Raw genomic sequence first — 72,089 nt, forward strand, 5'->3', positions numbered from 1 at the left:
TAGGAAAAAAAAAATATATAGTCTGAATTCAGAATATTGATCTAAATTTCTTATTTACTTTCTCAGGAAAAAACACAGGATTTAGAATTTTTATAATCTGTTGCTGGCAGATACACCAGAATATCCTTCTTGACAAATGTGATTGAATTTCAGTTCAGTTCAGTTCAGTCTCTCAGTCATGTCCGACTCTTTGCAACCCCCTGGCCTCCCTGAACATCACCAAGTGCCGGAGTCTCCCCAAATCCATATCCATGGAGTTGGTGATGCCATCCAACCATCTCATCCTCTGTCGTCCCCTTCTCCTGCCTTCAATCTTTCCCAGCATCAGGGTCTTTTCAAATGAGTCAGTTCTTCACATCAGGTGGCCAAGTAATGGAGTTTCAGCTTCAACATCAGTCCTTCCAAAGAACACCCAGGACTGATCTCCTTTAGGATGGACTGGTTGGATCTCCTTGCAAACCAAGGGACTCTCAAGAGTCTTCTCCAACACCACAGTTCAAAAGCATCAGTTCTTTGGTGCTCGGCTTTCTTTATAGTCCAACTCTCACATCCATATATGACCACTGGAAAAACCATAGCCTTGACTAGACAGACCTTTGTTGGCAAAGTAATGTCTCTGCTTTGTAATATGCTGTCTAGGTTGGTCATAACTTTCCTTCCAAGGAGTAAGCGTCTTTTAATTTCATGGCTGCAATCACCATCTGCAGTGACTTTGGAGCCCCCCAAAATAAAGTCTGACACTGTTTCCACTGTTTCCCCATCTATTTCCCAAGAAGTGATGGGACCAGATGCCATGATCTTTGTTTTCTGAATGTTGAGCTTTAAGCCAACTTTTTCACTCTCCTCTTTTACTTTCATCAAGAGGCTCTTTAGTTTTTCTTCACTTTCTGCCATAAGGGTGATGTTATCTGCATATCTGAGGTTACTGATATTTCTCCCAGCAATCTTTATTCCATCTTGTGCTTCATCTAGCCCAGCGTTTCTCATGATGTACTCTGGATATAATTTAAATAGGCAGGGTGACAATATGCAGCCTTGACGTACTCCTTTTCCTATTTGGAACCAGTCTGTTGTTCCATATCCAGTTCTAACTGTTGCTTCCTGACCTGCATTCAGGTTTCTCAAGAGGCAGGTCAGGTGGTCTGGTATTCCCATCTCTTTCAGAATTTTCCACAATTTATTGTGATCCACACAGTCAAAGGTTTTGGTGTAGTCAATAAAGCAGAAATAGATATTTTTCTGGAACTCTTTTGCTTTTTTGATGATCCAGCGGATGTTGGCAATTTGATCTCTGGTTCCTCTGCATTTTCTAAAACCAGCTTGAACATATGGAAGTTCATGGTTCACATATTGCTGAAGCCTGGCTTGGAGAATTTTGAGTATTACTTTACTAGTGTGTGAGATGCGTGCAATTGTGCAGTAGTTTGAGAATTCTTTAGCATGGCCTTTCTTTGGGATTGGAATGAAAACTGACCTTCTCCAGTTCTGTGGCCACTGCTGAGTTTTCCATATTTGCTGCCATGTTGAGTGTAGCGCTTTCACAGCATCATCTTTCAGGATTTGAAAGAGCTCAACTGGAATTCCATCACCTCCACTAGCTTTGTTCGTAGTGATTCTTCTTAAGGCTGACTTGACTTCAAATTCCAGGATGTCTGGCTCTAGGTGAGTGTGAGGGAATACATCATCGTGATTATCTGGGTCATGGAAGTCTTTTTTGTACAGTTCTTCTGTGTATTCTTGCCACCTCTTCTTAATATCTTCCGCTTCTGTTAAGTCCATACCATTTCTGTCCTTTATTGAGCCCATCTTTGCATGAAATGTTCCCTTGGTATCTCTAATTTTTTGAAGAGATGTCTAGTCTTTCCCATTCTATTGTTTTCCTCTATTTCTTTGCATTGATCACTAAGGAAGGCTTTCTTATCTCTCCTTGCTATTCTTTGGAACTCTGCATTCAAATGGGTATATCTTTCCTTTTCTCCTTTGCTTTTTGCATCTCTTTTCACAGCTATGTGTGAGGCCTCCTCAGACAGCCATTTTGCTTTTTTGCATTTCTTTTTCTTGGGGATAGTCTTGATATCTGTCTCCTGTACAGTGTCACAAACCTCCATCCATAGTTCATCAGGCACCCTGTGTCTCAGATCTAGTCCCTTAAATCTATTTCTCACTTCCACTGTATAGTCATAAGGGACTTGATTTAGGTCATACCTGAATGATCTAGTGGTTTTCCCCACTTATTGCATTTAGAGTTTAAAAAATAATCCCTTTCAAGATGGTAGACTGAACAAATGCTGTAAGTGCCCTCCTGAGCACACTCCAAATTCCAAGCACACAGAAATACAGGTAATAGATTTAAAATACCTCTTTAAAAATACCCTGCCAGTTTTTAAAGCAAGAAGTAAATTCTCTAGGTATCAGAAATGAAGGAGATTTTGGGCATAAAAAGTAAGTAGGATTTGAAGAATGTGTCCCAGAAGGTTATACAATCAGATGAAAGAAGTAGGGTTCAAATACCCGAGTAGGAACAGAAGATTGGATAGCAAACTTTGTTGATGAAAATGTACTCTTTGCAAGAAATCCCAGCTCCACGTGAAACTTTGGCTCCTGTCCAATTATATGGTGCAAAATTAAGATGTTTTTCTAAATATAATGGAAATAGACTCAACTATAACAAGTAAGAACCCCTACTTACATCATGTTTTGGAGTGAGATAAATCTCTTGTATTACTAACTCAGTAAGAATCAGTACAAATAGTGAATTCAAAATGGTCTCAGCAAAAACTATGCAATGACTTTAGGATACATCTTCAGACTGTGGGGAAGGATAAGAAATATTTGTAAGACACGTCTAATAAATATTTAGTTATTTCTCAACATGAAAACAGAAAAATAAAACTTTTTAAATGAACATGGTTAAGATGTTCAAGTATAAGAAAAAGAAAATAATTCATAGAACAATAATAGGAAATTGTGAAAGAGAACAGGTGCTTTTGAAAAAGAAAACTAGAAATTCTCAAAGATGAAAAATGAGTGGTAAAAATAAACACAACACACAAGATAAACACTAAACTATAAATACCAGAGGAGAGATTAATGGATTGAAAAATAATTTTGAGTAAACCACTTAAAATATCCTAGATCAAGAAAAATGAGTAGAGCATTTGGAAGAAAAGTTAATAGGTATAGGGAACAGAAATTCTAATAGAAATTAGAATAGAAATTCTAATAGAAATTAGTAGAATAGAAATTCTAATAGAAATTCCCAAAAAGAAAGACTAGAGATAGTAGGAACAAATACTATTCAAAAATACGATAGTAGAGAGTTTAGGAATTGAAAACAAACACCAGATGCAGACTGAAAAAAGAACAATGGTGATGAAGCAGGGTAAATAAAAACAAATTGATACTTAAATACATTGTAGAGAAACTACAGAATATCAAGGAAAATTAGAAAACCAGAAAAGATTTTTTGTTGATTTTATTGAAGTATATTTGACTTACAATGTTGTATTAGTTTCAGGTATACAGCAAAGTGATTCAATTATATATATGTTTTCCCCATATCTTTTCCCTTATATTCAATACTTTGTAATAAACTATAAGGGATAAGGATTTGCTTGTAGTAAAGTAGGGCTAGCAATTTGGGTCAATTATTATACTAAAATTAATTACTATGGGATTTTCCCAGCAGTCCAGTGGTTAAGACTCCATACTTCCAACATAGGGGTCATGAGTCCAATCTCTGGTCAGGGAACTAAGATCCCACATGACCCATGGCATGGCCAAAAAAATTTTAAAACATTAGATATACTTAAAAAATAAGTAATAAAACTTGATATAATACAAGAAACATTTTTGAAAACACTAGAGAACTGCTGAAGTCATTCTAAATTATGGAAACAAAATTCAGGAGAATAAGGAAACCCAGAGAAGTAATCTTGGCATTTGGGCATGCTTTAATACTAATGCATCTTCTGGTTCTGGAAGAGTCAGCTGAGAGGATGAAAAATTGAGCAAAGTCTTTAGCAGGCTGAGAGGACTAAGGGAAATGTTGGAGTTCAATGTTCCCTCCAAGGAAGAAAGGATACTGGTAAATCTCCCAGGTTTTGGATTGGTATCCCCAAAGGATTATACCTGTGGACTGAAGGCAATGGCACCCCACTCCAGTACTCTTGCCTGGAAAATCCCATGGACAGAGGAGCCTGGTAGGCTGCAGTCCATGGGGTTGCTAAGAGTCAGACACGACTAAGTGACTTCACTTTCACTCTTCACTTTCATGCATTGGAGAAGGAAATGGCAACCCACTCCAGTGTTCTTGCCTGGAGAATCCCAGGGACAGGGGAGCCTGGTGGGCTGCCATCTATGGGGTCACACAGAGTCCAACTCAACTGAAGTGACTTAGCAGCAGCAGCAGCAAGGAGATAATGAGTATATCAACCTTAGAGAGTTTGTAATCCATCCTTGGAGCATTTTGGTCATGTGTTGGATTAAGATAAGTCTGGGACTCCTAGCATTAGCCTAGGTGATAGATAAACATTATCCAGAGCTCCAGATTATCTCTCCACAATTTCAGATATATATATATATATATATATATATATATAATGTGTGTATATATATATATGTGTGTGTGTGTGTGTGTGTATGTATATATGATATATATATCTTTCAGACATGAGGATTAAATTTTATGTTCACTTAATATGACAAGATAAACTTAGAATTTTGGAAGAGAACTAGACACTTAAACAAAAGTAAATTATATCACTAAAACATATTACCTAAAATTTAAAAATCAATGGATGGGTTTGACAATAATTAGACATAAGAAAAAATTAGGGAGCTGAAAGAAAAATTAGAAGAAAGTTTATAGAATTAAGATGGTAACAATAACCCTGTGTATGAGACAGCAAAAGAGACACTGATGTATAGATCAGTCTTATGGACTCTGTGGGAGAGGCAGAGGGTGGGGAGATTTGGGAGAATGGCATTGAAACATGTATAATATCATGTATGAAACAAGTCGCCAGTCCAGGTTTGATGCACGATACTGGATGCTTGGGGCTGGTGCACTGGGACGATCCAGAGGGAGGGTATGGGGAGGGAGGAGGGAGGAGGGTTCAGGATGGGGAACACAGGTATACCTGTGGCGGATTCATTTCGATATTTGGCAAAACTAATACAATATTGTAAAGTTTAAAAAAAATTAAATTAAAAAAAAAAGAATGAAAACTCAAAAAGATGGAAAATACATATAGGAGAAGGAAATCCATGAGGAAATATGTGTTTGATTCAATGACATGTATATGAGAAAAGTTCATGTAATACAGTGAATATATGTGTAACTAAAGTTCAGTGAGTAGACAAACAGGAGAAGAAGACAGAAGCAATATTTGCCTAGAAAATGATTGATATTGCTCAAGCCATGTATCAAGCTACAGATGCAAGAAGCATCATATATTGGTCATTTGGAAAATATTTGGTTCACTGAGTATATTAGTTTTCTATTGCTGCAACAAGCAATTTCCACAAATTTAGAGGCTTAATGCAACACCCATTTCTCACTGTTTCCATGGATCAGAAGTCCAGATATTGTGTCTTAACTGGGTTCTCTGTTTAGGTCTCAGAAGGCCAAAATCAAGGTAAGAGTCATATGCATTGCTTAGGGATGACTCTGAGGAAGAATTTACTTCCAGTCTCATTCCAAGCATTCACAGAGTTCATTCTCTTCTTACACTTTCTATGTGATACCCTTTGTCTTCAAGATAGGTAAAGCAGGTTGAGTTCTTTTCATTCTTTAAATCTCTCCTGTTTCTTCTTTTTCTTGTTAAGGGCTTCTGCAATTTGGATTCATCTATATAATCCAGGATATTCAGTGTATCTTAAAATCAACCAATCATGAACCTTAGTTACATCTGCAAACTCCTTTTTGTCATGTATTATAACAAAAATCATGCGACACCAGGGGCCAAAAGTTGCGGGGTCAAAATTTAACCTATCACAGCTCTTCCAAATGCAAATGATGTATTTCATTATACAGTATTTAAGAACTACGTTCATTGACCTCATAATTGATATCATCAGGAAAGGATTTATTAGGAAGTTCTTAAGCTAAATGTCATGATAGAAAAACAGTGCTTTTTCTCCCTAAAATTTTAATTTTCACTTGAAATCTAAAATTTTACTACTGGCAATAATTTTTTCAGTTGTAGTCTTTTAGTGACATGCTTACTTCATTCACTTTTGAGAAAATGTCTGATCAAATACCAAAGCTTGAATTACCATAGTTTGTCAGTCATTTTTTCAAGTAAAAATAGTGTTTCATGAAATGAGTGGCTAGTTCAGCTTGCACCACAAACAATCTCCAAGTGCTTTCCTTTCAAACAGCCATAATATTTTGGTACGTAGCATAATTGCTTTATGCTTACTTCCCATTTTGTCACATAGCTGCTAAGATATTTATTCAAAGGTTGAGATTCAATAATGTTAATAGTTTTGACTGATCCATCAAGGGCATTATTAGGTGAAATGAGTACTTTTTCTTAATTGGATCTGTGTGGCAATGGAAAAAAGAAAACTGCTATTACCATTTGGTGTCAATACCAAGATTTGTGCAAAAGCACCAGCAGTTTTACAGTTTTACCCACCACCAATTTGCATCACTGGCACCAATGTTAACACAATGAAAAAGACAAATAATGTCTTCATAGTATTACCAAAAGTGTTTTCATCCCCATGAATTCCCTTTATATGATCTCAGAAAGCCCTAGGATTCTTTGAATAACTTTAAGAACCACTTGTCTTGGTAGTTTTTCAAAGCATTAAGAGATACACTTGAAAATAATTATAGGGCACTCCCTTCACTCAACTAGTAATAAAATTTTGAACTTACTGCCCCAAGAACAGGTACAGGTAGAGAATAAGCAGACTCTAAAGGCTCCATTGTACTTCTGGATGATACGAAGGTGGCCCGACCATTTGTCACTGATGTTCTGGAGAAGAGTTACAGTATCCCACAGAAATTCCTTTAGAAGCATGCTCAGAGTCCTAACACTGGTGTTAATGAATTATAAATTGTTTTCAGAGTACCGTTCTTTTTACACTCTTACGAAACGAAGAGAACAGCTGCCTTTTTCAACACTGCAAAATGGAATATTTAGAATCGATGCATATCCAACCAGTCCATCCTAAAGGAGATCAGTCCTGGGTGTTCATTGAAAAGACTGATGTTGAAGCTGAAATTCCAATACTTTGGCCACCTCATGCGAAGAGTTGGCTCACTGGAAAGGACCCTGATGCTGGGAGGGATTGGGGGCAGGAGGAGAAGGGGACGACAGAAAATGAGATGGCTGGATGGCATCATCGACTCGATGGACATGAGTTTGAGTGAACTCCGGGAGTTGGTGATGGACAGGGAGGCCTGGTGTGCTGTGATTCATGGGGTCGCAAAGAGTCGGACATGACTGAGCGACTGAACTGAACTAAACTGAACCGATACATATGTGGAGTTAAATATATACATGGCGTAGGTGCGAAGAATGGATGAATATATTCCTATGGGACCAGATGCAAAGACACGTTATTTGAGTCCATAAAATCCATTAATTATGTGCCACCAGGGTAAAAGGTTGTCACTGAAAAAGAATAGCAGGCATATCCTGTGTTACTGGGTCACCTCCCAACATCATAAGATGAGAAAATAAAATTCCTTTGGAACGAAACAAACCAGCTTATCAAACAAGTTAAACACGCCACCATCCACCATGAGAAATATGCAAGAGGACTTTAGGGCTATTAACAAATGGAATGAGGTAGAAGAGGGTGAATGAGTATTTGAGTGCAGAACTATGTTTTGTGAGAAGGACTGGCCACTGCACCTGAGTAAAACTGCAGTTATCCTTTCATATAACAAAGAGCAGTAGTCACCACTAGGACATCTCTGCAAAACCTCCAGGGAAACCTGATTGCCTGATAGAGCTGTGTGGTTGGTGGAAGAGGAAGTGGGGGCTGTTTGCTGATGATGCTGGGTTTATGGGTTCATGATCTGGTCTTGCTTTGACCTCCTTGGCCCTCCCTTCACCTCACCTGTTGCCCTGCTGCTATCAGCTGCTGTATGAGCATTTGGGATGGGCTCAGAGAGGGAGTGGATGGGTTTCCCGACGACCCTGGAAAGCTTCATTCATCGTGTATTCTACCAGCATTTCTCTGACTCTCTTTGGACTGATCTGAAGTTTTGGGGTGGAAAGGGGATGGCAGGTGAGTCAGAGCCCAGAACTCTGCCTGGTTACCTGATGAGCCGAGTGTTTACTCAACTTGCTTTGAAGAAGATGCAAAAGACATCAGGGCATATTTCAATAGACTATTTCTGTTATGGATATGAAAGGGACAGTAATTTGGTATTTCACCCTAAATTAATATTTTAAAATTAGCAAGGCAGTCACATGAACACATAGTGAAAAATTTTTGTTGAATTCCAAAGAACAGCTTTCCAAATTTTCTCCACCTCTTCAGAACATTGAGTAACATTTAAACATCAAGAACTTTTCCCTTTTTCAGAATGCAAGATTTCTATATCAGAGCTCATTCTTCTCTCCATGATTTTTCTCCATTGGATGTTAGACAAAACTAAACTGATCTCCCTAATTATTGATTGTTTGGGAATCTCATTCATTCAGTCAACAAACTTAGCGGCCGCTGTATGACAGGCACTGTTCTCAGGCTATGAAATAACCAGAATGTATTATAGTGATACAACACGATTTAAACTACAACATTAATTTTATTACTTTCAATTCCATCTCTTGCTTGTTTGTTTTTCCCTCCATCTGTCTCCAAGCTCTTTTACAAGGAAACTCACGAAAAGCGCATATAACATGTATGAACCAACAAGACTGATCAGTGTGCCTTCTGAGGACATTAGCCCCATTGAGAAGAAGATTCTGACTCAAAATTTTAAGTTTAATTCAAAATTCAAAATGGAGCTCCTTGTGGGTTCTATGCAGGGGATGTTTTAGAGAAAACGGCTTCAGCCATGTTCCCTGAGTAATTAGAGACCATTTTCAAGTGGACTTTCACATTTATAGATAAAAGCCTTCACAAAGCAATGTACAAATTTGCCTGTGTCTCTAGAGAGACACTTGGTTGAGTCATTTGTGGCATCAGATTAGATCCTAGGTTTGTTTCACATTTCTTAGGTGTTGTTTCTCTGAAAAGGGAAGAAGGCAAATGTCACTGTCACTTCTGTCTTTCAGTCTCCTGTTAATCTGGCTGCCCTGTATCCAAGTGTGCATTGGCCCTAAGAAATAAAAGTAAAAATTTCTTACCAAGAAAGTTGAAGCATTGTTGTAAATTATTATATCATTTGGGGGTCCATACTTACCTTTTTAACAATGCTCATAATAATTTAGGATAACAGAAACAAATTATCTTTTCCTTTGAAGTAAACTCAGTTTTTTCTATTAACATATCAATGGACAGCCTTCATCTTAACCAACCTTGAAATGCCAAATGGTTTCCTAGTGATGGGGAGGGGAGGGAGCTGTAGAATTGTAACAGTTATTTAATAAACAGCCTCTCACAGCTGTTCCCAACAGGAAATGAGGAAGAATGCCTCAGACAACTGTTGTGATCCCAGACGAGGATACCACAGTGACAACGTTTTTGAATAAACTCCCTTTGCCAAAAGACCTTGAGACATTTTGGGAGAGAAATGCCAAAATATGGCATTCCAAAAGAGAATTACCCCCATTTTATTTTCCATTTAGTGTTAACTATTTGGTGTTTGTGTAGAAGGGATGGAATGTGTTAGCTTGATGTAGACAGATTGAAAAATGGGGGATTAACGAAGGGAAGGGACAGATGATCCACTATCCTGCTTTCTGGCCAGCGACTGTCCAATGTATTATAATTGGTTGGTACTACCTATAACCTTATAGTCAGTGTGGTCTTCCAGTTTATGGAGGAAAAGTAATGTGCAGTAAGAAATGTAGACCATACATGAAAGGGCATGCAATAGTTATTGGGTGAGTAACCAGGTTTCTCTAGTCCAAAAGGGATGTATTACAGAAAGCTATAGGACATTCCTAGGCCCTAAAGTAAATGCACAATGAGAGGATCCAGATTTTACCAATCTGAGACTTTCTTCACCTTTCAGACAGTGTAATAAAACATCTCCACTGACATCACAGCTTCAAAACATGATTGAGGCAACCAGCTAGAAATAACAGGATATTTCCAATAAAGACAGCAAAAACTGCAGTGTTATCCAGATAGGAGAGAAAAAGGTTTTCTCTAACAATAAAGAACTGGCAACCTATGGCTTGCTCATTTAGCTGAAGCAAACCCCAGCCTCCTTAATTACATCTTTGATAGAGGTTCTCTTTATGTGCTTGTTAAATGTTCACTTCAAATTTTGAACCTGAGCATGCAGACCAGATGAGTGCATGCTCAGTTGCTAAGTCATGTCCAACTCTTCACAACTCTATGGACTGCAGCCAGCCAAGCTCCTCTGTCCATGGGATTTCTCAGGCAAGAATATTGGAGTGGGTTGCCATTTCCTTCTTCAGGGGATCTTTCCAACACAGGGATTGAACCTTCATCTCCTGGTTGACAGGCGGATTCTTTACCATTGAGCCACCGGGGAAACCCAGATAGAGGCAAGTGAATATTCCAGCTGGAAATGCAGAGGGTCAGGCTAGCAGGGTCACCCAGGAAAGGGTTAAGAAAACCTCAGTGCTGCAACATTTAGATGATTATCACAGGATAGAAGACCTCTTCAAGGTCTGAACTGGCTAAAGATCTTCACATGTTCCTTAGTAAGATGCAGTTGGAAATTACTACTAAAATGATATTTTTGTAGTGTTATTGGGTGAATATAATCATACTGGAGTTACCTAAACACAGAAATGACTCTAGAATTTAAACAGAGGAAGATTTAGTGTTGGCAATCTGGATGGAGGTAGTTAGTGGAGACCCTTAAATAGATGCTGTATTTGCAGTAAAGATAAGCCTTTTACTTAGGTTGCACATCTATGTGGGATGACTTGGGTGGCTATATTGGGATGACTTGACCTGAAGGCTGTTATTGGGTGGCCTCTAAAGATTCCTCCAGTAAATTCTTTGTCTCATCCACCAATCTTATATCCTAGTGTACTTTAGTTATTTTCCACATATCCTTCTGTATCAAGCCCTGAACCATTTGGGGGTTATTGACATGGATATATGTGTGGACTCCATGGACAACTGCAGTTCACAGTATAGAATCCAGAAAGGGCAAACCAGAGAAGTAACTTTCTGACCCAGTTATGTTTTAACAAGGCTTATTTACATTGGAGGGGTGGGAGGAGTAGGTGGTGCTAAGTGCTCTGTATAAAAAGTTAAATTCATACTCGAAAGCAGTTGTGGTCTCTCAGAGTTGTTTTGTCTGGCCAGCCATCTGCCTTGGAACACATGCTCAACTTTCTGGGGACTGTCTCTCTCTGCACTCCCCTCCCCCAATAGCATGTAATAGCACTATGAACTCAGTAGCTATCTGAAAGCTGTAACCACTTTGGGTCACTATTGACTAGATGGGGAATAGGGACTTGAGTAAGATGGGCTATTTAGAGACAAATCTCCAGAAATTTAGAATTAGGCAAGAGACCAGAGGTCAGTTTCTCTCTAGGCAGCTGGACACATACTATGTGCATTTGGGAGATGTTGGTGTCCATGATATGTGGGAGAAAAAAATGTAAACAGATATTATAAGAGAAAAGAGCTGACAGTGATAGAAGGAGACCTGCCTGGATGTCTTACAACTTTTCAGTTTCTCATTCTCATCCTTTTCCTTAGGGTGGGCTTATCTTTTCTTGACTTCTCTAAGCTATTACTAAATCCTTGCGATTTTATCTTTCCCTTTCATTGCTTAAGCTGGGCTTGTGTGATTCTTGTTACTTGTACCATCAGGATTCCTCACTTGTAAAGTGGCTCAAAAACGTTGTTTGGAGTCCCAAGAAATTTGAACACCTGCCATCTGAGAAGTCAGTCCACAGTCCTAAGAATGATTAGCTGCTTCCCTATTAAATTCTGTCAGTGGTTGTCTTGGTTTAAGTCTCAACAGATTTTGTGGGTGATCATCATTAGTAGTGAAGTCCTCATTTTATTTTATTTTTTAAAAAATTATTTATTTTAATTGGAGGCTAATTACTTTACAATATTGTAGTGATTTTTGCCATACATTGACATGCATCAACCATGGGTGTACATGTATTACCCATCCTGGACCCCACTCCCACCTCCCTCCCCATGCCATCCCTCAGGGTCATCCCAGTGCAGCAGCCCTGAGCAGCCTGTCTCATGCATCAAACTTTGGCGATCTGTTTCACATATGATAATATACGAGTTTCAATGCTATTCTCTTAAATCATCCCACCCTCGCCTTCTCCCACAGAGTCTGAAAGACTGTTCTTTACATTTGTGTCTCTTTTGCTGTCTCACATATAGGGTCATCATTACCATCTTTCTAAATTCCATATATATATGTATTAGTATACTGTATTGGTGTTTTTCTTTCTGACTTACTTCACTCTGTATAATAGGCTCCAGTTTCATCCACCTCATTAGAACTGATTCAAATGCATTTTTTTTTAATGGCTGAGTAATACTCCATTGTGTATACGTACCACAGCTTTCTTATCCATTTGTCTGCCGATGGACATCTAGGTTGCTTCCATGTCCTGGCTGTGGTAAACAGTGCTGCGATGAACATTGGGGTACACATGTCTCTTTCAATTCTGGTTTCCTTGGTGTGTATGCCCAGCAGTGGGATTGCTGGGTTGGATGGCAGTTTTAATTCGTTTTTTAAGGAATCTCCACACTGTTTAAAGTCCTTCTTTTAGAGTGTAGAGGTTGAAGAAAAATTAGACACATTGTACTCATTATTACTGATGATTCAACTTTACACCATGAGAATACATTCAAAGTTATTGTGCATCTTCACCAGAGGGCTGAAGAGTAATCAGACATGTATTATAAATGCCTGAAAGTGAATTTTTTCTTCAGCGTAAAGAGTTAATAATAAACGGTCATCTGTGCCACTTTACTCATCCTATGGGATCTAGTTTATAGTTATGTATGCATTTTTTTAAGGCAAGTTGTCTCAAGTTACCTTCAAGGCTACTCTCTCCTCTCACTGCATAATTTTCTCAGTCTTTTCCTAATCCATGCCTTCTACTTCCTTCAAGTCACGTTGTTTTCAATAAAGGCTGATTGTTCTTGGAGATACTATCAGTGTTGCTTCTTTTAAGATGGCTGTGCTGTATACGGCTTAGCTCTCATCTGCAGAGCTGTTGTCATGTTCTCTGGCATTTGCCAGCATGTGGCTTTTGTCTGTTATTTTTTCAAGTCTTCCCCACCAAAGCACTTACATATTGTTTAGCGCATACTAAGGTTTAGTCATTTCTTGTGGAAGGAGAAAGAAGGGAAAGAAATGAGAAAGCAAAGAGGAAGTGAACTAGCACTGCTTTATACTTTTCTACTAATCTAGGTTACAGTTTTTATATTTACTGAATGATGAACATCAATTTTGTTGCAAATTATGGTGTCTGTTATTAATATGATTCTAGCCTATCATGGTGTCTTTATTATGCCATAGTGAACTTTCTTGGTTTGATACCTTACCAATATGTACCTTTTAGGTATGTATCTTAATAAGGCAACATGCCATGAAGGTTTACAAGTTTAATATCCTCATGGTGAAGCAGGTAAGTAAGCATTTCAACAGGCTCTTTATTTAAGAGCAAGGAATTCAGCACACATTTCTAACTTCTGAGACTCTTGTTGAGTCTTGAGATGTATCTTGAGATGACACATTAATTCTTAAAATAAGATTTATTTTTTAAAATCTTGAAATAAGGTTTTTCTTTGGGTGTTTTCTCCTTTTGTTTGAGGCTTTAACTTGCTGAAGAATCATTTTTAAAACACCAGCAGACAGTTGAAAACACACCTCTGAAGCCTTGTGAAATTGGTTTGATTTTTTAGGAATAAACACTAGATCCAGGGAGGAGAAACACAGACAAAGAGAAAGGACTGTTCCTTCAAAGTGAAGGGTTATTTTCTCAACAGTCTTGCAGTAGGTCCTGTGTTTTGAATTTTTTTCTCTTTTTTATGTAAAATACTAAATCTTGGTATTGAAAAGGAAAAGGGCAGCAGAAATTGAGAAGAAGTTTAGTCCTTATGGTTCCTCTCTTGATGACATGGATTAATCTTCACTTAATGAGCAAACTTCCCCCTTCTCCTCATCCAAGCTCAATGGGCAAGACACCAAAGACAGAGCAGTCTTGGGCCAAGATTGCTCCAAGAGGCAGATAAACCCATACAAGTTAATCAAAACCACACTTAAAAATTTGTTGGTTAGTCGCTAAGTGGTGTCTGACTCTTGAAATTTCATGGACTGTAGCCTGCCAGGCTTCTCTGTCCATGGGGTTTCCCAAGCAAGAATACTGGAGTTGGTTGCCATTTCCTTCTCTATGGGATCTTCCTGACCCAGGGATTGAACCTGTGTCTCCTGCCTTGGCAGGTGGATTCTTTACCACCAACCCACCAGGAATGCATGACAATTAAACTGAATGCTGAGAAGTCTATATAAATATTAGAATTAGTTTTACACAGACAAATCAAATTTTGCATATATTCTTCCCTGTGTTAGCTATCCAATAACCCTAATCACCATTAATATTGACAACATGAGCTAAATCTGTGTATATTTTAGTTCTCATTTTACTCACATTCTCTCTTTTGAATGCCTCTCACTTCAGATGGTGAATGATACTTTTGTAATTACTGCAATCATGTCTGGTATCAACATCTACAGATGTCTGTTAACATCTCAACAGTTACTTTTTTTTTTTTTAATAAAGGAGAATAAAATAGGACCGAAGAAGGGCTTGAAAGAGTGAGGGCGTTGGTGATAAGGCAACCTACTTTTCCTGTTCAGTCCCTCTTGCAACTGAGGAGAGTCAAGTGATTTTGGAAATCAAACACCTTCACTTTGAATTTCATCTCTGATGTTAACTAGCTGGACTGATTATGCTTACCACTCTGATCCTCAGTTAGAGATAGTTTGAAAAAGGTTCTGTTCCTATCAGGGGCTTAGTAAGCATTAGTTCTTTTGGGACACCCACATTTTGATCATATTTTTTCAACTAAATAATCTTTATTGAGCAGCCACCATATCCAAGGCATTCTTGCTAACACACTAGAGATATAAAGATATATATGATATGGTCCTACCCTCAAGCTGCTCCATGTTTATTGGGAAAGCTTTGGACTATAACTGACTTAAGACAGATAACCAACAAAGACCTACCATATAGCAAAGGGAACTATATTCAACAGCTTGTAATAACCTATAAGGGAAAATAATCTGAAAAAAAATATATATATATATAGTTGTTTTATATATATAACTGTTTCTCTGTGCTTTACACATGAAACTTACATGATATTGTAAATCAACTATTTGTTATTATTATTGTTTAGTCACTAAGTCGTGTCTAACTCTTTATGACCCCATAGACTGTAGCCAGCCAGGTTCCTCTGTCCATGGGATTCTTTGGGCAAGAATACTGGAATGGGTTGCCATTTCCTTCTCCAGGGGATCTTCCTGACCCAGGGATTGAACCTGCCTCTCCTGCACTGATGGGAGAATTCTTTACCTCAGCGCCACCAGCTGCTGCTGCTGCGAAGTCACTTCAGTCGTGTCCGACTCTGTGACCCCATAGACATCAGCCACCAGAGAAGCCCTCAAATCAACTATCCTTCAGTAGAAATTTTTAAAATATATTTTAAAAAAAACCTAAATGGTAAGAAACTATGTCCTCTGTTTGGAAAATGGCAACATGAGGAGGACTATGATGATTAAAATCAGCAGTTTCACATGTAATGCACTGAAGATGGTAAGAATCCATAGAGACTATAGCAAGCAGACTCTACTTGAATGGAGCTCCTTATAGTTTCCTTATTCTTCTGTCTGAATTATTACTACCACTAGACATGTTTGGTTGTGAAATTTGTGCAATTTGATTCATAGACAATTATGGATCAATCTATGACCCTATCATCATCTTTCTTCAGTGTGACTCTCTTTTCCTTGCTTGAACTGATGTTAAAAAGAAATAAAATATTTCCTTCTCTATTATTTCAGCTGAAGGAATAAGAAATTGGATGAATTTTCCACAATAAGCAGAGTACAAAACAGCAGGGTAGTTTAAAATTCTCTCAATAATTAATGATATTCTTCTCCATGATTTCATCCCTTACCCTGTTCACTGCTGTGGTTCTGACTTAATATTGGTATTTTTCATGTGGTAGACTCCCCCAGTATCAGGAATCCTGACCAATCCAAAAGGGGCATCTATAGTTCTCTAACACTGTCTTATTTTGGTTCTCTTAAATAAAAAGATACCTATATACCACTCTTTGAGCTAGAATGCAGTTTTTCATATTGCTCTTTACTAATATGGGGCTTCAAAGGTCCCTCAATAGTGAAAAATCAGTCTGCCAATTCAGGAGTCATGGGTTCAATCCCTGGGTCAGGAAGATCCCCTGGAGAAGGAAATGGCAACTCACTCCAGTGTTCTTGCTTGGGAAACCCCATGTACAGAGAAGCCTGGTGGGCTATAGTCCTTGGGGTTGCAAACAGTCAGACATGACTGAGTGAGCATGCATACACACACATTTGTCAATACAATTATCTACTTTTGGGAGCTGATGATCTTCTTGGGGCCATATCAGAAACAGGTAGTTCTACATCCTATATCTGGAGTAGACTGAACTAGATGCCCAGAAAGAGCCAGTAAGTGTGAGATACCAGACACAGACACATGCTCCTTGAAAGAAAAGCTATGACAAACTTAGACAGCATATTAAAAAACAGAGACACTACTTTACCGACAAAGGTCCATATAGTCAAAGCTATAGTTTTTCCAGTAGTCATGTATGAATGTGACAGTTGGACTATAAAGAAAGCTAAGTGCCAATAATTTATGCTTTTGAACTGTGGTGTTGGAGAATATTCTTGAGAGTCCCTTGGACTGCAAGGAATTCAAACTTGTCAATCCTGAATATTCATTGGAATGACTGATTCTGAAACTGAAGCTCCAATATTCTGGCCACCTGATGCGAAGAACTGATGCACTGGAAAAGACCCTGATGCCAGGAAATACTGAAGGCAAGAGAAGGGGATGACAGAGGATGAGATGCTTGGATGGCATCACTGACTTGAAGGACATGAGTTTGAGTAAGCTCCAGGAGTTGGTGATGGACAGGGAAGCCTGGCATGCTGCAGTCCATGGGGTCGCAGAGAGTTATATATGACTGAGTGACTGAATTGACTGACCAGACATAGGACTTTTGTTTTCCTAATAACTTGTCTTCAAATAGCTAGTATTTGTCCACATTAAATGTGAGGCTGACTTAGGAGGGGATATGTATTTTTTTTTTCTGGATTCAAGTCAGAGATGGAATTAAGTTAATACATTTCCCTGGTAAATGACCTGGAAGATGTCTCCATGCTTCTTGCTGCTCTCTGGCTCCTGGATGATGTAGACATTCATAAGAACAGTTGCCCAGAGGATATACAGTGAGAGAAGGAACTAGGGAAAGTCTAGTCAGTTGACACCTTGACCCAGTATCTGTATATAAAATCCCAACCTCTAATCTTAAGCAAGGAAGTGTCCCCAAATTGTAAAACTTTAAGAAAAATGGACTTGTTTTCAAATAGCATTAATAAGACTTTGATTTTGTATCATTGTTATCATATTATTTTGAAAATCTTGGCTTTTAAAGTGTAGTTTTGTTTATATACTGCAGTGGAAATCAAAATAACAACAAAAATAAATAAAACAAATGATAAAAGCCTCTCTTATTCTCCTAGAGTACAAAATGTAAAGAAAAATTGAATATAAGGGTAATACAACCTTAGAGGTATCTCTTGCTAAGAGCCAAGAAGTTGGTTCTTCCTTCTCTGTGTTCTTCACATGCAAGTTTTATCCATGGACTTTTATCAGAAAAGAGGCAAAACCTTCTCCTAAAAATAAAAGAGAAGCCCCTCACAAACACTGCCAAATAATCTGGTGATGTCAGCCTGGTTTTGGACTCTTTAAGAAGTTCATGGCATTTGTATTAGATGGAGTTCTCTAGAGAATCAGAACTAGGAGGATGTGTAGATATGTGAAAAGGGATTTATTTATTTTACAGAATTGGCTTGTGCAATTGTGGAGGAGGGTGAGTCCAAAATCTCCAGGATGGACTGACAAGCTACAGACACAGAGAAGATCTTCTACTGTGGTTTGAATCTGAAAGCCTATCAGACTGAAGACCCAAAGAAGAGCTGATGCTGCAGCTGAAATCTAAAGGCTGTCTCCTGGCAGAATTATCTTTTGCTCAAAAGAGGTCAGTCTTCGGTTTTATTGAGGCTGTCAACTGATTGGATGAGGCCCACCTACACCATGGAGAACAACTGTTTTACTCAAGGTCCACCAATTTAAATATTCATCTTATTCAAAAAAACCCTCATAGAAACATCCGAAATAGTATTGGAGCGCATATCTATGCACTGTGACCCAGTCAAAATGACACATAAAAGTAATTATCACACCATTTGAGCCAGTTTTTCAACTTCTAAACAAATATGCTAAGAATATAATGTATCCTAAGAATGTATTGTAATCAGAGATATGGTTAGGGAATTACATATAAGAAATATTATTTGTAATAGATGAAGCTTGAGATATCTTAAATTCCAAATGATACATGTATGAGTACATAATATATTGAAGATCTAATAAATGGACTATTATTCAAGTAATAAATAGTTTTTTCTAAAAATTATTTAGCATCATAGAAGTTACTCATAATGTTATGCTAAATGAAAAACTAATAACAATTTTACAATTCTTTTCCCTCTTCCCTTTCTCTCCTTCTCATTTTGTTTCCCTACTGATCTTTCTCTGTTTCTCTCTCAGAAATATTTCAAAATGTTTACAGTATTTTCTTTTCATAATTTTCCATGTTTATTGTAGAAGTAAACATTTTTAATATGAGCATGTGTTAAGTTTATCATCAGGAAAAGTGAAGAGACTTGGTTAAGTTTTTGTGTCTGTATTTATCAACTTGCCTTTATCCTGACAGGGAACACAAAATCTCTTTAGGGGAAAAAAACAAAACAGAGCATTTACTGCCGTGTCAGTTCCTCACCATGGAACATGAAGGAATAAATGTACTGCGAATGCAAAGGTTGCACCACAGGAGTGGAATCTGGATATTATGAGATGCAAAACTCATATAGGGTGACTGGCAAATCTGTTGCCATTTTCTGGGGGCAGAGAGAAGGAAAGAGAGAGAGAAAGAGAGAGACCTTTGCTGCTCTGAAATGTAAAAAAAATTTTTATGGGATGAGAAAAGGAAGGTCTCCAGATTTTTATTACCAATAGAATGTAAGCAAAAAACTCTGAAAAAAATAAAATTTTAAATCTCCCCAGAGCAATTTTCTATCTCTAATTTATAAGGCATGTTCATTATTTAATCATTTAACCCAGGTTGTCAGTAACATTGCCAAGAAAGCCCTGACAGTGCAAAAACATAAAATATTCACAAAGCATTTTTTTTTTCCCCAACAGACTTTCACTTAGGACCTTTTGGGAGTGACTAATACTAGTCTTGCTCCCCTACTGTAAACAACCAGGAAACTGGACAAAATATAAAATACATATTTAGGCACTGGACAATAGAAAATATAGAACTGTGATACAAAAGGGAAGGGAAACTGATGAGGTAAATTCCCCAATTATTTCAGCTTTTCTCACAGAAGAATTTTCTGCAACAGCAGACAGGAAGGGAACTCAAGCAAAGCATAATACTCACAACTGAGGGACAAGATATAAATCGAAATTCAGGGAGACAGAGACAGCTTAAATTCGAAGGGCTGAACGCCAGAGATGACATAGCTTTAAAGAAAGAGAGCTCCAAAAACTTGCATTATGTAGATAACTAATGAGAATCTACTGTATAGCACAGGGACTCTACTCAGTGCTCTGTGATGACCTAAATGGGAAGGGAATCCCCAAATGAGGCTATATAGGTGTACATATAGCTGATTCACTTTACTGCACAGCAGAAAATGACACAATATTATATAGCAACTATACTCCATAAAATTTTTTTTAGAATCCTCTTTACCTGAATTTTAAACTGAGCTTGCATAGAGGCCAGGAGACAAATGACTAGTACTAAAGAAAAAAAAATCACAACTTTCAAAGCACTTAGGGAATCCTGTTAATGGTGGTTGAGGTACAAGGCTTTGTCGATGAATTGTCATAATCAGCTCCGTTTAACCAAAAAAAAAAAAAAAATCAGTCCCTGGAAAGAGTTCTTCTAGAGTGATGGTGTAAGGATCTCTTAAAATGTGCTCCTTCCTGAAAACAATCAGCAACATTTTCCAAAATGCTGGAAATGAACCCAAATTTGCAATAATCTGAGGGACATTCATTCAAGAAAAACACATGTTTCTTGGCAAAAAAAGTTGGTTTTGTGGTGTCTCAACTTACCTGTTCACATTTGCTTCTCATTTCAGCAGTGGCCTTAAAACCAATGGCTCATTGTAGTTCTGATTTACATTTTTCTAATAATTAGTGATCTTGAGCACATTTTCATATGCCTCTTGGTCTTCTTTGGAGAAATGTTTATTTAGGCCTTCCACCCACTTACACCACAGAGAACACTACTCACTGCTCTGTGGTCACCTAAATGGGAAGGGAATCTAAAAAAAGGGGATATATGTATCTATATAGTTGACTCACTTTGCTGTACAGCAGAAGCTAACAGAACATTGTGAAGCAACTGAACTCCAATTAATTTTTTTTAATTGGCCATAATAAGAAGTTCAACAAAGCATTGTCTGGTAGGGGGTCAATGATATTTCACAAATATATAACAATGATAAAAGAAAAGGCTCTCAAACAGTAACCATAAAAACCAGTAAATTAGCAGTCATGGGAAGGGGCAGAATAGTTTGAATCTCCCAAAAAACTCATCACCATAGGTTTTTTAATATTTAACCTGTCTGGGTATTATCTGGCAATTCTTTTTTTTCCCCTCAAATATCATTCATTTATTCATTACAAATCATACAAGCAGAGAATTTTAATTTAACCAAAGATTCTAATACATATTTTATTGGAATATATCTGGTTACTGAAAATATATATTATACACTACCATAATACTTTACTATATTAATTTATTTAATACTCACAGAAAATTTATGAGGTACACACATATTATTATTATACACATTTTCTAGTTAGAAAAATAGAGTCCCAGATACAGGTGAAGTTTCCTCTGACCACATGGTCCAATCATATTTTTCTTACCCTTATTTTGGAAGCCATCACTAACATGAATTCTATATATATTCATCCATTCACTTGATACTTTCTACATTCATACATCTATCCAAAACCAGTATAAAATAGTGTGTTGTGTGTTTTAAATGTATATAAATACTATCAGACTATCTCAAGTTAGTGATTTAGCACTTTTTTTTTTTTTTTTGATGAGAAGATGTGAGAGTCTGGGCTTAATGAAATAAGTCATAGAGTCATTCCTTTATTATGCACCTTGAGTGTCTAGGGCTCGTAACCTGCTTTTCTCTATCCTGAATCCCCTCAGGCTGCACTTTTGGGGGTGGCTGCAGAGATAGATGGCTCAATGGCCACAATATCTTCTGTTTACTGATATGGCAGGTAACAGTGTTCAATGCAGGAGACACAGGAAATGCAGCTTCAGTCCCTGGGTTCCCCAGGGACTAAGATTCCCCAGAGAAGGAAATGGTAAGCCATTCCAGTATTCTTGCCTGGGAAATCCCAGGGACAGAGGAGCCTGGTAGGCGACAGTTCCTAGGGTCACAAAGAATCGGACACAACAAAGCCACTAAGCAAGCACAGTGTTCATACAAGTCTGAGGTGGGACCTAAGATTCTGCATTTCTAGGGTGGATGATGGCGACGGTGCTGCTCCACAGATCACACTTCAAGTAGTAAAGCTCCAGGCAACATGTGAGCAGGCTCTATATATCATGGAAGGCTCCCTGTAAGAGGAGTTTAGGCCAGGTTTTAAAGGAAGAATGGCCATGTTTTGTTTACTTTTTAAGTTTTTAAAAAATCTTTTTTTTTATAGTGGAGAAAAATTGATTAAAATGTTGTGTTAGTTTCAGATGTACAGCAAAGATATTCAGTTATATATACACATGTATCTATTCTTTTTCAAATTTTTTTCCCATTTATGTTACATAGAATAATATGCAGAGTTGCCTGTGCTAACAGCTGATCCTTGTTGGATATCAATTTTAAGTATAAAAGTGTGTATATGTCAATCTCAGACTCAGAATTTATCACTGCCACCTACCTTTCCTCTTTGGTAACCATAAGTCTGTTTTCTAAGTCTATGAGTCTGTCTCTGTCTTGTAAATAAGTTCATTTGCATCATTTTTAAAGTTTTCCCATAGAAGTGATATTATGTGATGTTTATCTTTCAGTTCAGTTCAGTTCAGTTCAGTCGTTCAGTCGTGTCCGACTCTTTGTGACCCCATGGACTGCAGCACGCCAGGCCCCCCTGTCCATCACCAACTCCCATAATTTATTCAAACTCATGTCCATTGAGTTGGTGATGCCATTTAACCATCTCATCCTCTGTCATCCCCTTCTCCTCCTGCCTTGAATTTTTCCCAGCATCAGGGTCTTTTCAAATGAGTCAAGTATTCACATCAGGTGGCCAAAGTATTGGAGTTTGAGCTTCAGTATCAGTCCTTCCAATGAATATTCAAGACGGATTTCCTTTAGGACGGACTGGTTGGATCTCCTTGCAGTCCAAGTCCACAGTTCAAAAGCATTAACTCTTCAGTGCTCAGCTTTCTTTATCGTCCAACTCTCACATCCATACATGACTACTGGAAAAACCATACCTTAACTAGATGGACCTTTGTTGGCAAAGTAATGCCTCTGCTTTTAAATATGCTATCTAGGTTGGTCATAACTTTTCTTCCAAGGAGTAACCATCTTCTGATTTCATCTGCAGTGATTTTGGAGCCCCCAAAAATAGTCTGTCACTGTTTCCACTGTTTCCCCATCTATTTGCTATGAAGTGATGGGACCAAATGCCATGATCTTAGCTTTCTGAATGTTGAGCTTTAAGCCAACTTTTTCACTCTCCTCTTTCACCTTCATCAAGAGGCTTTTTAGTTCTTCATTTTCGGCCATAAATGTACTGTCCTCTGTATATCTGAGGTTATTGATATTTCTCCCGGCAATCTTGATTCCGGCTTCTTCCAGGCCAGCGTTTCTCATGATTGTACTCTGCATATAAGTTAAATAAGCAGGGTGACAATATACAGCCTTAACATACTCCTTTCCCTATTTGGAACCAGTCTGTTGTTCCATGTCCAGTTCTAACTGTTGCTTCCTGACCTCCATACAGATTTCTCAAGAGGCAGGTCAGGTGGTCTGGTATTCCCATCTCTTTCAGAATTCTCCACAGTTTGTGGTGATCCACATAGTCAAAGGCTTTGTCATAGTCAATAAAGCAGAAATAGATGTTTTTCTGGAACTCTCTTGCTTTTTCGATGATCCAGTGGGTGTTGGCAATTTGATCTCTGGTTCCTCTGCCTTTTCTAAAACCAGCTTGAACATCTGAAAGTTCATGGTTTACGTAATATTAAAGCCTGGCTTGGAGAATTTTGAGCATTACTTTACTAGTATGCGAGATAAAGTGCAATTGCGCGGTAGTTTGAGCATTCCTTGGCATTGCCCTTCTTTGAGACTGGAATGAAAACTGATCTTTTCCAGTCCTGTGGCCACTGCTGAGTTTTCCAAATTTGCTGGAATATTGAATGAGCACTTTCACAGCATCATCTTTTAGGATTGGAAACAGATCGACTGGAATTCCATCATCACCACTAGCTTTGTTTGTAGTGATGCTTCCTAAGGCCCACTTGACTTCACATTCCAGGATGTCTGGCTCTAGGTGAGTGATCATACCATCAGGATTATCTGGGTTGTGAAGATCTTTTTTGTATAGTTCTTCTGTGTATTCTTGCCACCTCCTCTTAGTATCTTCTGCTTCTGTTAGGTCCATACAATTTCTGTCATTTATTGAGCCCATCTTTGACTGAAACATTCCTTTGGTATCTCTAATTTTCTTGAAGAGATCTCTAGTCTTTCCCATTCTATTGTTTTCCTCTATTTCTTTGCACTGATCACTGAGGAAGGCTTTCTTATCCCTCCTTGCTGTTCTGTGGAACTCTGCATTCAAATGGGTATATCTTTCCTTTTCTCCTTTGCTTTTCACTTCTCTTCTTTTCACAGCTATTTGTAAGGCCTCCTCAGACAGCCATTTTAGTTTTTGCATTTCTTTTTCTTGGGCATGATCTTGATCCCTGTCTCCTGTACAATGTCACGAACCTCCTTCCATAGTTCATCAGGCACTCTGTCTATCAGATCTAATCCCTTGAATCTATTTCTCATTTCCATTGTATAATCATAGTGGATTTGATTTAGGTCATACCTGAATGATCTAGTGGTTTTCCCTACTTTCTTCAATTTCAGTCTGATATGGGAATAAGGAGTTCATGATCTGAGCCATAGTCAGCTCCCAGTCTTATTTTTGCTGACTGTATAGAGCTTCTCCGTCTTTGGTTGCAAAGAATATAATCAATCTGATTTTGGTGTTGACCATCTGGTGATGTCCATGTGTAGAGTCTTCTCTTGTGTTGTTGGAAGAGGGTGTTTGCTATGACCAGTGAGTTCTCTTGGCAAAACTCTATTGGCCTTTGCCCTGCTTTATTCTGTACTCCAAGGCTAAATTTGCCTGTTACTCCAGGTGTTTCTTGACTTCCTGCTTTTGCACTTTAGTCCCCTATAATGAAAAGGACATCTTTTTTGGATGTTAGTTCTAGAAGGTCTTGTAAGTCTTCATGGAACCATTCAACATTAGCTTCTTCAGCATTACTGGTCAGGTCATAGACTTGGATTACTGTGATATTGAATGATTTGCCTTAGAAATGGACAGAGACCATTCTGTCATTATTGAGATCACAGCCAAGTACTACATTTCAGACTCTTCTGTTGACTATGATGGCTACTCCATTTCTTCTAAGGGATTCTTGCCCACAGTAGTAGATATAATAGTCATCTGAGTTAATCACCCATTCCAGTCCATCTTAGTTCACTGATTCCTAGAATGTTGATGTTCACTTTTGCCATCTCCTGTTTGACCACTTCCAATTTACCTTGATTCATGGACCTAACATTCTAGGTTCCTATGCAATATTGCTCTTTACAGCATCAGAATTTCCTTCTATCACCAGTCACATCTACAGCTGGGTTTTGGTTTTGCTTTGGCTCCATCTCTTCATTCTTTCTGCAGTTATTTCTCCATTGATCTCTAGTGGCATACTGGGTACCTACCAGCCTTGGCAGTTCATCTTTCAGTGTCTTATGTTTTGGCCTTTTCATACTGTTCATGGGGTTCTCAAGGCAAGAATACTGAAGTGGTTTGCCATTCCCTTCTCCAGTGGACCACATTCTGTCAGACCTCCCCACCATGACCCGTCCGTCTTGGGTGGCCCTACATGGCATGGCTCATAGTTTCATTGAGTTAGACAAGGCTGTGGTCCATGTGATCAGTTTGGTTAGTTTTCTGTGATTGTGGTTTAGTCTGTCTGCCCTCTGAAGGAGAAGGGTAAGAGGACTATGGAAACTTCCTGATGGGAGAAACTGACTGAGGCGGAAACTGGGTCTTGTTGTGATGGGCTGGGCCATGCTCAGTAAATCTTTAATCTAATTTTCTCTTGATGGATGTAGCTGTGTTCCCTCCCTCCTATTTACCTGGGGCCAAACTGTGGTGGAGGTAATGAAGATAATGATGACCTCCTCATTGTACTGCTCAACTCACTGCCTGCAACCCTGCAGCAGGCCACCACCGACCCACACCTCCACTCGAGACTCCTGGACACTCCCAAGCTAGTCTGGGTCATTCTCTTGTGGAGTCACTGCTCCTTTCTCCTGGGTCCTGGTGCACATAAGGTTCTGTTTGTACCCTCCAAGAGTCTATTACTCAGTCTTGTGTAAGTTCTGGCAGCTCTATGGTGGGGTTAATGGTGACCTCCTCCAAGAGGACTTATGCCATACCCACGTCTGCTGTAGCCAGAGCCCCTGTCCCTGTGGCAGTTCACTGCTGACCTGTACCTCCACGGGAGATGCTCAAACACAGTTCTGTCTCAATCTCTGTGGCGTCTCTGGGTCCTGGTGCACACAAGGTTTGTTTGAGCCCTCAGAGCATCTCTGGCGGGGATGGGGTTTGATTCTAAACACAAATTCGCCCCTCCTGCCTTCTTGCTAGGGCTTCTCCTTTGCCCCTGGGTGTGGGGTATCTCCTCACAGCTGCTCCAGGGCTGTGCAGCTGCCGCTCCAGCGCCTACCATCTTGCTAGTGTTTCTCTGACCTTGGACATGGTGTATCTCCTCACAGCTTCTCCAGCATCACACAGCCACCACTCCAGCACTGCACAGCTGCTTTGTCTGTCTAAATTACTTCACTTAGTATGATAATCTCCACATCCATCCATGTTGCTTCAAATGAACATAGGGTTTCTTTCTTTTTTTTTTCCCACCAGAGCAGACATTCCAGGAGAAGAAATGAGATGACAAAAAGGTAGAAAAGTAAAGCAGATACAATCAAATGATACACTAGCTGGCTCAGCCCTACCAGAGAGCTGGAGACCTGGCAGAAAAGATAAATAAATGGCAAATCAAGGCAATTTAGTGGCCCTCTTATGATGTCTGGATGTGTCAGACTCAGTCACCCACTTGAAGACTGTGTTTTCTGGAGCACTGCTGGTCTGAGAATCAAGCATCAGTATCTGGCTCTTCTTAGTATGGTAAAGCTCAAAATTCTCCAAGCCAGGCTTCAGCAATATGTGAACCATGAACTTCCTGATGTTCAAGCTGGTTTTAGAAGATGCAGAGGAACCAGAGATCAAATTGCCAACATCTGCTGGATCATGGAAAAAGCAAGAGAGTTCCAGAAAAACATCTATTTCTGCTTTATTGACTATGTCAAAGCCTTTGACTGTGTGGATCACAATAAACTGTGGGAAATTCTGAAAGAGATGGGAATACCAGACCACCTGACCTGACCTGCCTCTTGAGAAATCTGTATGCAGGTCAGGAAGCAACAATTAGAACTGGACATGGAACAACAGACTGGTTCCATATAGGGAAAGGAGTACGTCAAGGCTGTATATTGACACTCTGCTTATTTAACTTATATGCAGAGTACATCATGAGAAACGCTGGACTGGAAGAAACACAAGCTGGAATCAAGATTGCCAGGAGAAATATCAATAACCTCAGACATGCAGATGACACCACCCTTATAGCAGAAAGTGAAGAAGAATTAAAGAACCTCTTGATGAAAGTGAAAGTGGAAAGTGAAAAAGTTGGCTTAAAGCTCAATATTCAGAAAACGAAGATCATGGCATCCGGTCCCATCACTTCATGGGAAATAGATGGGGAAACAGTGGAAACAGTGTCAGACTTTATTTTTCTGGGCTCCAAAATCACTGCAGATGGTGACTGCAGCCATGAAATTAAAAGACGCTTACTTCTTGGAAGGAAAGTTATGTCCAACCTAGATAGTATATTCAAAAGCAGAGACATCACTTTGCCAACAAAGGTCCGTCTAGTCAAGGCTATGGTTTTTCCTGTGGTCATGTATGGATATGAGAGTTGGACTGTGAAGAAGGCTGAGCACCAAAGAATTGATGCTTTTGAACTGTGGTGTTGGAGAAGACTCTTGAGAGTCCCTTGGACTGCAAGGAGATCCAACCAGTCCATTCTGAAGGAGATCAGCCCTGGGATTTCTTTGGAAGGAATGATGCTGAAGCTGAAACTCTAGTATTTTGGTCACCTCATGCAAAGAGTTGACTCACTGGAAAAGACTCTGATGCTGGGAGGGATTGGGGGCAGGAGGAGAAGGGGACGACAGAGGATGAGATGGCTGGATGGCATCACTGAATCGATGGACGTGAGTCTGAGTGAACTCCGGGAGTTGGTGATGGACAGGGAGGCCTGGCATGCTGCGATTCATGGGGTCGCAAAGAGTTGGACATGACTGAGCGACTGAACTGAACTGAAGTATACTCTTAGATACTCTTCTAAGTATCTCTTCTTAGAAGAGAAAATTCTGAGATTATACTTTTACTTCTTTAACTTAATTTTTAAAATACTAATCTTTCTTTTCTCAGTGTGGAGTACATGCTTTCTGCTCTTTTAAAAATGGTTTTATACTACCAAGTATGTGTCTTCAAAAAAGTGGCAAATGTCATACCTTTTCCCTCTCCCTTTCAAATGATGATTTCCAATTCTGATTACTCATGGAGGGGGGGTGGGTGGCTGCTTACGACTATCATTACCCTACCCTCATCTTTAAATATTTTGATATATTAGCCTGAGGTGGGGCCTGAGAAGAAATATTTTTGAAAAGCTGTACAAGTGATTTGAATGGGCAGCCATTGCTCTCCGATCATTATCTGACCTGACTCTGCCTCCACTGGGTCACAGAGCAGGGTCTACACTGGGTTTTCTAGGGCTATTTGGTAATAAGAGGGAGTCTAAAGAGTCAGAGGCTGGGACACTTTCACAAATTCTTGATAGAGTACTACCTATTTCAGTAAAACATGTTAGGGATTATATAGCAATGGTCAATAGTTGTTCCTGTAAGCCAAACATATTCCTATTACTCAGAATGGATATTAGCTCAAGAAACTCACCCTTGTAATTTCTCAAGATGGACATTTATAGTTTATGGAAAATGCCCATAAAATAAATGGATCTAAATTTTTGGAGGAGAAGAGGATTCCCCTTTTAAAAAATTGGATGAGATGTTTTGAATACATTTGGAAAGGAATTCATCCTTAATAGTCATGAGAGTTTGGCAAGAATCAGAGAAGTCTGAAAATCAGTGTGAATCACAATAGTCTTCGTGAACGCAAAAGGATCCCATTGGGGATTTTATTTGCATAGTTTATTTTAAAAATTCATTTATTTTCCTCCTTTTTACTTTTGAAGTATTTGTGGTTGTTGTTCATTTGCTCTGTTGTGTCTCATTCTTTGCGATCCTATAGACTTGAGCACTCCAGGCTTCCCTGTCCTTCACCATCTCCCAGAGCTTGATCAAAATCATGTCCTTTCAGCAGGTGATGCCATCCAAACATCTCATCCTCTGTCATCCCCTTCTCCTCTTGCCTTCAATCTTTCCCAGCAGCAGGGTCTTTTCTAATGAGTCAGGTCTTCATGTTAGGTGGCCAAAGTATTGGAGCTTCAGCTCCATTGAGTCCTTCCAATGAATATTCAGGATTGATTTCCTTTAAGTTTGACTGGTTTGATCTCTTTGGAGTCCAAGGGACTCTCAAGAGTCTTCTCCAACACCACAGTTCAAAAGCATCAGTTCTTTGGTGCTCAGCCTTCTTCATGGTCAACTCTCACATCCATACATGATTACAGGAAAAACCATAGCTTGACTATATGGACCTTTGTTGGCAAAGTAAGGTCTCACTTTTTAATAACTTGTCTAGCTTTGTCATAGCTTTTCTTCCAAGGAGCAAGCATCTTTTAATTTCATGGCTGCAGTCATAATCTGCATTGATTTTGGAGCCCAAGAAAATAAAATCTGTCACTGCTTCCATTGTTTCTCCACCTATATGCCAGGAAGTGATGGCACCAGTTGCCATGATCTTAGTTTTTTTAATGTTGAACTTTAAGCCAGCTTTTTCACTCTCCTCTTTCACCTTCATCAAGAGGCTCTTCAGTTCCTCTTCACTTTCTGCCTTAAGGGTAGTGTCATCTGTGAATCTGAGATTATTGACATTTCTCCCAGCAGTCTTGATTCCAGCTTGTGCATCATCCAACCTGGCATTTTGTATGATGTACTCTGCATATAAGTGAAATAAACAGGGTGACAATATATAGCCTTGACATACTCCTCTCCCAATTTGGACCCAGTCCATTGTTCCATGTCTGGTTCTAGTGGTTGGCTGCTTCTTGTGTGATACAGGTTTCTCAGGAGGCAGTTAAGGTGGTCTGGTATTCCCATCTCTTGAAGAATTTTCCACAGTTTGCTGTGATCCACACAGTCAAAAGCTTTAGTGTAGTCAATGAAGCAGAAGTAGATGTTTTTCTGGAATTCTCTTGCTTTTTCTATGACCCAACTCATGTTGGCAATTTGATTTCTGGTACCTCTACCTTTTCTAAATCCAGCTTGAACATCTGGAAGTTCTCAGTTCATGTACTGTTGAAACCTAGCTTGGAGAATATTGAGCATTACTTTGCTAGCATGTGAGATGAGTGTAATTGTGTGGTAGTTTAAGCATTCTTTGGTATTGCCTTTCTTTGGGATTGCAATGAAAACTGACCTTTTCCAATATGATTTCTGTGTGTTAGTCACTCAGTCATGTCCAACTCTGTGACTCCATGGACTGTAGCACACACTAGGCTCCTCTGTCCATGGAAGTTTCCAGGCAAGAATACTGGAGTGAGTTGCCATTTCCTTCTCCAGGGGATTATCCCAACCCAGGGATCGAACCTGGATCTCCGGCGTTGCAGGCAGATTCTTTACCATCTGAGCTGCATTGGAAGCCAATATGATTTACATATAATAAAATAGACACATCTTAAGAGTACAGTTCAAACAGTGTGACAAATATATACGTGTGTGTTTCATTGTCCCAGTTAAGACAAAGGACAGTTCTATATCACTCCAAAAAGTTCACATTTGTGGACCTGCAGTCATTGTCTCCCCAGCCCTCCCTTACGTAACTCCACTGGCCTGATTTCATATAAATGAAACATAAAATATGTATGCTTTTATTCTTTTATATAATTTTTTCCAATCTGAGATATAACTGGCATATAGCACTGCATACAGTATAATCACTTGATTACCTATATTGTAAAATGACTATCACAGTAAGTTTAGTTATCTTTGTGATGAGAACTCTTAGGAGCTACTCTCTTTACAACTTTCCTCTGTATCATACAGCAGTTATATTTATAGTCATCATGTTGTACGTTACATCTCCAGTATTTATCTTGTAACTAAGAGTTTCTAGTTGTTGCCGTTTTAACATATGTACATTTTTATATCTGACTTCATTCAGCATGATGTTGAGATTCATCCATATTATTGCTTGAATCAGCAGCTTTTAAAAAAATGAGTAGTATTATGCATGTACAAGGTTTTTTTTAATTCACTTCCTTGTTGATGAAAATTTTCGTTAATTCCAGTTTGGAACTATGAATAAAACTGTATGAAGATTTATTTATAAGCTTTTGTGTGTATCTCTTCATGTAAATAATTAGAAGTGGAACTGTTGGGACACAGGATAAGTGGATCACATGGTAAACTTATAAGAAATAGTCAAATTTTCTAAAGTGGTTATAACATTTACTTCCTTTCTTTTTTTTTTTTTGTTTGTTTGTTTTGTTGTTGTTTTTTTAATTTTATTTTATTTTTAAACTTTACATAATTGTATTAGTTTTGCCAAATATCAAAATGAATCCGCCACAGGCATACATGTGTTCCCCATCCTGAACCCTCCTCCCTCCTCCCTCCCCACACCATCCCTCTGGGTCGTCCCAGTGCACCAGCCCCAAGCATCCAGTATCGCGCGTCGAACCTGGACTGGCAACTCGTTTCTTACATGATATTCTACATGTTTCAATGTCACTCTCCCAAATCTTCCCACCCTCTCCCTCTCCCACAGAGTCCATAAGACTGTTCTATACATCAGTGTCTCTTTTGCTGTCTCATACACCAGGTTATTGTTACCATCTTTCTAAATTCCATATATATGCGTTAGTATACTGTATTTCTGTTTTTCCTTCTGGCTTACTTCACTCTGTATAATAGGTTCCAGTTTCATCCACCTCATTAGAACTGATTCAAATGTATTCTTTTTAATGGCTGAGTAATACTCCATTGTGTATATGTACCACAGGTTTCTTATCCATTCATCTGCTGATGGACATCTAGGTTGCTTCCATGTCCTAGCTATTATAAACAGTGCTGTGATGAACATTGGGGTACACGTGTCTCTTTCCCTTCTGGTTTCCTCAGTGTGTATGCCCAGCAGTGGGATTGCTGGATCATAAGGCAGTTCTATTTCCAGTTTTTTAAGGAATCTCCACACTGTTCTCCATAGTGGCTGTACTAGTTTGCATTCCCACCAACAGTGTAAGAGGGTTCCCTTTTCTCCACACCCTCTCCAGCACTTATTATTTGTAGACTTTTGGATCGCGGCCATTCTGACTGGTGTGAAATGGTATCTCATAGTGGTTTTGATTTGCATTTCTCTGATAATGAGTGATGTTGAGCATGTTTTCATGTGTTTGTTAGCCATCTGTATGTCTTCTTTGGAGAAATGTCTATTTAGTTCTTTGGCCCATTTTTTGATTGGGTCATTTATTTTTCTGGAGTTGAGCTGTAGGAGTTGCTTGTATATTTTTGAGATTAGTTGTTTGTCAGTTGCTTCATTTGCTATTATTTTCTCCCATTCTGAAGGCTGTCTTTTCACCTTGCTAATAGTTTCCTTTGATGTGCAGAAGCTTTTAAGGTTAATTAGGTCCCATTTGTTTATTTTTGCTTTTATTTCCAATATTCTGGGAGGTGGGTCATAGAGGATCCTGCTGTGATGTATGTCAGAGAGTGTTTTGCCTATGTTCTCCTCGAGGAGTTTTATAGTTTCTGGTCTTACGTTTAGATCTTTAATCCATTTTGAGTTTATTTTTGTGTATGGTGTTAGAAAGTGGTCTAGTTTCATTCTTTTACACGTGGTTGACCAGATTTCCCAGCACCACTTGTTAAAGAGATTGTCTTTAATCCATTGTATATTCTTGCCTCCTTTGTCAAAGATAAGGTGTCCATATGTGCGTGGATTTATCTCTGGGCTTTCTATTTTATTCCATTGATCTATATATCTGTCTTTGTGCCAGTACCATACTGTCTTGATAACTGTGGCTTTGTAGTAGAGCCTGAAGTCAGGTAGGTTGATTCCTCCAGTTCCATTCTTCTTTCTCAAGATCGCTTTGGCTATTCGAGGTTTTTGTTTTTCCATACAAATTGTGAAATTATTTGTTCCAGCTCTGTGAAGAATACTGTTGGTAGCTTGATAGGGATTGCGTTGAATCTATAAATTGCTTTGGGTAGTATACTCATTTTCACTATATTGATTCTTCCAATCCATGAACATGGTATATTTCTCCATCTATTAGTGTCCTCTTTGATTTCTTTCACCAGTGTTTTATAGTTTTTTATATATAGGTCTTTAGTTTCTTTAGGTAGATATATTCCTAAGTATTTTATTCTTTCCGTTGCAATGGTGAATGGAATTGTTTCCTTAATTTCTCTCTCTGTTTTCTCATTATTAGTGTATAGGAATGCAAGGGATTTCTGTGTGTTGATTTTATATCCTGCAACTTTACTATAGTCATTGATTAGTTCTAGTAATTTTCTGGTGGAGTCTTTAGGGTTTTCTATGTAGAGGATCATGTCATCTGCAAATAGTGAGTTTTTTTACTTCTTCTTTTCCAATTTGGATTCCTTTTATTTTTTTTCTGCTCTGATTGCTGTGGCCAAGACTTCCAAAACTATGTTGAATAGTAATGGTGAAAGTGGTCACCCTTGTCTTGTTCCTGACTTTAGAGGAAATGCTTTCAATTTTTCACCATTGAGGATAATGTTTGCTGTGGGTTTGTCATATATAGCTTTTATTATGTTGAGGTATGTTCCTTCTATTCCTGCTTTCTGGAGAGTTTTTATCATAAATGGATGTTGAATTTTGTCAAAGGCTTTCTCTGCGTCTATTGAGATAATCATATGGTTTTTATTTTTCAATTTGTTAATGTGGTGTATTACATTGATTGATTTGCGGATATTGAAGAATCCTTGCATCCCTGGGATAAAGCCCACTTGATCATGGTGTATGATCTTTTTAATGTGTTGTTGGATTCTGATTGCTAGAATTTTGTTAAGGATTTTTGCATCTATGTTCATCAGTGATATTGGCCTGTAGTTTTCTTTTTTTGTGGCATCTTTGTCAGGTTTTGGTATTAGGGTGATGGTGGCCTCATAGAATGAGTTTGGAAGTTTACCTTCCTCTGCAATTTTTTGGAAGAGTTTGAGCAGGATAGGTGTCAGCTCTTCTCTAAATTTTTGGTAGAATTCAGCTGTGAAGCCATCTGGACCGGGGCTTTTGTTTGCTGGAAGATTTTTGATTACAGTTTCAATTTCCATGCTTGTGATGGGTCTGTTAAGATTTTCTATTTCTTCCTGGTCGAGTTTTGGAAAGTTGTATTTTTCTAAGAATTTGTCCATTTCTTCCACGTTGTCCATTTTATTGGCATATAATTGTTGATAGTAGTCTCTTATGATCCTTTGTATTTCTGTGTTGTCTGTTGTGATCTCTCCATTTTCGTTTCTAATTTTGTTGATTTGATTTTTTCTCCTTTGTTTCTTGATGAGTCTGGCTAATGGTTTGTCAATTTTATTTATCCTTTCAAAGAACCAGCTTTTGGTTTTGTTGATTTTTGCTATGGTCTCTTTTGTTTCTTTTGCATTTATTTCTGCTCTAATTTTTAAGATTTCTTTCCTTCTACTAACCCTGGGGTTCTTCATTTCTTCCTTTTCTAGTTGCTTTAGGTGTAGAGTTACGTTATTTATTTGACTTTTTTCTTGTTTCTTGAGGTGTGCCTGTATTGCTATGAACTTTCCCCTTAGGACTGCTTTTACCGTGTCCCACAGGTTTTGGGTTGTTGTGTTTTCATTTTCATTCGTTTCTATGCAAATTTTGATTTCTTTTTTTATTTCTTCTGTTATTTGTTGGTTATTCAGCAGCGTGTTGTTCAGCCTCCATATGTTGGAATTTTTAATAGTTTTTCTCCTGTAATTGAGATCTAATCTTACTGCATTGTGGTCAGAAAAAATGCTTGGGATGATTTCTATTTTTTTGAATTTAACAAGGCTAGCTTTATGGCCCAGGATGTGATCTATCCTGGAGAAGGTTCCATGTGCGCTTGAGAAAAAGGTGAAATTCATTGTTTTGGGATGAAATGTCCTATAGATATCAATTAGGTCTAACTGGTCTATTGTATCGTTTAAAGTTTGTGTTTCCTTGTTAATTTTCTGTTTAGTTGATCTATCCACAGGTGTGAGTGGGGTATTAAAGTCTCCCACTATTATTGTGTTATTGTTAATTTCTCCTTTCATACTTGTTAGCATTTGTCTTACGTACTGTGGTGCTCCCGTGTTGGGTGCATATATATTTATAATTGTTATATCTTCTTCTTGGATTGATCCTTTGATCATTATGTAGTGACCTTCTTTGTCTCTTTTCACAGCCTTTGTTTTAAAGTCTATTTTATCTGATATGAGTATTGCTACTCCTGCTTTCTTTTGGTCCCTATTTGCATGGAAAATCTTTTTCCAGCCCTTCACTTTCAGTCTGTATGTGTCCCCTGTTTTGAGGTGGGTCTCCTGTAGACAACATATGTAGGGGTCTTGTTTTTGTATCCATTCAGCCAGTCTTTGTCTTTTGGTTGGGGCATTCAACCCATTTACGTTTAAGGTAATTACTGATAATATGATCCCGTTGCCATTTACTTTATTGTCTTGGGTTCGAGTTTATACACCGTTTTTGTGTTTCTTGTCTAGAGAATATCCTTTAGTATTTGTTGGAGAGCTGGTTTGGTGGTGCAGAATTCTCTCAGCTTTTGCTTGTCTGAAAAGCTTTTGATTTCTCCTTCATACTTGAATGAGATCCTTGCTGGGTACAATAATCTGGGCTGTAGGTTATTTTCTTTCATCATTTTAAGTATGTCTTGTCATTCCCTCCTGGCTTGAAGAGTTTCTATTGAAAGATCAGCTGTTATCCTTATGGGAATTCCCTTGTGTGTTATTTGTTGTTTTTCCCTTGCTGCTTTTAATATTTGTTCTTTGTGTTTGATCTTTGTTAATTTGATTAATATGTGTCTTGGGGTGTTTCTCCTTGGGTTTATCCTGTTTGGGACTCTCTGGGATTCTTGGACTTGGGTGATTATTTCCTTCCCCATTTTAGGGAAGTTTTCAACTATTATCTCCTCAAGTATTTTCTCATGGTCTTTCTTTTTGTCTTCTTCTTCTGAACCCCTATGATTGAATGTTGTAGCGTTTAATATTGTCCTGGAGGTCTCTGAGATTGTCCTCATTTCTTTTAATTCGTTTTTCTTTTATCCTCTCTGATTCATTTATTTCTACCATTCTATCTTCTAATTCACTAATCCTATCTTCTGCCTCTGTTATTCTACTATTTGTTGCCTCCAGAGTGTTTTTAATTTCATTTACTGCATTATTCATTATATATTGACTCTTTTTTATTTCTTCTAGGTCCTTGTTAAACCTTTCTAGCATCTTCTCAATCCTTGTCTCCAGGCTATTTATCTGTGATTCCATTTTAGTTTCAAGATTTTGGATCAATTTCACTATCATTATTCGGAATTCTTTATCAGGTAGATTCCCTATCTCTTCCTCTTTTGTTTGGTTTGGTGGGCATTTATCCTGTTCCTTTATCTGCTGAATATTCCTCTGTCTCTTCATCTTGTTTAAATTGCTGAGTTTGGGGTGTCCTTTATGTATTCTGGCAGTTTGTGGAGTTCTCTTTATTGTGGCGTATCCTCACTGTGTGTGGGTTTGTACAGGTGGCTTGTCAAGGTTTCCTGGTTAGGGAAGCTTGTGTCGGTGTTCTGGTGGATGGAGCTGTATTTCTTCTCTCTGGAGTGCAATGAAATGTCCAGTAGTGAGTTATGAGATGTCTATAGTTTTGGGGTGACTTTGGGCAGCCTGTATCTTGAAGCTCAGGGCTGTGTTCCTTTGTTGCTGGAGAATTTGCTTGGTATGTCTTGCCCTGGGACTTATTGGCCCTTGTGTGGTGCTTGGTTTTCAGTGTCGGTATGGAGGCATTTGATGAGCTCCTGTCAATTAATGTTCCTTGGAGTCAGGAGTTCCCTGGAGTCAGGGTTTGGACTTAAGTCTCCTGCTTCCGGTTATCGGTCTTATTTTTACAGTAGTTTCAAAACTTCTCCTTCTATACAGCACCGTTGATAAAACATCTACATTAAAGATGAAAAGTTTCTATACGATGAGGGTCACTCAGAGAGGTTCACAGGGTTACATGGAGAAGAGAAGAGGGAGGAGGGAGTTAGAGGTGACCCAAATGAGATGAGGTGAATCAATAATGGAGAGAGTAGGGTAGCCAGTAGTCACTTCCTTATGTGCACTCCACAACTAGACCACTCAGAGATGTTCACGGAGTCATACAGAGAAGAGAAGAGGGAGGAAGGTGACAGAGGTGGCCAGAAGGATAAAAGGGGGGAATGAAAAGGAGGGAGACAGATCCAGCCAGTAATCAGTTCCCTAAGTGTTCTCCACCGTCTGGAACACACAGAAATTCATAGAGTTGGGTAGAGTAGAGGGGTTAGGGAGGAGACACAGGCGACCTGGTGGAGAAAAGGAGAGCCTAAAGGGGAGAGAGAGCAGTCAAGCCAGTATTCTTGCTCCCTAGTGAAAAATGGGTCCTGAAGATTGGGTTCTTAAAGGTACAAAATTGGTAACAAATACATAAAAGCAAGAATTAAAAATCTAGAGTAGAGTTTGGAATTTCAAAAATACGATGTTAAAGAAAAGAAGAAGGAAAAGAAAGAGAGAAAAAACGAACAAACAAAAACAAACAAGGTCGCGAAAATTGTAAAAAAAGTACAGGTACAAAATTGATAACTAATACCAAAAAGCAAAAATTAAAAATCTAGAGTAGAGTTTGGAGTTTCAAAAATACAATGTTAAAAAAAAAAAAAAAAAAAGAAGAAGAAGAAAAAAAAAAAGAGAGAAAACAGACAAATGTAAACAAACAATGTCACAAAAATTATAAAGAAAATACAGGTACAAAATTGATATTATTCAGATATACAATGTTATATAGAAGAAGAGAAAGAAACAAAGAAGAAGAAAAAAGAAGTCACAGAAATTATATAAAAATAAACTATAGGTACAAAATTGATAACAAATACCAAAAAGCAAAAATTAAAAATCTAGAGTAGAGTTTAGAATTTCAAAAATACAATGTTAAAGAAAAAAAAAAAAAAAAAAAAAAACAAGGTCAAAAAATTATAAAATATATATATATATGAAGTTTGCCAAGAAGAAAAAAAATTTTTTTTTTTTTTTTTTTTTTTGCAAAGTAATAGGTTATAAAAGTGAAAATTAAAGGAACAATAGAGGACTTAAAAAAATTTTTTTAATTAAAAAAAAGAATGATCGTAAAAATAATAAAAATATATCTAGGACTTTCTTGGTGGTGTTGTGTGTTCAGGTCATTTTTGGCTAGTTCCTTGGTCAGACTTACATTTCTCAAGATCTATAGGCCCCTTCCTATGTAGTCCGTAGTAACCACAGGGTTTTGGTCTATTGCCTGTAGCTTCCAAGGCGTTTCCCTCTGTTATATCTTCTTCTGTTTGCTAGTCTCTTCAGTATCTGGTTTCCGCCCTGACACAAAGGGGACGGTGGAGGACACTTTTTTTTTTTTTTTTTTAGGCTTACTTGTTCAGTCGCGCTGTGGGGAGGGAGGGAGGAATGCTGCAAATAACACTGGCGTGGGCTCGCAGTGCCTCAGCCACCCTGGGTCTGCCCCCGCTCACGGCGCGTGTAGCCTCCCTGCCCACACTGCTCGGGCTCTAGGTTGTTCCGCCGGGAACAATCCGAGGCTGGCCCTGGGCTGCATGCACCTCCCAGGTCCAAGCCGCTCAGGTTCAGGCACTCGGGTAGTCCTCAGAGGCGCAGACTCAGTTGGGTTTGCGTTTTGTGCTCTTCCCAGGTCCGAGCAGCTCAGGTGATGAGGTGTTTGGCGAGCGCCAATGCTGCGACTTACCGCCTCCCTGTCACTCGGTTTTCTGGTTGTAACATCGGCGCACCTTCTCAGGCAGATGTTGACCGTCCAGACCCCCAAGAAGTTTTAGTTAGCAAAGAAGCCCGCTTACAGTTTTATAGATAATGTCTCTCTGGGGCTGCGATTGCCCCCTTCCGGCTCTGGCTGCCTGTCACCGGAGGGGGAAGGTCTGCAGCCGGCTATCTCTGTTCAGTCCTTTGTTCCGTGCGCGGGCCTGGCGGTTTTAGGTTAGGACTGTCTTTTCGCGTGGTAGATATCCCACAGTCTGGTTTGCTAACCCAAATTATTTCGCTCAGATAGCGCTCAGGGTATTCAGGTCAGATTCTTACTCTCAGCGATGCAGCCCGCACCGCGCCTCCCTGCCCAGCCCCCGCTTGCTAATGGCGTGTGCAGGCGTCGGCGCTGCTTCTCTGCTGGGGGAGTTACCGTAGGGCTCGAAATCTGCGAGTTTTAATTGTTTATTTATTTTTCTCCCTGTTATGTTGCCCTCTGTGCTTCCAAAGCTCGGCACAGATTCGGCAGTGAGAAGGTTTCCTGGTGTTTGGAAACTTCTCTCTTTTTAAGATTCCCTTCCCGGGACGGAGCTCCGTCCCTCCCTCTTTTGTCTCTTTTTTTTGTCTTTAATATTTTTTCCTACCCCTTTTCGAAGAGTTGGGTTGCTTTTCTGGGTGCCTGATGTCCTCTGCCGGCATTCAGAAGTTGTTTTGTGGAATTTACTCGATGTTTAAATGCTCTTTTGATGAATTTGTGGGGGAGAAAGTGTTCTCCCCGTCCTACTCCTCCGCCATCTTGGCTCCTCCCCCTTACTTCCTTTCAATAACGTATGAGAGTTCCAGTCACTGACCATGCTTATTAACACTTAAATTGCCATTTTTTAATTTTAGGCATCTGTTGATTTGTAGAGGTATTTCAGTGTGATGTTAGTTTCCATTCCCCTGATGACTAAAGATTTTTAAGCAAATGTTAGCCCCTATGTCAAACCATATACAAATATTAACTAGAAATGAATAAACACAAAAAGAACACTTTTACAAGAAAGCATAGGAGAAAAACTGTGACTGTGGGAGTAGGCAAATATTTCTTAGACAACTCACAAAAAGCATTTAAACATAAAAGAGAAAAAGAGATAATTTGGATTACATCAGAATTTAAAATCTTTCACTTTTCAAAAGATAGTGTTAATAAAATTAAAAGATGAACCACAAACTGGGAGACAATGTTTTCACTAAATGCATTTAATAAAGGGCTTGTATCCTGAATATATAAACAACTCTTACAACTCAAAATGAGAAAATTAATCCACTTTAAAAAAAGGAACAACAAATATGAATAGACACTTTCAATTATTTTTGTTGAACATTATTTTATATAAGTGCATAAATGTGATCAAATACATTTTTAAAAATACAATCTTATTTTTCCCATTTTAGCTTAGTTTCCACTTTCCTTATTCTACTCATGTCAGTACCCAGCTCTAAGCCCCTGGCCACCCATGATAACAACCCAGAAGTATTTCTCTAGTAATATAATGACATAAACACACACACACACACACACACACACAGAGGCACAGATAAGGATTTTGTCTTTATTTTTTAATCAAAATGGGAATCATATTATTTTTGTATTTCTGCATCTTGTTTGCTTTTTTACAAAACTTCATTATTGACACTGATCCAAATCAACTGTCATAATGCCAGTTTTTCTCTTTTCATAGCTTCACACTGTTCTGTGCTATGTATTAACCATAAATCATTCAGCCATTGCCTTTGTTTCAATTTTACTCACTGAACAATGGGATGATAAACATCCTCGCATATATCCTTTCTTTTTGGTATTTTTGCATTTAGGGGTGAAATTCTTGCCAAATTGCTTCATAAAAAGGCTATGCTCTCCTTTTTTTTTTAACTTAGCACACTGTAATTTTATTTCATTTATTTTTTAAAATTAATTCTTATTGGAATATAGCTGCTTTACAATGTTGTATTTAGTTCTACTGTAGTTCAAGGTGAATCAGCCTTGAACATATACATAGATTCCCCTCCCTTTTGGACTTCGTTTCTACAACTGACAAGAAATATGGGAAATGTGTGCCTTTTGGGGTTATCTTGAGAGCTGGTTGAAATAATAAAGATTAAATTTCCACAGCCTTTAGAAAAATAAAGGCTATGCTCTTTCCCCACAGCCCAACCAGCAAAGTGGATGTGGGGAAGGATAATACACCCTTGTGTTCAAGGAACAGAAAATCTGGTGCCAGACACTCTGTGTCATATTCCTACTTCTGCTACTTGTTAGCTGTGTCATTCTGTACCTCAGATTTCACATCTGTAAAATGGGAAAATAGCACTTACATCATTAAGAGTGTTGTGAAGATGAAATGAGTTAATACCTGCAGAGCAATTAGTGCTTAGTACATAGTAAGTAGGGTAGAATTGTTAGCTGCTTGTTGCTCATTTCACAAATGTTGAATAAGCATCTGCTATTTTTCTCAGCTTCTATTTTAGACTCAGGCTATGGCTGTGAATAAAACTGACAAAAATATCACTTGCCTGTGGAGCCTTCATTCTAGTGGAAAAATCTGTTATAGTGTTTACAGTTTCAAAACAGTTTTGCTCTTCTGATAAACATAAAGTAATATCTCATTATTCCTTTTGATTTGCATTTTTCTGACTAGGAATGCATTTGATCATCTTTTCATTTACAAAATTGACACTTCTACTGGCTTTTATATTTATATATTTTATGTATTTTACCTACTCTTTAAATTTTTAATCATTTTTGTTTGGTATGTGTACTAATACCTCCCTGTGTTACAAATTCTTTTTACCCAAATCTATGTTGTATCTGTTCACTTTCTGTAGTGCATCCTTTTCCATATAATTGTTGTTAATTTTTATATAGCTAACAATTGCCATCATTATTTTATAGCTTTTAGAGTAAAAGACTTAGCTAGGTTACATTGTGCCAGTATTTTTCAAAATGTTTCTTACAAAGATTTAAATTCTTTTTCATATTGAAATCTTTAATCTGTTTGTGATTGATTTTTTACTATTACTGGTGATATAATGGGATTCCGTTTTCTTCTAAATGAAGACCAAAATGTGTAGATACTTAAAAAAAAAAAAAAACTATCCTTTTTCTACTGAAATTAAATGAATATTTAACATCATGTATAGTCCATCCTGTAAACACCATGTATAGACCAGGAGCTGACTGTGGCTCAGACCATGAACTCCTTATTGCCAAATTCAGACTTAAATTGAAGAAAGTAGGGAAAACCACTAGACCATTCAGGTATGACCTAAATCAAATCCCTTATGATTATACAGTGGAAGTGAGAAACAGATTTAAGGGCCTGGATCTGATAGATAGAGTACCTGATGAACTACGGAATGAGGTTTGTGACATTGTACAGGAGACAGGGATCAAGACCATCCCCATGGAAAAGAAATGCAAAAAAGCAAAATGGCTGTCTGGGGAGGCCTTACAAATAGCTGTGAAGAGAAGAAAAGTGAAAAGCAAAGGAGAAAAGGAAAGATATAAGCATCTGAATGCAGAGTTCCAAAGAATAGCAGGAAGAGATAAGAAAGCCTTCCTCAGCGATCAATGCAAAGAAATAGAGGAAAACAACAGAATGGGAAAGACTAGAGATCTCTTCAAGAAAATTAGAGACACCAAGGGAACATTTCATGCAATGATGGGCTCGATAAAGGACAGAAATGGTATGGACCTAACACAAGCAGAAGATATCAAGAAGAGGTGGCAAGAATACACAGAAGAACTGTACAAAAAAGATCTTCACGACCCAGATAATCACAATGGTGTGATCACTGACCTAGAGCCAGACATCCTGGAATGTGAAGTCAAGTGGGCCTTAGAAAGCATCACTACGAACAAAGCTAGTGGAGGTGATGGAATTCCAGTTGAGCTATTTCAAATCCTGAAAGATGATGCTGTGAATGTGCTGCACTCAATATGCCAGCAAATTTGGAAAACTCAGCAGTGACCACAGGACTGGAAAAGGTCAGTTTTCATCCCGATCCCAAAGAAAGGCAATGCCAAAGAATGCTCAAACTACCACACAATTGCACTCATATCACATGCTGCTGCTGCTGCTGCTAAGTCGCTTCAGTCGTGTCCGACTCTGTGCGACCCAATAGACGGCAGCCCACCAGGCTCCTCCATCCCTGGGATTCTCCAGGCAAGAACACTGGAGTGGGTTGCCATTTCCTTCTCCAATGCATGAAAGTGAAAAGTGAAAGTGAAGTCGCTCAGTCGTGTTCCACTCTTAGCGACCCTATGGACCACAGCCCACCAGGCTCCCCCATCCATGGGATTTTCCAGGCAAGAGTACTGGAGTGGGTTGCCATTGCCTTCTCCATATCACATGCTAGTAATGCTCAAAATTCTCCAAGCCAGGCTTCAGCAATATGTGAACCGTGAACTTCCTGATGCTCAAGCTGGTTTTAGGAAAGGCAGAGGAACCAGAGATCAAATTGCCAACATCCAATGGATCATCAAAAAAGCAAGAGAGTTCCAGAAAAACATCTATTTCTGCTTTATTGACTATGTCAAAGCCTTTGACTGTGTGGATCACAATAAACTGTGGGAAATTCTGAAAGAGATGGGAATACCAGACCACCTGACCTGACCTGCCTCTTGAGAAATCTGTATGCAGGTCAGGAAGCAACAATTAGAACTGGACATGGAACAACAGACTGGTTCCATATAGGGAAAGGAGTACGTCAAGGCTGTATATTGACACTCTGCTTATTTAACTTATATGCAGAGTACATCATGAGAAACACTGGACTGGAAGAAACACAAGCTGGAATCAAGATTGCCGGGAGAAATATAAATAACCTCAGATATGCAGATGACACCACCCTTATGGCAGAAAATTAAAAGGAACTAAAAAGCCTCTTGATGAAGGTGAAAGAGGAGAGTGAAAAAGTTGGTTTAAAACTCAACATTCAGAAAATGAAGATCATGGCATCCGGTCCCATCACTTCATGGGAAATAGACGGGGAAACAGTGGAAACAGTGTCAGACTTTATTTTTCTGGGCTCCAAAATCACTGCAGATGGTGACTGCAGCCATGAAATTAAAAGACGCTTACTTCTTGGAAGGAAAGTTATGTCCAACCTAGATAGCATATTCAAAAGCAGAGACATCACTTTGCCAACAAAGGTCCGTCTAGTCAAGGCTATGGTTTTTCCTGTGGTCATGTACGGATGTGAGAGTTGGAAAGTGAAGAAGGCTGAGCACCGAAGAATTGATGCTTTTGAACTGTGGTGTTGGAGAAGACTCTTGAGAGTCCCTTGGACTGCAAGGAGATCCAACCAGTCCATTCTGAAGGAGATCAGCCCTGGGATTTCTTTGGAAGGAATGATGCTAAAGCTGAAACTCCAGTACTTTGTCCACCTCATGCAAAGAGTTGACTTATTGGAAAAGACTCTGATGCTGGGAGGGATTGGGGGCAAGAGGAGAAGGGGACAACAGAGAATGAGATGGCTGGATGGCATCACTGACTTGATGGATGTGAGTCTGAGTGAACTCCGGGAGTTGGTGATGGACAGGGAGGCCTGGCATGCTGCGATTCATGGGGTCGCAAAGAGTTGGACATGACTGAACGATTGAACTGAACTGATAGTCCATCCTAAAGGAAATCAGTCCTGAATATTCATTGGAAGGACTGATTCTGAAGCTGAAACTCCAATACTGTGGCCACCTGATGCGAATAACTGACTTATTTGGAAAGACCCTGATATTGGGAAAGATTGAAGGTGGGAAGAGAAGGGGATGACAGAGGATGAGATGGTTGGATGGCATCACCGACTCAGTGGACATGAGTTTGAGTAAACTCTGGGAGTTGGTGATGGACAGGGTGGCCTGGTGTGCTGCAGTTCATGGGATCACAAAGAGTCAGACATGACTGAGCGACTGAATTGAACTAATATATGTGTGTGTATATATATGTGTGTGTGTGTGTGTATTGTATTTTCCACTTCAGAATTATCTATTCTATTTACATATCTGTTCTTTTACCAATACCATATTGATGTGATCATAGTGACTTTTGGTGTGTGTTGGTATCTAACAAAAATAATGAAAGATTCTTATGATGCCCCTTTCCGAACTCTCATAAATAGAGGAAGTACTTATAGAATTAGATAAGAATGACATTCCTTCTAATTTATTGAACGACTACCATATGTCATGTGTTTTTTCCATTATCTTACTTAATGTCCCATCATTCCTATCAGGCAAGTATTATATTGCACATAATTGTCCAGAAAATCAAGCATCAAAGAATGACATTCTTTTTACTCAAAGTCTCAAAGCTGGTAGTTAGCAGAATTACAGTTCATACCACGTATGTCTCCCTCAAAAGTCCTCACATATGTTAATCTATCTCTCCTTTGTGATGCAATAATTCAACTTAAACGAATAAAGAAAAAAAAACCCTAGAGAATCACTAAGTCATGAGTTATAGAAAATATTGGTTTATGCAAGAATAATGCTGAGCAAAGTTAATTACTGTTGGTTTTTTGATAGAATTACAAGATTAATGCCCAGGGGAGACAGTTGGTTGCAATACATCTTTATGTGAAAATGGTGCTTCCCTTCATTTGTCATGTAATGCAGTTCTTTCAATTGATCTGAACTGGCTTTGTTAGCTTCTTCAAGAAGCTTTTATTTTTGACAGAATGAAAATACAATTGCCTTAAATGTCTTTTGCAGGAAGTCAACTCCAGACAGTGAAAGTCGTCCTCTGGGCAGGTCTCTTGGCCTCTGTCGGCACTGGGACAGGGGCAGAAAATGATCCTGCACAGCTAAGGTCCAGACCAGCCCACACCCTCTTCACATGCTCATTCCTGAGGCCCGAAATCTCCACTCTCCTCTCCTCCCTGTGTAGTAGGTTCATACTGGGTTCTCAATAAAGCCTCACCCAAAAATCCCCAATAAACAAAAAAACCCACCCAAATTGTTACACACAATTCTTTTTTTCCCACATCATTCAAGCATGTATTGCTGGAACCATTCATCATGGCATTTAGTTACTCGATATCTTCTATTACTGTCCTTAAGGTCTTAAGTCTTGAATCTACAATAAGATGTATAGGGTCATAATGGTGAGCAGCTTACTGAACAACATGGAGCTTGAAAAAGCCCTAGTCCGATAACATAACTTCCTGACTTGACTTGAATTCCTACCTGTTAAGAAGTAAATCAGAACCTGATCTTAGAGAGGCTCTGGAAATCTGAGGAAATCTCTGTTTCCTTTATTAGTTAAAGTATGGTAGATGGGTAGAGTCACAGCACCCAGGGCACTCTTTTAGTCCTTTCAGAAACCCCACTAGCACTCCAAGTAAACAGAGTTTCAAGTCAGTCCACACCAGTCCTCTGCCTCGGCCTTTCCCAAAGCTCTGGCTTAAGGGTAGATTATTCCACTTCTGGGCTTCTTTGGTGGCTCAGATGGTAAAGCCTCTGCCTGCAATGTGAGAGACCTGGATTCAATCCCTGGGTCAGGAAGATCCCCTGGAGAAGAGAATGGCTACCCACTCCAGTACTCTTGCCTGGAGAATTCCATGGTCAGAGTAGCCTGGTGGACAACAGTCCATGGGATCGTAAAAAATCAGATAAGACTGAGCAGCTAACACTTACTTACTATTTCACTTCTACCAGAACCACAGTTCAGAATCCAGCAGCCGCTCAGCCTTACAAACCTCCACCAGTAGAATGGCCAGACTATTTCCAGAGCTCTTGTTGTAAAAGGATATGCCCTCTGAAAGAAATAGAGTAGCACAGCTTCCATCATGCTGTGGTGAGGAAAGAAATGTAAGCACTGTTGAGTCATTGCCAGGAACAGGTATGTTACCCAGCTTTAACTCAGCGAGATAAAGTGGCTGAGGCATGCTTAGCAGGGGGCGGTCAGTTTTTTAGGACTTCTAAAGCATGCCTTTCTCATCACTGGAATTGTGACAACTTTCTCCTGCAAAGTGCAGTCCATATTAAATTCTGGGGAGCAGCTAGCAGGAAAGTGGTATAGTTAGGTACTATTTCATAAAGGACTGTGCAAATCACGGCATGCCATTTTGGAGATTAGCATTGCAATGTCTTAGAAAATTGTGTGTGTAAAAAAGTACTGAGGTGTAGTAGACATACTTTGCTTTGATTTCAACTTCCTTTCTTTAAATTAATCTTTATTGGAGGATAGTTGCTTTGCAATGTTGTGTTAGTTTCTACTGTACAGCAAAATGAATCAGCCATACAGATACATATATCCCCTCCCTTTTGAACTTCATTCCCATTCAGGTCACCACAGTGCATTAAGTAGAGTTCCCAGTGCTACAGGGCTTCCCTGGTAGCTCAACCGGTAAAGAATCCACCTGCAATGCCGGAGACCCCGGTTCAATTCCTGGGTCAAGAAGATCCACTGGAGAAGGGATAGGATTTGTTCTCATTAGTTGTCTCTCTGAACCAGAGCAGTTTCATGACCTTGATCAATGTATCTGCCTTGTCTGAGAAGGAATCCTATCCATCCATGCAGGAACAAGGCTGTAGAAGTCAGTGAGGAATACTTCCAGACCCTCTGAACTACAGTTTCCACTGGGCTCATTATTTGTCTTCTCAAAATGCCAGATGCCTAGTAGCTGTCCAACTAAGAGTTGTTGTTTGACTGGCTGATTGATTGTGTGGGTTTTAAACTGATTGGAATCCTATAAACAGCAGGCACTCCTCAAAGTAAGTCTGAAGAGTGTCTGCTGAGTTAGGAAGTATCTCATGGCCTGCAACAAATAACAGAATGAGTGTGGCTGGAGCGAGAACAAAAGTCGGATGTCCGAGGTTCATGGGGGTGCTCCTAGTTGGAGATGCAAGACTCTTGTCCAAGGGGAGGACAGGCTGAGCTGTTGAGAGAATCCTCCTCCCTCCCATTCAGGCATGTTTGGAGTCCATTTCCAGCCCACACCAATCACAGAAACAGACTGAAAGAACCAAATGAAATGAAATAATGAAAACCATCCCACAGCCAACAAAGGAGGCTGTCCAAAATGCAAGAACAAATAAATAAAAACCTCTGGCAGAGCTCAGAGAAAAAGGACTGCAATTCAAAAGGGAGCTAAAATTACTCTTAATAGATCTTGGTAGAACTGCCGAGAGACCTCAATCTCTCAGCTGTCTGTATTATTTATTGATTGAGCTGGTGTTCTCACTGAATCATGAATGTCTCAGAGAATTACTCCAGCTTTGGGTTGCAGAATGCAGCCCAGGAAAGAGAAGTCTTCACTTGGGACCTACTTCTTCTTTGGCTATGTGGTTTTGTTGGTTTTCCCCCATGCCTCACTTTCCTCATCTGGAAAATGCAGAGATGCATGCATTGGTCATTTCTCTTTTTCTCAGAATTACCCTGACTCAGCAGCCCTTGTGCAGTGATAAGACTTTTTTATGTCTCAGATTCAATCACAAATTTCTCCAAATAACTTATCTCAATATTTTGTTTTACTTGTAGTTCCTAAGTCCATCCACCTGTAGGAAGAGACCTTTTAAGCAATCTTGAATTTTACTGCAGTCCAGTCTGTGGCTGCATGGGCAACTGAAATGTCTCTGATAGATAGCACTTGGTCCATAAGATGTCTTCAGTGATTAGTTGCAAAAAGTCAGAACTTGGGTTCTGTCCTGGCTTTGTCACCAGGGTGTTGTAAAGTCTGGAACAAGACAATATTTTTATTTTTTTTCATCCATAAAATGAGGAGATTGGACTAGGTGCCTTTTAACATCCCTGCCAGCTCTTAGAGTTTGTATTATAGTAATGGAATTTGTGACACTGCTTCTCTTTCAAGAAGCAGAAAACATTGGCTTTAAAGATGCAGAAGAAAAATGGTAGCTTTCTTTCACTCCATTAAGAATAATCTTCTGTTGCCAAATTAGTGACATGGTAAATTGGGGTTACTGTATTCAGTATCTCTCCTTGGCCAGCACAAGCTGATAATCAATCCTGGTTCTGTGAAACAGAACATTTTCTTTGAGGCAAAGGCATTACCCATAGTCTCAATAATAATGTAAATCTAGAAAAGATGGAAGATTTTTTTTGCTTATATTTGTTGTTAAATGAACAAGACCTTTGCTTAAAGCTAAAGCAATGCTTTGTTTTATGGCCAATGTCTTATCTGTATATCCACCTGTCTGTCTGTCTGTATCTCTCCATACCATCACCCCTCTACATCCAGTCTTGGATAGATTTTTCATCTTGAATTGGATAGATTGAAACTTCCCAGGTCAGAATAAATAATTATCCTATATATTTATAATGCACATATCAAACATTTCTTTCCTGTTAATGTAAAAGCTTCAATTTAACCTCTGAGCCAAGACTGAGTTCTGTTTTATTTTCGTTTATTTGGTGGTAATGGGGAGAAGGTATAATGTCCTTGGCTTTTGCTTAAGCCAAGAAGACCTAAAGAAGATTTGAATATGATCTCACAAATGATGATTTTACACAGATGAGTTGTAGAATTTCTTTAACTCCTAGAAATCGAGTGAGCTGATAACCAAAGTGCCACTGCTCAGAGGAAATGTTACCTTAAAGTTGACTGTAATGCTTTAACTACTCACCACTATATGGGTTTGTATGAAATGTCAGGGAAGGGGACAAGCAGAAATTGAGGAGCATGGAGTATGGAGAAGGGCAGGATACTGTGGAGGGACCTGAGAGAGCACATGCATATAGTGGGAAAGCAAGCAACCTGAAGAATAAATACAGCACTTCCAATGTTTGGAAATGAACCTTGCCAACTAAGCTTATGAAAATTTTGGGCAAATAAGGCCACCACTCAATACATGTATTGAGGCCTTCTATGTTCTCAGCATTCTTGACGGGAATGGTGAAGCTACAAAAATTATATGATTTTATTTTGAACTCTAGAATATTTCTTGGATGTCCAACAAGCTATGTGATAGACACAGGGGAAAATAGAGGAATAGAATCGGAATTAGGCAGCACCTCAAATAGTGTGATTAAGGCTGTGGCATCCTTGAAAGGCTCCACTACCAGAATCTACATATAACATGTAATGGATCACCCTGATGTAACTTGAAGGGTATGACCAAACAGACATGTCCCTTGCCATGTAGAAGCTCCGTTCCAAACTGAATCTTTCTCCAAATGAGTTCATTTTCTTCTATATCTTTCTTATTCTCTTCCCCTGGTTTGTAGTGAAGTCCCTTCTTCATCCTCCTGGAAAACCCCTGCTTATCTTTTAAGACTCACCTGCACATCTTTTCCAGATGACATTTAGCCAGTTCTCCATCAGCTCAATCATTGTTCTCCCATTTTTCTGTGCATGCCTAATAGATCTTGGAGGAACATCTCATTATCAGATATCATTCTGTGGTTTATAACTAAATATCATGGCAAATTCTGGCTAGCAAAAGTTATACAGAGTATGATAAAACAAGAATTACTACTTTTATATCCTGTGCACATATCTTTTTCTTTTTGTTAAATGCTAAACCACCTTTAGCATTTTGGGTATAATTCAAAGACATGACAAAGAATGCTGATATTTCAGCAGTATTTCTTATTTGATCAAACTCATAGTTTTCATTTTTTTTTTTCAATTGGATCATATGTAACCAGAATTTAAGCAGCTTCTGTTCAAAATCAGCAGGAAGTCTCAGTCAAATTGCCATTTGATGTTTTGAAAATTGTCCTGCATTATGCATGTATGAGACATACCAGCTCTCTTTGCTTTGAAATTTCTTCTCTCTGTTCCAAGGGATTTGGCAATTTCCCCTTTATTTGGTTCTTTGTTTAGTGTTGATGGGCAATCCTTTTTCATGCATCTCAGGAACAAAATGTAACATAGCTTAATCTACTTGGAGATACATTCTCTTCTTAGATCCAGTAATATATTCAGTAGTTGCTTTGCAATAAAATATAGAACTGCAGTTCTTTGTCTAATATTAAAATGTATACCATTGATGTAAATGTGTGCCCTGCTGATATATTTCCACGTATTCTGCATCCATAATACATTATTTCAATGCCAAATTATAGGGAAAACTTTTGAAGACATTTCAATGGCAATACCAGTAGTGCTGGCATCTAAAGTAAATAATGAAAATAGTAAACATATGGTCAAGTGTGTGCTGTGACAGCCATATCACCTCTGCTTCCTGGCCACAGTGATGCTAAGATGCTGTTGATAATTATGAGAGAAATTTCTGTCTCAGAGATGTTAAAATGATCAAAGAAAAGGTGTGTGTTAGAATTGATGAGATGTGGTAAAGACTTATAGAATACATCTAGAACTTTTCTTATAAGAAAATTCATACCTCAAAGATTGACATCACAAGAAAATAAAGAAGAAAGAAAAGTAATCCACTAATGAAAACTGAAGAAGATGTAAAAAACAGAAAGTAAATCTAAGGAAGGTGAGAGGAAAATACTGATAAAGATATACGGGAAAGTTAAATTAGAAAATCAAAACCACTAGAATCTTTTAAAATGTTCTGTATTTTCTGTTATTTTGTCCAAGTGCATTGGCTAGCAAGAATGCTGCTGGTTTTCAGTTTGAGATTTGCAACTTCAATTATGTTAGTTTACTAAGAAAATTATACTCTCGAAATAAATGTAGCATTGAATCAAATGACATTTTCTTCCATCATCTACAGAGATGATCACGTGACTCTTCCCTATGATCTAGTCATAGAGCACATATTAGCTTTCTAGTATCGTAACATGGTTGTGTTTATGGGCTTTGTTAAATTTGTGATGGCTTATCAATTTATCAAGACACACCTGGATATATTAGCTATATTTCATGATATTATATTCATGAGATAAATGTTCAATTTTGGCAGAATATATTTGAACATATTCAATTAGCTTGTGACTGGTGTAACTACTGTCCTAGGGTTCTGAGTTCTTGCATTTACTTTACATCAACACCAACACTCCCACAGCAAAGACAATAGCTCTCCTTTGTAGTAAATATAAAGCTATAATAACAAAAATGATAAAGTACTGGAAGAAGGATAAACAGTAGAACAGTCTAAAATAGATATAAATACAATATTCTCACATTAAAATATGAAAATGTAGCATATGATTATTTACTTGTTTTATTTTTATTGAGCACAATTAATTTACAATATTGTGTTAGTTTCTGCTGTACAGCAAATTGAGTCAGTTATACACATACATACATATCCACTCTTTTTTAGGTTCTATTCCCATTTAAGTCATTACAGAGCATTGAATAGTGTTCCCTGTACTATGCAGTATTCTTATTAACTTATCTATTCTATATATCAGTTCAGTTCAGTCGCTCAGTTGTGTCCGACTCCTCGTGACCCCATGAATCACAGCACGCCAGGCCTCCCTGTCCATTACCAACTCCCGGAGTTCACTCAGATTCACGTCCATCAAGTCAGTGATGCCATCCAGCCATTTCATCCTCTGTCATCCCCTTCTCCTCCTGCCCCCAATACCTCCCAGCATCAGAGTCTTTTCCAACGAGTCAACTCTTCGCATGAGGTGGCCAAAGTACTGGAGTTTCAACTTCAACATCAGTCCTTGCAATGAACACCCAGGACTGATCTACTTTAGAATGGACTGGTTGGATCTCCTTGCACTCCAAAGGACTCTCAAGAGTCTTCTCCAACACCACAGTTCAAAAGCATCAAGTCTTCGGTGCTCAGCTTTCTTCATAGTCCAACTCTCACATCCATACATGACCACTGGAAAAACCATAGCCTTGACTAGATGGACCTTTGTTGGCAAAGTAATGTCTCTGCTTTTGAATATGCTCTCTAGGCTGGTCATAACTTTCCTTCTAAGGAGTAAGTGTCTTTTAATTTCATGGCTGCAGTCACCATCTGTAGTGATTTTGGAGCCCCAAAAAATAAAGTCTGACACTGTTTCCACTGTTTCTCCATCTCTTTGCCATGAAGTGATGGGACCGAATGCCATGATCTTCGTTTTCTGAATGTTGAGCTTTAAGCCAACTTTTTCACTTTCCGCTTTCACTTTCATCAGGAGGCTTTTTAGTTCCTCTTCACTTTCTGCCATAAGGGTGGTGTCATCTGCATATCTGAGGTGATTGATATTTCTTCTGGCAATCTTGATTCCAGCTTGTGTTTCTTCCAGTCCAGCATTTCTCATGATGTACTCTGCACATAAGTTAAATAAGCAGGGTGACAATATACAGCCTTGACATACTCCTTTTCCTATTTGGAACCAGTCTGTTGTTCCATGTCCAGTTCTAACTGTTGCTTCCTGACCTGCACACAGATTTCTCAAGAGGCAGGTCAGGTCAGGTGGTCTGGTATTCCCATCTCTTTCAGAATTTCCCACAGTTTATTGTGATCTACACAGTCAAAGGCTTTGGCATAGTCAATAAAGCAGAAATAGATGTTTTTCTGGAACTCTCTTGCTTTTTCCATGATCCAGCTGATGTTGGTAATTTGATCTCTGGTTCCTCTGCCTTTTCTAAAACCAGCTTGAACATATATAGTAGTGTGTATATGTCAGTTTCAATCTCCCAGTTTATCCCTCCCTCTAATTTACCCCCTGCTAACCTCAAGTTTGTTTTCTACAGCCTGTGACTTGACTTCCGTTTTGTAAGTAGGACCATTTTATACCATTTCTTTAGGTTCCACATATTAATATAAATGATATCATATATTTGTTTTTCTCTGTCTGACATACCTCACTCAGTATGATAATCTCCAAGTCCATCCATTTGGGCTGCAAATCACATTATTTCTTTCTGGTTTTTTTTTTTTTTATAGCCAAGTAATATTCCATTGTGTGTTTGTCTACCTCTTCTGTGTCCATTTCTTTCTTGATGGACATTTAGATGGCTTCCGTGTCTTGACTTCCATGTTTTCCATTGTAATCAGTGCTGAATTGAACATTGGGGTACATATATCCTTTTGAGTTATGGCTTTCTTTGGTTATACTGGGCTTTCCAGGTGGTGCTAGTGGTAAAGAACATGCCTGCCAAAGCAGGAGATTTAAGAGATGCAGTTTTTATCCCTGGTCAGAAAGATCCCCTCAAGAAGGGCGTGGCAATTCACCCCAGTATTCTTGCCTAGAGAATCCCATGGACACAGGAGCCTGGTGGGTTACGGTCCAAAGGGTTGCAAAGAGTCGGACGGTACTGCAGTGATTTAGCATGCACACACACTGGGTACATGCCCAGGAGTGGGATTGCTAGATCATATGTTAGCTCCATTTTTAGTTTGTTAAGGAATCACTACATTGTTCTCCATAGTGGTGGTACCAATTTACATTCCCACCAACAGTGTAGGAGGCTTCCCTTTGCTTCACACCCTTTCCAGCATTTATTGTTTGTAGACATTTTAGATGATGTCCGTTCTAACCAATGTGAGATGATATCCGAACAAACTTTGTGGCCAGCCCAAAAGTTTTGATTTGAATTAATAATTAGTGATGTTGAGTATCTTTTCATGTGCCTCTTGGCTATCTGTATTTCTTCTTTGGAGAAATGTCTATTTAGATTTTCTGCCTATTTTTTGATTGGGTTGTTTTTTGATATTGAGCTGCATGAGCTGTGAAAAAAAAAATGACTGTTCAAATCAGGAAAGTGAGGATAGATTGGGTTTTAGTTTATCTTCCATGTAGTAGCAATTTTTATTCCCCTGAACTTTCCACGGACAGCTCACATGGCCTTTATGCTATGGTGTTAGCGGCATGTATGGCAATGGTACAGTGGCGACCACTCAAGAATGCAGAACTCCACAGTGAGGGAGACAAGGTGGTCTTCCCTGCCATACACACTCATCTTCATTGTTATAGGTTACTCTTGGGGTTAATTGCTTTTGGGGGATATTTTGACAATATCATGTAATAATATTTCTTTTCTTTTCAAGGGAAATTAAAGCAATATAGAGTAAGGTCATTTGTTATCTCAAGCAATTACCCTTGTTTCTTGAGAAGATAAATTATGTATTTTCAACCAGGGATTAAAAAAAAAGATGGCATATCTGCAAAATCCATTTGAAAATTTCCTTTTTAAAGGATGTTTGCTGTTTTTCAGTGTTTCTATTAAAGAATTTTTAAAGAAAATGCTTACTTTTAAGAGCTCCAAATGAACGGAAATTTGTGGTCATTACTGTATCTATTGTAAGTAAATTGATTAAAAGATCAAAACACTCTTGTCATGGTGGTCTTTGCTGCAGGTAGTAGTCACCTCTCCCTGTTATTTATTCACAAAGACAAAGTGAACTATTTTATATCTAAAGATAAAGTCAAACTGTTCAGACAACTGGATCCTCATCTTCAGACCAAGGATGAGAGTAGGGCAAGTGATTGAAGGATCCTTCCTGTCTCTGTAAATAAAAGGGCAATAAGGACCTTTCGTGACATTGTTTATTTGTTGGTACTTGAAATTCCCATGTCATTGAAAGGAAGACTATCAATATAAGGTCTTTCTCTGAGAAAGGAGGCATTTCTAACTTTGAAAGAAACAAAAATGTCACAGAAAGAGAGAGAGCACCAGTCTGGTGAAGACCTGGAGAAGCTGCAGTTCCAGCTACAAGTTGGAGGGTGGTAGAGAGATACCCCTAGGCATAGCTTGAAGGAATAGCAATGGGCACTCTCTGTTCCAGTGAAGTGTGGGTAAGTTGTGGGTGGGTCGCATGTTGCCTAGTCTGAGGTCCTCTCACAGGTCTACAGAAAATATGCTCAAGCCTAGGAGTCCAGTGGGATGGTTAAGACTTTATCTAACAGGGCAATTGCACTGAGCTCATAAACCTTATTTTTCAGAGCAAAAGCTGCCATTGGGGCAGCTCCAAGGTATTGGCTTCTGGGAGAGATCACTTCTATTTTTATATTAGAGTGGAATTTTGAAGTCAGCAGGTTCCCTGAATAAAGAGCAGAAAATGGATATAAAACTGTGGTGCTGGTGATGGTTTAGTCACTAAGTTGTGTCTGATTCTTGTGACCCCGTGGACTGTAGCCTGCCAGGCTCCTCTGTCCATGGGATTTCTCAGTCAAGAATTTTGGAATGGATTACCATTTCCATCTCCAGGGGATCTTCCTGACCCAGGGATAGAACCCAGGTTTCCCACATGGCAGGCACTGTCCTGCATTGTAGGTGGATTCTTTACCAAGTGAGCCACCAGGGAAGCCCTGGATATAAAATTAGTTCTAGGTAGTAGAAGAAGTGAAATATCATTCAGTTTTCCAGAGTACCATAATTCTCAATTAAAAATCCTGGTCATCAGTTCATTCTAAGAGATCCCAGACTCTGTATCATCACCCTTCTCTCTGATCAAAGTGACTCTGGCTACGGGTTTGCTGTGTTTCTTTTTAAGAAGTCCCAGAAATGCAGACTGTAAAAAGAGGTTAGACATCTGGGTTAGGCTGGTGCCCAGTGCAGTGAATCAGAACATAGAAAATCATGTGGACATGCTCTCCAACACCATCTCAGCTTGGCTGTCAGGACTTGTCTCAACAGACCCTAAACTTGAAAGTCAGACTGGCGTCTTAATGTTGCTATTACTTCCTTGGGTAAATATCTCTTCTGAGCAATTATAAACAAATTACTTCATCCGTAACATGCAAAGCTGCTGTGGTCTGAATTATAATCTCTTTTTCCCTCCCTCCTTCCCTTCCAGTTTTTCTCTCTCTCCTATGCACATGCGCGCATACACACACACACACATTATAAATGCCCAAATACCACATTTTCTGGTCTAAACTGGAATAGCTTAGAAAGTATTTTATCTGGCTGTAGAGTTTAAACACTCGCATGTACTGCTGCAGATTTTGGAATCTGTGATTCTTAGTTTAACAGAGGATATTTGGGATTATAAAAAACAAAATAATCCAAACTCCCATAGCATAAATTCTGCTTTTGAGGAGCTATAAGTGTTTTCTGAGACTGAATATATCAAATGCAATGAGATGAGAAGGACTACATAAGCAGCTGGGGAGGAGAGGGACAGTATGACACGCCTGCCCTGCCCCTCACCACATGCAGTTGCTGTGCAGTGACTGGACCTCCTCTCCAGCCCACATCCTAGTGAGGTTTGCTCCCTTACTTCATTCAGGCCTTACTCAGTTGCTGGCTCTTCACCCAGTTTCATTTGTAGTTCATAAGAATTTTTACCTCCTGTAATTACAAATGTATTTGTTCACCAGTTACTTGTTCACGTCCCCTTCAATCATGTGAATTTGTTTACCAAACCAAACTTGAATCTTTGTTTTTTTTTATATACATTCATTTTCTTCTTTTAGATTCCACTTATAAGTCATAACACACAGTATTTGTTTTTTTTCTATCTAATTTATTTCACTAAACATCATACCCTCTAGGTCTACCCATGTTGGCTCTTTGCAAGATAAACAAAATTGATCAATAGCCAGATATATTAAGAGAAAAAAGGGTGCACAAATCAATAAATCAGAAATTAAAATGGAGAAGTTGCAATTGACACCACAAATATTCATAAGATATTATTATGAGGAATTATTTAACATGGATAACTTAGACATAAACAAATTCCTAGACATGCAAAAACTCCTAAGACTGAACCAGGAAGAAACAGAACATATGAACAGATCAATTACCAGTACTGAAATTAAATCGGTAATAAAAAACCTCCCAACAAACAAAAGTTCAGGCCAGAGAGCTTCACAGATGAATTCTGCCAAATATTTAGAGAAGACATAACAACTATTCTTATCACAATATTCCAATATTGTGGAATGAATGCTTCCAAACTCATGCTATGAGGCCAGCATAACCCTGATACCAATATCAAATAAAGATATCATAAAAAAGGAAATTACAGGCCAATGTCACCAATTCACATAGATACAAAAATCCTAAACAAAATATTATTAAACCAAATTCAATAATATATTAAAAGAGTCAGGCAACCTGCAAGTGGAATTTATCCCAGGTAAGCAAGAATGGTTCAATGTCAGCAAATCAATCAGTGTGATACACATTAACAAGCTGAAGAACACATGATCATCTTAATAGATGCAGAAAAAGCTGTTGACAAAATTCAACATTCTTTTGCAATAAACACTCTGAACAAAGTGGGTGCAGAGGGAACATTCCTCAGTATAATAATCGCCCTATATGATAAGCCTACGCCTAGTATCAGAATCACCACTCTCATCACTTTAATTCAATATTGTGTTGGAAGTCCTAGTTATAGCAATGAAACAAGAAAAAGAAATAAAATATAGATCAATGTATCAGGATAGAAAGCCCAGAGATAAACTCATGCACCTATGGTCACCTAATCTATGACAAATGAGGCAAGAATATACAATGGAGAAAAGACAGTCTCATCAATAGGTGGTGCTGGGAAAACTAGACAGCTACATGTTAAAAAATAAATTTAGAGCACTCCCTAACACCATACACAAAAATAAGATCAAAATGGATTAAAGATCTAAACATAAGGCCACACATTATAAAACTCTTAAAGGAAAATATAAGTAGAACACTGTTTGACATACATCACAGCAAGATTTTATTTGATCCACCTCTTAAAGTAATGAAAATAAAAACAAAAAACAAATGGAATCTATTACACTTTAAAGCTTTGGCACAGCAAAGGAAACCATAAACAAAACAAAAAGACAGCTATCAGAATGGGAGAAAATATTTGCAAATGATGCAGCAGACAAGGGGTTAATCTCAAAAATATACAAACAGCTTAATATAAAATGCAGCCTAATATAGATGCAGCTTAATATAAAAAAATAATAACCCATTCAAAAAGTGAGTAGAAGACCTAAATAGACATAAAAAGTGTTGGTGAGGAAAAGGAAGAACTTGTGCACAAAGGAAGAACTTTGGAGAAAAAGGGAAACTTGTGCACTGTTGGTGGGAGTGTAAATTATTGCAGGAACTCTGAAAAACAATATAGAGATTTCTCAAAAAACTAAAAATAGAACTACTATATGATCCAGCAATTCCACACCTGGGAATTTATCTGAAAATGCAAAAACACTAATTAGAAAATATTTATGCACCATTATGTTCACTACAGCATTATTTACAATGGCTAATATATGGAAGCAACCCAAGTAAGTGACCATTGATAGATGAATAGATATGGATGATGTGGTGTGTGTGTGTGTGTGTGTGTATGTATATATATATATATATTTATTTATTTATATGTTTATATATATATATATTTACTGCCATAAAATTAATGACGTATTGTCTTTTGTGACAACATAAACAGACACAGAGGGTATTGAGCTAAGTGAAATATGTGAGACAGATAAAGGCATATACTGTATGTTTTAACTTACATGTGGAATCTAAAAAACAAATGAACAAATAACAGAACAGAACAGAATTATAGATATAAACAGTTGATTACCATAAGAAATAGGGGTGGAGGAAGGAGAGAAATAGGTGAGGGAGGAAGACTAAGGTGTACAAACTTCCAGTTGCAAAATAAAGGAGTCAGATATGAAATGTATTGTGTGGGGAATATAGTCAATACCTAAGTAATATCTGTTTGGTGACATAATATAACTGCACTTCAGTGGTCATCATTTTGAAATGCATTGAAAAGATCTCAATGTCATATACTGGGAACTAGTACAGTGTTGCCGGTCAATTACTTTTCAAAAGCATACAAAGAAAAGTAAGAACTCATGGGAAAAGAGATCAGATTTGTGATTACCAGAGACAGGGGTTTGAGGGAAGGATAATTAGAAGAAGATGGTCAAAAGTTACTACAAACTTCTAGTTACAACATAAATAAAACTGCAGATGCAATGTATAAAATAATAAATATAATTAACATTGCTATATATTATACATGAAAGTTGGTGGACAGTAAAGCCTAAGAGTACTCATCACATTTTTTTTTCTATTTCTTTAATTTTGTGTCTGAGATGATGAATGTTCACTAAACTTAGTGTGGAAATCATTTCATGATGTGTATAAATAAGATCATTATGTTTTACAACTTAAACTCACACAATACTGTTTGCCAGTTATATCTCAATAAAACTGGAAGGAAAAGAAGATATAGAGCAAAAGGAAAAAAAAAAAAAACACACCCAAAACCTATCACTTTCTTCATTTACAAAATGAAGGCATCTTTATGCCATCTCTTTAATTGGTGAGATTCTGTGAATAATTCTCCCCACTGGAAAATGACACTTTACTGTTGAAATTCTAACTTGAAAACAACACTTACAAGAAAGAAAATATATGTTTTTCATAAATGAACTACCATTTTCCTGATGTGTTTTTCTCCAGTGTTTTTTAAAATTTGTTTGTTAAGGAGTGTAGATGGAGTTGGATAAGGGGAGATGTCAAAAATTGTCTGTCCACCCTGGAAATTACATCTAAAACAAGATTATTAGGACAGGAAATATCAGAAAATTTTCTAGTTCCAGGTATCTGCAGACAAAAGAGAATGAATAAAATAAGTCCAATTTTAGTTCCCAACGCAAGTGCATTGCTGATTAGTTTTTGGTTTTTTAACTTAAATTTTGTCTCAAAGCTAAAACAAATTTATTCTATTTTTTCCCTTTTTGAAGAAGAGATATTCTTTTTCTTTTCAAATACTCAGTTTACCCAAAATGTAAATGAGTGAAACACTTAAAGGTCAAAGAATGGAAGGGGAAAAAAGAGAGGGAAGTACCCTGATAATCTTGGTAGTATTATAGGTGAGTGCCCCAGATTCTGGCTCAGTGTGTGGTGGTGGAGTAAGTAATGAATGTACAGGTGGGCACTGGGACCTTGTCATAACCTGACAGCATTATTTGCATCATTTTTGGAGGCTTTTGTGAAGATGAGATTTAATACTAAATTGACATTAGAGCACACACAGTCTGAAAAATATTTTAGATCTGGTAATAACAGACCTGAAAATGACCACTGTGTTTAGAGACCTCTTTTTTTTTTTTAATTTTATTTTATTTTTTATTTTTAAACTTTACAATATTGTATTGGTTTTTGCCAAATATCGAAATGAATCCATCACAGGTATACATGTGTTCCCCATTCTGAACCCTCCTCCCTCCTCCCTCCCCATACCATCCCTCTGGGTCGTCCCAGTGCACCAGCCCCAAGCATCCAGTATCGTGCATCGAACCTGGACTGGCGACTCGTTTCATACATGATATTATACATGTTTCAATGTCATTCTCCCAAATCTTCCCACCCTCTCCCTCTCCCACAGAGTCCATAAGACTGTTCTGTACATCAGTGTCTCTTTTGCTGTCTCGTATACAGGGTTATTGTTACCATATAGAGACCTCTTCTATCTCCCCAAATCCTACTGTGTGTGTTAGTTTCTCAGTCATGTCCAACTCTGTGACTCCATGGACTGTAACCCACTACGCTCCTGTGGCCACGGAATTTTCCAGTCAAGAACACTGGAGTGGGTTGCCATTCCCTTCTCCAGGAGATCTTCCCAACCCAGGGATCGAACCTGAGTCTTCTTCATTGCAGGTAGATTCTTTACTATCTGAGCTACATGAGAAGCCCTAAAATCCTCTTCAGTTCAGTTCAGTCACTCAGTCATGTCCAACTCTTTGTGATCCCATGGACTGCAACACACCAGGCCACCCTGTCCATCACCAACTCCCAGAATTTACTCAAATTCATGTCCACTGAGTCAGTGATGCCATCCAACCATCTCATCCTCTGTCATCCCCTTCTCCTCCTGCCTTCAATCTTTCCCAGCATCAGGGTCTTTTCCAGTGAGTCAGTTCTTCGCATCAGGTGGCCAAAGGATTGGAGTTTCAGCTTCAGCATCAGTCCGTCCAATGAATATTTAGGACTGATATCCTTTAGGATGGACTGGTTGGATCTCCTTGCAGTCCAAGGGACTCTCAAGAGTCTTCTCCAACACCTCAGTTCAAAAACATCAACTCTTTAGTGCTCAGCTTTCTTTATAGTTCAACTCTCATGTCCATACATGACTACTGGAAAAACAATAGCTTTGACTAGATGGACCTTTGTTGTCAAAGTAATGTCTCTGCTTTTTAATATGCTGTCTAGGTTGGTCATAATTTTCCTTCCAAGGAGTAAGTGTCTTTTAATTTCATGGCTGAAGTCACCATCTGCAGTGGTTTTGGAGCCCCCCAAAATAAAGTCAGCCACTGTTTCCACTGCTTCCCCATCTATTTGCCATGAAGTGATGGGACTGGATGGCATGATCTGAGTTTTCTTAATGTTGATCTTTAAGTCAACTTTTTCACTCTCCTCTTTCACTTTCATCAAGAGGCTCTTTAGTTCTTCACTTTCTACCATAAGGATGGTGTCATCTGTATATCTGAGGTTACTGATATTTCTCCTGGCAATCTTGATTCCAGCTTATGCTTCAAACAGCCCAGCATTTCTCATGATGTACTCTGCATATAATAAGCAGGGTGACAATACACAACCTTGATGTACTCCTTTTCCTATTTGGAACCAGTCTGTTGTTCCATGTCCAGATCTAACTGTTGGTTCCTGACCTGCATACAGATTTCTCAAGAGGCAAGTCAGGTGGTCTGGTATTCCCATCACTTTCAGAATTTTCCACAGTTTATTGTGATCCACATAGTCAAAGGTTTTGTCATAGTTAATAAAACAGAAATAGATGTTTTTCTGGAACTTTCTTCCTTTTTCGATGATCCAATGGATGTTTGTAATTTGATCTTTGGTTCCTCTGCCTTTTCTAAATGCAACTTGAACATCTGGAAGTTCACAGTTCATGTATTGCTGAAGCCTGGCTTGGAGAACTTTGAGCATTACTTTACTAGCATGTGAGATGAGTGCAATTGTGCGGTAGTTTGAGCATTCTTTGGCATTGCCTTTCTTTGGAACTGGAATGAAAAGTGACCTTTTCCAGTCTTGTGCCCACTGCTGAGTTTTCCAAATTTGCTGGCATATTGAGTGCAGCACTTTCACAGCATCATCTTTTAGGATTGGAAACAGTTCGACTTGAATTCCATCATCTCCAGTAGCTTTGTTTGTAGTGATTCTTCCTAAGGCCCACTTGACTTCACATTCCAGGATGTCTGGCTCTAGGTGAGTGATCATACCCTCGTGATTATCTAGGTCATGAAGATCTTTATTGTATAGTCGTTCTGTGTATTCTTGCCACCTCTTTTTAATATTTTCTGCTTCTGTTAGGTGCATACCATTTCTGTCCTTTATTGTGCTCATCTTTTCATGAAACGTTCCCTTGGTATCTCTAATTTTCTTGAAGAGATCTCTAATCTTTCTCATGCTGTTGTTTTCCTCTATTTCTTTGCACTGATCACTGAAGATGGCTTTCTTATCTCTCCTTGCTATTCTTTGGAACTCTGCATTCAAATGGGTATATCTTTCCTTTTGTCCTTTGCTTTTCACTTCTCTTCTTTTCACAGCTATTTGTAAGGCCTCTTCAGACAGCCGTTTTACTTTTTTGCATTTCTTTTTCTTGGGGATGGTCTTGATCCTTGTCTCCTGTACAATGTCATGAACCTCCATCCATAGTTCATCAGGCACTCTGTCTAACAGGTCTAATTCCTTGAATCTATTTCTCACTTCCACTGCATAATCATAAGGCATTTGATTTTGGTCATACCTGAATGGTCTAGTAGTTTTCCCTACTGTCTTCAATTTAAATTTGAATTTGGTAATAAGGAGTTCATGATCTGAGTCACAGTGAGCTCCTGGTCTTGTTTTTGCTAACTGTATAGAGCTTCTCCATCTTTGGCTGCAAAGAATATAATCAGTCTGATTTCAGTATTGACCATCTGGTGATGTCCATGTGTAGAGTCTTCTCTTGTGTTGTTGGAAGAGGGTGTTTGCTATGACCAGTGTGTTCTCTTGGCAGAACTCTACTAGCCTTTGCCCTGCTTTATTCTGTACTCCAAGGCCAAATTTGCCTGTTACTCCAGGTGTTTCCTGACTTCCTGCTTTTGCATTTTAGTCCCCTATAATGAAAAGGACATCTTTTGGGGATGTTAATTCTAGAAGATTTGTAGGTCTTCATAGAACCGTTCAACTTCAGCTTCTTCAGCATTACTCGTCGGGGCAGAGACTTGGATTACTGTGATATTGAATGGTTTGCCTTGAAAATAAACAGAGACCATTTTGTCATTTTTGAGATTGCATCCAAGTATTGCATTTCGGCCTTTGACTGTGTCGATCACAATAAACTGTGGGAAATTCTGAAAGAGATGGGAATACCAGACCACCTGACCTGCCTCTTGAGAAACCTATATGCAGGTCAGGAAGCAACAGTTAGAACTGGACATGGAACAACAGACTGGTTCCAAATAGGAAAAGGAGTATGTCAAGGCTGTATATTGTCACCCTGCTTATTTAACTTTTATGCAGAGTACATCATGAGAAACGCTGGACTGGAAGAAACACAGGCTGGAATCAAGATTGCTGGGAGAAATATCAATCACCTCAGATATGCAGATGACACCACCCTTATGGCAGAAAGTGAAGAGGAACTCAAAAGCCTCTTGATGAAAGTGAAAGTGGAGAGTGAAAAAGTTGGCTTAAAGCTCAACATTCAGAAAACGAAGATCATGGCATCCAGTCCCATCACTTCATGGGAAATAGATGGGCAACAGTGGAAACAGTGTCAGGCTTTTTTTTGGGGGGGGTCCAAAATCACTGCAGATGGTGACTGAAGCCATGAAATTAAAAAACGCTTACTCCTTGGAAGGAAAGTCATGACCAACCTAGATAGCATATTGAAAAGCAGAGACATTACAACAAAGGTCCCTCTAGTCAAGGCTATTGTTTTTCCAGTGGTCATGTATGGATGTGAGAGTTGGACTGTGAAGAAGGCTGAGTGCCGAAGAATTGATGCTTTTGAAGTGTGTGTTGGAGAAGACTCTTGAGAGTCCCTTGAACTGCCGGGAGTTCCAACCAGTCCATTCTGAAGGAGATCAGCCCTGGGATTTCTTTGGAAGGAATGATGCTAAAGCTGAAACTCCAGTACTTTGGCCAACTCATGCAAAGAGTTGACTCATTGGAAAAGACTCATGCTGGGAGGGATTGGGGGCAGGAGGAGAAGGGGATGACAGAGGATGAGATGGCTGGATGGCATCATTGACTCGATGGACGTGAGTCTGAGTGAATTCCGGGAGTTGGTGATGGACAGGGACGCCTGGCGTGCTGTGATTCATGAGGTCGCAGAGAGTCGGACACGACTGAGCGACTGAACTGACTGACTGACTGATTGCATTTCAGACTCTTTTGTTGACTGTGATGGCTACTCCATTTCTTCTAAGGGATTCTTGCCCACAGTAGTAGATATAATGGTCATCTGAGTTAAATTCACCATTCCATTCTATTTTAGTTTACTGATTCCTAAAATGTTGACTTTCATTCTTGCCATCCCCTGTTTGACCACTTCCAATTTGCCTTGATTCATGGACCTAACATTCCATGTTCCTATGCAATATTGCTCTTTACAGCATCGGACTTTGCTTCTATCACCAGTCAACTTCACAACTGGGTATTGTTTTTGCTTTGGCTCCGTCTCTTCATTCTTTTTTCAGTTATTTCTCCACTGATCTCCAGTAGCATATTGGGTACCTACCAACCTGAGTTCAACTTTCAGTGTCCTATCTTTCTGCCTTTTCATACTGTTCATTGGGTTCTCAAGGCAAGAATACTGAAATGGTTTGCCATTACATCTCCGGTAGACCACATTTGTCAGAACTCTCCACCATGACCCATCTATCTTGGGTGGTCCTACACAGCATGACTCATAGTTTTACTGAGTTAGACAAGGCTGTGGTCCATGTGATCAGATTGGTTAGTTTTCTGTGATTGTGGTTTTCAATCTCCATACACTTTATTTCCTTTAATTCTTATGACTGTTTACATAGAATAAGATTATTGCCCTCTTTTCACAGAGGATATAATAAGATTTAGAGAGCCTATATCAATTATCTTCAGTCACACAATTGCTAAGTAATAGGACCAGTTTATGAACTAGGTTTGTCTGGTTTAAAACCTGTGGTCTTAGCTTCAGTGTTATATCATATAGCTAACAATTGGTGAGATGAGCATCTTTGTTTTATTCTCTCTGGACCCCAGTGTCTGCTGCCTGGTGGCCGGCCTTGTGTCTATTTTGTTCACCTTGTCTCAGCCCAATGCCTTATATATAGTACACACTTGAGAAATATTTGTTGAAAATATCAGTGAGTCTCAGGGGTCATTTCTAGTTGAGAATTCCCCATTTGTGTATCCAGATAAAATAATTCTTAGGGAGGATCTTAAATTTAGACACTTCAAAAGACAGGGAAAGATTCATTGAGAATTATTAAAACAATACTCTGCAGTACAAACTCTATAATTCATGTAGGTATATTTATATATTTACAAATATTAAAAGATAAACAATTAGAAATGGAATGGATAAGCAACAAAGTCCTACTGTATAGCACAGAGAACTATATTCAATATGCTGTGATAAACCATAGGGGCTTCCCAGGTGGCACAGTGGTAGAGAATCTGCCTGCCAATGCAGGAGGCACAGAGATCTGGGCTCGATCCCTGGGTCAGGAAGATCACCTGGAATAGGAAATGGCAACCCACTCCAGTATTCTTGCCTGGGAAACTCCATGGACAGAGGAGCTTGGCGGGCTCCATGGAGTTGCAAAAAGTTGAACACAACTGAGCATATATGATAAACCATAATGGAAAAGAATATAAAAAAGAATGCATATAAATGTATAACTGAATCACTTTGCTGTGCAGCAGAAATTAACACAGCATTGTAAACCAATTAAATAAATAAAACCAAGTACTTTAAAAAGTACTTTAAAAAGACTACAATCTTTACTAAACTCATATGCACATACACATGTGAATTCACATAAAAGAAAATTCTCTAGATCCTCTTTATAGAAAACTGTGAGAGTCACTCTATTCTGGTTAATTGTGAAGTTTCCCATTGGTTGCTCAAAGACATCATTCTGCCAGTAACAGTAAAATATGGAGTAGAACTTCAGAAGTTCGATTGCCTGAGTTTAAAGCTTTAAATTTTAGCAACTTAGCTATTGTGTTAGTTCAAGTACTTGAAAGTCAAAAGAAATCATTGAGTTTACATTAAAGTGGAGGCAACCGTAGTGTGCAGGGTGAAATTCAGATCCTAGTTCAGGTCTGACCTGTGGGAAAGGAAAGGAAGCTAGGAGGATAGGGTGGCTGTGTGCATGAATGCTCAGTTATATCCCCCTTTGAGAGCCCATGGACTGTAGTCTGCTAAGCCCCTCCATCCATGGGATTTTCCAGGCAACAATACTGGAGGGAGTTGTCATTCCCATCCCCAGAGGATCTTCTTGACCCAGTGTCTCCTGCAGCTCCTGCATTGGCAAGCAGATTCTTTACCACTAGTGCCAACTGGGAAGCCCAAGAAGAGTGTGGTAAGGAAGAGTATCAGATTACAGCTCAGATCTAAGAAAGTTTCTGCCATGCTGGTGAAGAGACCACAAGAGTCTGGTCCCCACCATATTTCCTCATTGTCTGAAACAGCCCTGGTGAACGTGGTCTTGGTGCAAATAGGGTGTTAGATCCAGATGTTCAGCAGCAGGAGCTGCTCATTATCCTGGTAGCAAGAGATCTAAGTGGTGCCTCTTCTGGATCACCACATCAATGATGGCTTTGGAAAAAGAATTCATTTATTACTTTATCAAATTGTCTTCTCACTAAAACTCTTCAAAAGAGTTGCCCATACTCTGTACCTCTGATTTCTATTCTCTTGCTCATTCTTGAACCATTCCCAAAGCCCATCATTGAACTTCTCTTCCTCAAGGACACAAGTGACTTCACAGTATTCTAATGGCTAGGTCCTGAAAGCACCTAATAGCAGCACTGAGTGAAGCTGGCTACTCCCTCCACCTTGAGACACACTTTGACTTACTTCTGATCCTTTTGGTCTTCTGACCTCAGTGATCTCTCTTTATCAAGCCCTCTTGATGATGTGTTCTCATCCTTATGATCTCTGAGATGCTTTCCTGACCCAGGACTTGGCCCTCAGACTTCTTTTCTACCTATGCCAGCTTTTTAAGTAATCTTATCTGGCTTCATGATTTTAAATAAATTTAAAATGTTGTCACATCACACCTCATAACTATTTCAGGTCTCTCAAAAAGTGATCTGTCCAAAAACCTTAGCATCTTCTTTGATTCTTATTTCTCATACCTCATATTTAATCCATCAGAATATCCTGTCACCTTTGCCTTCAAAAAACACACCAAGAGTCTGCCTGGTCCTCACTTCCTCAGCACTGTCACCCTGAGCTATTCTCCTCTGTGTTCTTGTCAGAACTTCCTCATGGGTTTTCTTACTTCTGTTCTTTCTCCTCTACACCCAGTAGCCAAAATTCCCCTTTAAGTTACATATGTCTTCCATATTCTTAAAGACCTTCGGGAGTTCTCTACTTCTCTTAGTCAATAGTCTACAAGGGTCTACAAGGACCTTGTGATTTGGCTTCTGCTATCTACAATCTCCTCTCCAAGTATCCTCTGCCTTACTTGCTCTACCCTGGCAAAAGATTTTGTTGTTCGTTGAGCACCAAGTGTACACCTGCCTCAGCATCTTTGCACTTGCTTGTTCCTTGACCTGGAACACTCTTGTCCCACATATCCAGCTCTTTCACTTCCTCGCTTTCCTTGAATGTCACCCTAGGATTGAGGGCCTCCATGATCACTGAATTTAAAATGGCAAGCTCCTCCTTTAGCCCTTTTTGGTCTTCTCACTCTGATTTCTTTTTCTCCATAGCATGCATTACCATTTACTATATTACCTGTTTACCTACGTATTCAAAGGTACTCTCTCTGTTTCTAATATTCACACTAAAATTGCAAGCTCAGTACGAACAGAGACTTCATCTGTTTTACTTACATTGTACTCCCAGTGTTTCATGTAAAACAAATAAATGATAAAATCCCCTGCTTGGTGTCCTACACTGTGCATGTCACATTCCAATTTATGTAGGATATTGCTTTTGAAAATTGAAGCCTACATAGATACTTATTCAAAGTTTACTCTTATGTACTTTATTGGTAAGTAGAGTTTCTTTAACTGTTAGGCTCTCCAGTATTCCATTATCTATCAGACTTCTCCTTCTTCAGCCTATGGTACCTTGTTTCAATCTGAATTCTCTGTTTTTTTTTTTTTTTTTCCTTTATTTGTCTTTGCTGCCACCCTGTAGTAAAAGGAAGAGAATTTTAACCTCTTTTTTTTAGGGGAAGAGTTATTTCCTGTTTGAAATCTAAGCTGACAATAGATTCTTTCACTGGTTAGGAACTGCCTATAGTGGAATTCTCTGTTTCATGAGTATAATACCATGCATGCTAAATTGCTTCAGTCACATCTGACTGTTTGCGACACTATGGACTGTAGCCCACCAGGCTCCTATGTCCATGGCATTCTCCAGGCAAGAATACTGGAGGGGAGTTGCTATTTCCTCCTCTAGGGGATTTTCTCAACCCAGGGACTGAACCAGTATCTCTTATATCTCCTATGTTGCAGGTGGATTTTTTACCTAATGAGTCCCCTGGGAAGCTGTATGCATATAATAGAGTGCAACGAATATTTGCAGGATTGATTTGAATTGATTTCAATGTACACCTTTAAAGGTTGCCCTTGAGTATTCCATTTTAGAGCATATACACTTGTTTAACCAGTCCAGGACAAATAAGAATGACTTACGTGTGTACAAAGTTTCTCCCTTTATCTTCTCCTCTTGTTCTATAACCCTAATTCCAACAAATAAAGAAGTAAAATTAAAAGGAGAATTTGTAACAGTAATATTACTTTCCTCCTTGTTAATAAAAATTTAGACTAGAACTCTCTCATCCAGTTGTTATTATTTGTGGCATTATTAAGTGAAAGATTGACATATACTGTATATACATAAAGTGAGCAAATCATAACCTATAGTTAGACAAAATTTCATGAACATGCTTATGAAAGCAATTCTCAGATCCCAAAACAGAAATTTACATGCTCTCCAGAAGTCCTCTGGTGCCCCCACAGTCACTAACCCTAGAAAAGATAATACCCACTCCTTTCTCCTAACAAGAGAAAGATCTCTCCAGACTCTCCAGACTCCTAACAAGAAAGATCAGCTTTGTCTTTTTTCAAGTCATTCTACAAAAGGAATCGTATGGTCTGTACTCTTTTGCGTCTGACTTCAACATTACATTAATGATATTTAGCCATGTTTTAAGTGTTGTGGATTAGAATCCTTTTCATTTTGTCTGCTTGGCAAGACCCCATTTCCTGCTTTTTCATCCTTGGATCCTCATGTGGGTGATGTTGAACCAGGAAGATACATCTTCTCAAATTTTCTTTTGTGTTGCTATAAATCCTCAAATGGAGAGCAATGAAACCTTCTTAAAGCTGTGTTTCAGGCCTTATGTGCTGCTAACATGGAAAACTGAGGAGCTTCAAGAATGGTGGTCTAGTTTATTGGCCAATAATTAAATGTGCAATCAGTGAAGTCAGGCCCATAGAACTAGTTATCAAATTTTCCAGGAGAGGAGCCAACGCTTTGGGGCTCCTCGGCAGCAGCTATGATGAGTAAGTCAAAGGTATTCCTCGCTTCACAGCATCTCTGCAGCCACTGTGATTGTTCCTGGCCCACCCACACTCCTGGAAGAAGGAACGGGGACTTTTGCCTCGCTGGGCTAGCTGGCAATGGGAATGTTGTCATTTTTGTGGTATTTGATGAATAAAAGTTGAGTAGGATTTTATATGTCAGAGCATTGAACTTCCTCTAAGAGCATACTTGGTAAACTTTGGGGAGATGGTATAACTGCTGTGGGGTCTGGAGCCTTGAGTTCTTGTGCTAATTTTGTCCCTAACTCATTGTGAAAATTTAGATTAAGTACTTTAGGTCTTTGACCTTAATTGCCTTCTTGAAAAAAAAAAAAAAAACAGAATGTAAGATTATGATCCCTTAAACTTCTGTCATTCCTTGTGTGGTTGCTAATCTCCACCTCTATGCCTTTCCTTCTATTACTCTAGCTTCCCAGCTGTTAACCCTTGTCCATCCAGCTTGTCTGCAAAGTCTCTCTCCAACCAAACTATTTAGAACTAGCCTCCCTCCATGCTGTACACTTGTATCGAGAGCTGCCAGCATCTATGTTCGATGCTGCTTCATCCTTTGATGATAATTTTATTTTGAAGCATTCTTCTCCCTTCCCACACAAGTGATCCATCTAGAGATCTTTTTGTAGTCATCTATTATATCCCATATCATATATTGAACCAATGAACTCCATGAGGTTAATCCTACTGATCTCCAAAGATTTCTTCAGCCTTTAAAGAACAGATTCTGTGTCAATGTCAATCTTCCTCTATTGATACTATGTATAAAATAGATAACTAATGAGAACATACTGTATAGCATAGGGAACTCTGCTGAATGCATTAGAGTGACCTGAATGGGAAGGAAGCCCAAAAGGGAGGGGAATATATGATTCATTTTGTTCTGCATAAGAAAATAACACAACATTTTAGGCAATTCTACTCCAATAATTATACAGTGGAAGTGAGAAATAGATTTAAGGGACTAGATCTGATAGAGTGGCTGATGAACTACGGACAGAGGTTCATGACATTGTACAGGAGACAGGGATCAAGACTATCCCCAAGAAAAAGAAATGCAAAAAAGCAAAATGGCTGTATCAGGAGGTCTTACAAATAGCTGTGAAAAGAAGAGAAGTGAAAAGCAAAGGAGAAAAGGAAAGATATACCCAACTGAATGCAGAGTTCCAAAGAAAAGCAAGGAGAGATAAGAAAGCCATCTTCAGTGATCAGTGTAAAGAAATAGAGGGAAATTATAGAATGGGAAAGACTAGAGATCTCTTCAAGAAAATTAGAGACACTAAGGGAACATTTCATGCAAAGATGGGCTCAATAAAGGACAGAAACGGTATGGACTTAACAGAAGCAAAAGCTATTAAGAAGAGGTGGCAAGAATATAAAGAAGAACTGTACAAAAAAAGATCTTCATGACCCAGATAATCATGATGGTGTGATCACTCAC

Source organism: Bos mutus, chromosome 16 (assembly GCF_027580195.1).
Source record: "Bos mutus isolate GX-2022 chromosome 16, NWIPB_WYAK_1.1, whole genome shotgun sequence".
Classification (NCBI taxonomy): domain Eukaryota; kingdom Metazoa; phylum Chordata; class Mammalia; order Artiodactyla; family Bovidae; genus Bos; species Bos mutus.